Consider the following 72,089-nt stretch of genomic DNA (forward strand, 5'->3'; position numbering starts at 1 on the left):
TCTTCTCCTCACAAGGCATCAAGTGAGGCAGACCAGATGACATTTCCTGGGAACAAGGCCTATCCTTTGTGGGTTTTCACATCCACTTGATAAGGCCCCTCCTGGCCAACGAGGCCCACCCCAGCTGGAGAGGCATTCTGAGAGGCTTTTAATTAAACTTCTGCTTGCCAAGAGTGGTTTGCATATGCACGGGAGGGAAGGCACTCCTGGGGGAAGCCATAAGCAGAGCCGCTTCCTTTGCCTCTGTGTGTCCTTACCTCTCTGAGGTCATGGAACAGAGGCATGGCCTGTGCTTGCAGGCCACCCCTTTGAGGAGAGCGTCTGCAGTGGGGCGCAGGGCTGAGCTCCCCTGGCACAGTGCCTCCTTCCCTTGCAGCTTCATTGGCATTTGCACGACTCCCAGGGCAGCAGCATTGGGGCTAAGAGCAGAAGAGGAAGGGGCTGCATGGGGGTCAGGTCAGAGTTAGGTCACAGCACAGCCGGAAGGAGAAAGACTGGAAAAGCCTGCAGACCCCACAGGTGGCTTAGTTATTGACCTGCACATCCCTTCTGGGAGGGCGGCAGGCTCCAAGAGCAGGAGGCATTCTTTGTGGCTCTGACCTGCCTTGACCCGACCTTTGTAACTCTATCAGGACTAGTGGTCAGTAGTTATCAACTGTCAATAAACCGCCAAAACACACACTTCAATTCAGAATACGGGAAGGCCCATCTATTTGCTGATCGATCTTGGCCTTGCAAGTTGACAAAATGCAGAGTCCCCTGTCTTCTTATCATAATATTGAAAATATGTGCTGCGACAAATTGAATGATCTACACCTCTGTGCCCCACTCCTGGGGCGCTTAGTAAATACAAGATGATTGATTGAGATAAAAGGTGAACAGGAGGGCTGTGGGGTTCCTCCAAAGAAACCAACACCACGGAACCACGGGCCAGAGGACTAATTAGTCCATGTTATTAAGCTTATCCACTAAAATCTGATGGAAACAAGCAGAGCTGGATAATTTAATAACAATCTGCATGTGTTTGACTAACTGAGACAAAAACAAACTTCGGGGGCTTTTAATAAATACATGAAGTCCTTAGCTTTTGCCAACCCCTTTTCATGGGACCTTATATTGTGTTGATTTGTCTGTGGTTTTGTAATCCCCCCCCCCCCCCCCCCCGCAGAACACAATAAAGTGTTGTGGGAGGTGGTGAGATGACGCCTTTGAGGCTGATCTCCAGATACAGAGCAGGTATGTGGCAGGATGGATCTCCCTTCTGTTTTCCAGTTGCTGGGACGGTGGTCCCCACCATCATTGGCCTGAGTGAGGCCAATGACTTCAACTGTCACTCCTGCAGGGCCCTTTTGCCTGAGGTGACTGACCACTCAAATGGACCAAACAAGCCATTTGGTCGACACTTTAGAATTGTCTTTAAGATGTGGATAAGAACCTACCTTCTTTCCTTCCCAGAGTTATCATGTAGATTAAATGAGTGGATATCTGTGAAATGCTTAAAACAATCCTGTAAGTAGAAGCTAGTACTCAGTACATGTAATCCATTATAAGAGATATCATTTATGGCACTGTGATCATAGAACAGCCTCATTGTTAAACTGGAACCTGTATTTTCCATCGTCACACCTGCACGAAAGGTTGCAGGGTATCTTCGTCTCCTACCATTAATATTTTGGCCATGCTATTCTCTTCTGGGGGAGTGACTTGTATACTGCAGCATTTGTGTCCTCTACCCATTATACACCAGCAGTACTCTCTTCTCCGTGGTTATGACAACTCAGAATGCCTCCAGGCATTGTCAAATATCCCCGAAGGGCAGACTGTCCTAGATGAGAACTACCAAGATAAAGTCATAGTCCTGAGTTACATCTCCCAGGCTCATGCCCTCACTTGCTGTCACAGAACCTCTGCCTCTGCTCGTCTCCCCTGTGGCTAGGCTGGTTCTCACAAGGTACTCACAAATGAGTCACTGCAGCTACCTTCAAAATCCCCCATTTGCCTCTTGGGCCCTTCTGGCCCAGCAGTGACATCTGCTGCTAAAATCTGGGCCACCCCTGCAGACCTTTGGCACACCCTCCCAACACCTGTGTCCACAGCAGGTGTGTCTGCAGTTGCTCTGCAAATGGGTGGTGAGTCCCTTCATGGTCCAGAGCACTGGGCGATGGCTACCCACTGCCACTGCTGCTGCGGCAGTCTGGGCTCCTCATGCCTGGCTCACTGTGTTCTCTGAGGCCATTGATACTGTGAAGTACAACCTGACTGAAGTGGGAGGCCTGGCTCCCTCCCTAAATATTTCATGCTCTAGTAGATGAACAGCGAAGCAATCCAACCTTGTCTCTAGGTAGCACAGAGCTTCACTGAAAACAGATCTTGGGATTCTGACAAGAGCCTTCAGGAGGCTAGCTCAAAGCACACATCTAAAGGTCCCTGTCTTTTCTGAGTTCCAAACCACACCTTTCCTCCCTCCAAGATGCCTTATAATTCCTTCAAGCTGGTCTAGCTTCTCTTAGACAAAAGCTCCCTCAGTCTCCTGGCCAAATAGCCTCTGGGGACACCTGGATCTCACCAGCTGACTGGTATGATCACATGGAACCAATGCTGCATAAGAATCATGCAGCTTCTTAAAAGTAAAAGAAATTTAATTTCTGGAGTAATACCTTACTCTGCAGATGGAAAGCCTTAGGGCTGGAGAGATTAAATGACTGGTTCAAGGTCACACAGCTAACCAATAACAGAGGTAAGGATGAGATGCTCAGTCCCTCCTTGGTGACTGTTTTAGCTTATAAACTACAAAGAAGCTTACAGAAATTATTACATTAATTCTAGGAAAGGGTTTCTGCACAATAGTGCCTTTTTATTCACTATTGAAGTGAGGAATTTTCATGTATAAACATGGTAGGAAATTGAAACTTATGCCTCCAAGCACTAAAGCATTGTTTGTACTTTAAATATTTTAATGAAATATTTCAAAAATATATTAAATAAGAATATGCAAAAGACTTTAACATAGCCATACTTTTCTCTTCTGTAGAAGACTTATGCCCACCCATTACTTCTGAGTTTTTTATTTTGTCCCAAATAGTTAATCTTACTGTATGTAATTTCTGTATAAATGACATAGTGTATTATTAGTATTTTCACCAACCAGTCTATGCTTACCAGTTTTTGAATGATAAAACTGTCTGCAAGTGGGAAATATTAATCAAAAGAAAGTCAGATCTCACTATTTCCTACGTGTGCCCTATTTGCAATTTTTACCTACTAAGCATTAATATTAACCTGTGAATTTTTCAAAATATTTTCAGAACAAACTGGTCCTTGCAAATTCATTGGCATTTTTTCCCCAGCATTTCTTTCTTAAACCAATCGGCACTGAATAAAACCAAAAGTAAAAGCAACATTGTCTTTCAACATAAGTGTTGAACTTTCCACTTGGGTTCTCTTTCTTGATTTGGCTGTTCTGATAGAGCTTGATTTAAACAAGTGGTTCTGAGATTACCCTGAACCTAAACAATGACAAACGTCATTGTCCACCTTTTATGTCTGAGGCATGGAAATGTCAGAAGTGTTTTTGCCTAATTCTGTGGTCCCCATTTATCGCTCTCTCCCATGCCTGTAACTCTCAGCTCCAGAGAATTCCAGTTCATCAAGGAAAAGTATAGAGTAGGTCAGATTAACAACAAATAGGGGGAAACAAAAATTGGATGTTCCCTGCTAAAGATGTTTCCCTGAAGAAGGGTAGGTGCTAATAATGTGGTCCAAGGGATAGGTCCATTCATCATAATGGCTCAAAGGCAGTATGGGACACATTTGAACAAAGCCACAAAAATCATGAAAGAAGAGGGTGTGAAGCAAATTATAAAATGCACATGTCAGGATGAAAGAAATAATCATCCAAATGCATTTTAAGTTCTAGTGGATTAGTAATTTTCTATGTTGACAGGAGAAAAAAATGCAAATCATATTATTTATCTATGCATTGCCTCTGGGTCATACAAAATTCAGGGATTAAAAAATTCCTTGGTTATAAAGTATAAAATTATAATGTATTAATGATAACCCTTAATTATGATTATTACTTTTATGTTAAATGACAATTTTCAAAACCTCACACTCTTTCCATATTTCAGCTTGTTCTTGAAAATTTGAGAATAAGATGTGTGGTAATTACTTCAACAACCACAGCATGAATGTCCTGTTTATGGAAACTTCCTACCTGCCCCGAACGTGGAAGTGGCTGCCAGGATCAGAGAAAAAGGTGACAGAGGCTCAGAGCCACAGGAGGTGTTTGCTGAGGACAGTGCAAATCTGTGAGCAATAGAATGCCGAAAAGCAAGGGATGGGATGTGGAAAAGAAAAGCACATTTGTCTCACACTATGGTAAATACAACCTCTGGTGTTTTTGCCCTTTTCTCAAAACCGAAGAAAATGGATGGAATCCAGCTTCCCACCCTTAGAAAAGAATCTAGCGTCAGCAGTTGAGGCAGGGTAACAAATCCATCAGCTTCGTTACTTGCTAGAAAGTTTGAGAAGTCAGTTAGCGGAAGGGCGCTGCTGATCTGGCTCCTTGGTTCAACACACTGCTTGATGATTAAATGCAGTTTGGAATATTAAAAGGGTCACCTGGGCGATGAATTAGTGGCTCTGCTTTTCATGCCAGCTTTGTTCATCTCACTTTGCCTCCTTTGAGCTCACAGCACTGTTGCAGGTGACCTTCATCTTCAGATAAGGAGCATTAGGAATTTATGGTGGTAGAATCCTGCAACCTGGTGCATTCGGACTTCTCCTCAAGCCAGGGCAGCACTTGAGTGCAAAGTGCGTGTGTACGCAGGAGGGAGACCACTGAGCTACTTCCCGGTGCAACACTGCTGCAATCCATGCGTGATTGCAGAAAGCGACTTGCAATTATACAACTAGACTGACTACACACTTTCCCCATTAGTGTTTATTATTGTCGCCAGACACGTTGCTTACTGGAAAATGAAGGCCGTTAGTCTATGTGGCTCATCCTTCCTTCCCCCTTTCAAGACATTTTGCTGATCTGCTTTGATTTCTTTTTTAGCAGCCTGCTGATTCTACTCTTTAAGGGGACTCCTTGGAATTTGAGGGGCTCAGAGGTATGTGGGTTGCTAAAATTGAACTTACATGGCATATTTACCTTGAAAAGCTGAGGTCTGCAGAAAGAGGCCCCTGGCAGCTGGCTGTCAGTGGGGCAAGGAGAAGAAAGAAAAAACCAAAGGAGAGGAGTGAGGCTTCAGCGACATGGGGCTGGGAGAGGAAAAAGGATGGTAGTTAGTAGTCAAATGTGCTGTTCCTAGATGCGTGGGATCTAAGTGAGAGGACACTGATGGGAATGCTATACAATTTGGTAGAATAACCACAGAGTGTTTACTGAACTGCCAAACTGCCTGGCAGCAACCCATCTGACCATCCAATGAGCTTCCCAGCAGCGCAAATCAGGAAGTCAATAAGACGCCACCAGTTTCCAAATTCTATCTCACGGCACACAAACTGAAAGTCTCAACAATCAATAGTGTGTTACTGAATTACAATCAGAATTCAGTTGTAGCAACACCTTGACAGCAAGTGAGTTCAAGAGACATTTGAGCCAATGAGTGAACTCCCAAACTTTTTTTTAATGGGATGAGGTGATCAGGTCATAATTGGGGGGAGCAACATCTTGAAGAGAGCATGTGAGGGAAGTATAAGAGAAATTAAGTAAAAACAAAAAAGAGAGAGGGACCGTAGTCAATATGCTTTTTCAAATATGGTCCACTACAGTATGTTTCTCTACATCCACCGTGAAAAATCTGTATCATCTCTGAGTTTGTCTTAATTGCCTCAACTTCATCTCTGATCAAGACTTGAATTTCTAAAGCTACTACTGACTCATACTTGGGCCCCCACCTACCTTATCAATGTTCCAAGGAGATCCATGAGGCTAATTCTAGTTTGCTAACTACTATTTTGGCAACAGATGAACATTTCCAGGACCTAGGGGAACGATCAGGCTGGCCTTTCAAATGGTTTTGAAAAAAGTCATCAGTTTCTCAAAATCTGTTTAGCTGAACAAATTGCCACTGATCCCATGTGTATAAACACCAGCACTCTACATTTCCCATCATCTGCCACCTTCCCCTTTATTGCTCTCGTATTAGTAGATTAAAAGATCAGAAGTGCCAGCTTTCAGCGAATAGATTCATCTTTAGTCACAGGTTTCTGTGAGAATGAACATGAAGTTATCAGAGGAGAGAGTTAAGCACATCACATGTTATTTTAAGCTTGCTGTCTGATTTCTGCTAGCATGCCCTGATTTCTCTTAAGCACTGGCCACAGGTTCATTTTCCAGTTTACGTGGGGGCTCTTACGTATCCAGAGTGCCATTTAGAGGATTACTAATTTACTAAATGGTACCCCAGTGCCCTGAAAGAGTTAATTCTCTTCCAAGAGATAAGCAATTTATTTTCTATTTAGCAGCAGGATAAGGCCCACTGCTTACAAATGACTATGAGCCCCTTGGGGTGGGGAGGGGAGAAGAGAGTGAGAGAGCTATATAAATACAGGATATAATCATTATAATGATTGTAATATAATGTCAGTCCACAGTATTATTTTTGCACATACCTTTTCCTAACATTTGTCTAGAAAGGCCAGAGAGACATTGCGAGAGCCCCGTCACTTTTGTGCATATCTCTGGAAAACCAGATGTCAAGAGAATTGCCAAAATCTCTGGTAAAATAGTCCATCTAACCAATCACTCAACACGGGTTTTTCAAACACCATAACTAAACAGAAAGCACAGCCTAGAACCCACCTCCCCAAAGCGTCCACTTTCGTTGAGGTGAAAATGATTCGCAGCAAACACCCAGCCAGAGGGATAATATATTCCCATGGGAAGACCATGAAGGTCCCATTCCGGGGGGAGAGGAATCCCCATGCTACGGGCAGCCGTCACTGACCAGCCACACTGGGAGTCGGCGACGACAACATTTATCTTCACCTCGGTTCACGTTCCAGCTCTGCCATTTACTAGCTGTGTAATTTTGATCAAGATTTACTTAACCTCTCTGAGTTTTAGGGTTTTTAAAAACCATTGACTTGAAATGTGGGAAGAATTGAGCAAAGTTAAAGCTGCAAAAATACTTTATAAACTACGATGTGCCATATAAACACAAATACAAAAGTTTCTCCAAAGTATGTGCTTTTTCACAGATGGAAATGGTGGAAGGCAACCTCTTGTGTGCATGAAAGCAGGCTCAGCAGTCAGTCCTGGGATTCACACTGTTTTCTCTCCTAACAGGACTGCAGGTCTAATTCTTATTGATGGGGGCCTGGTAGCACAGCAGAGAAGCGGCAGTTCTTGGTGAAGCTACATCACCAGGAAACTGAAGAAGGAAGGGAGGGATGGGTTCTGAAGAAGACTATGAGAAAAAGAAACTAGGAGCCCAGGCATGCCATCTCAGAGGAGGCACGGGAAAGGAGAGATGCGAGAGGAGGAGGACATCCGTGGTAGTTTGCCAGGGCTGCCCAAGCAAAGGGCCACAGACTGAGTGGCTCCAACAATGGACATCTATTGTTTCATAGTTCTGGCGTCTAGAAGTCTAAAATCAAGACATTGGCAGGTTGGTTTCCCTTGAGGCCTTTCTCCTTAACTTGTAGATGGATGTCTTCTCTCCTTTCTGTACATGTCTGTGTTCAAATTCCTCTTCTTATAAGGACACCAGTCATTTTGGTGGTGATCCATAAGGGCCCATTCCAATGACCTTATTTTAACTTAAATGCCACAATCTCCAAACAGTCACATTGTGAGGTCCTGGGGGTAGGATTTCAACATATGAATTGCAGGGGAAGCACAATTTATCCCATAACAAAATATAAATTCATAGATGAATTTGGAATTTACTTACTATAACAACAAAACATGAAGAACAGCAGAAACAAATCTGTGACCATATGGAGCAATCCAAATGTTTAGTGACAGAACTGTAGAGATTTGAAAACTACGGAGTTTGGGGATGCAGATGGTTTTGTGGATGAAGTTAAGATTCCGTGTATCCATTTCCCTAAAACAACAGCCAAACCCCTTTCAGAGAATAATCAGGCTTCTGAACAGGATAATAATGTTCCAACTCTGGCCTAAACCTTTCATGTAAATCTTTCATAAGTGATGGTAGTTGCTTCTCTAAAAGACTTTCACAAGTAGGCACCCCACAACACCACAGGGAGACTCACTCTGATGACTTAATCTACTCAGTCTAAGAAGAAGTTATTTCTTATGTCTGACCAAAATCTCTTGCTAATGGAAGCCGGTTTAGCATCTCAAGGCCACGTGACTTTGGTGAATTCATTCTCTTTCACATTTCCTGCTAGTCTTTCAGTCCATCTTAGTCTCTCCATCCTTCTTTCTCTTCTTCCCTCTTTGTATGTGGAGAATACTTATTCAGAAATATCCACAGAAAATTCCACTATATATTTGAGTAGTTAAGTTACTCCTTAGCTGTCTCTTATTTTAGCCAAAAAAAAAAAATCAAGCATTTTCCCCTCCTCCGCCTGACATCCTAGCTTTAGCTCTTCCTCAATAAAACATAAGATAGAACTCAGAAATTTTTAAATAAGGATTTCTGATATGGATAATTTTGTCATGTATTACAAAGTGAACAAGTTGGTATTCTTTCTAACATGAATTACACACATTTTTAAAGCCTTGGGTAGGATTTCTGAAGTACATTTGCCTATCAAAATATAATATTCTACATATATACTTTATACACAGAATAGCTCATTAGAATTCCCTAATTTACTGTGTTTCGTAGGACCATTTTCTCCCTACCTTAATCAGTGAGCCGGGAGATCTTTTCTAGTTTTTTCCTCTTAGATTTAATGTAACTCAGCACTTTTTTTTCTTAAGATTTTATTCATTTATCTTTAGAGGGGAAGGGAAGGAGAGAGGGAGAGAAATGTCAGTGTGTGGTTGCCTCTCATATATTCCCTACTGGCACCTGGCCTGCAACCCAGGCATGTGCCCTGACTGGGAATCGAACCTCGATCCTTTGATTCATAGACCTGTGCTCAATCCACTGAGCTACACCAGCCAGGGCAATAACTTTGTAACCACCAGGTTAGATAGTCCCCACAGCAGAAAAGGGAGGGATGTGTGGAACTCCAGTCCAACATGTGACATGTACAGCAGTCAAAAGCCATGTGCCTTTTAAAACTGAAATCAGTATGACATCTTTATAAAAGGGATTATATGAAAGTAGGGCTGCAGGTAAGTGGATTTACGTGGGAGCCTCCACAAGAACTAGGTGGTCCTTTCCCCGTAAGGTAGGCACTGAGGAGAATGTAACTCAGAAACACTCTTCATGTTTGAGGCTGATGTATGCACTTGGCACCTATGAACATACATCATCATATCCATTTATTTTGTGGTGTTCCCTCACTCTACACTCAATTCTTACAAAAATATTTTCATATATAATGAATGTAATAATAAATGTGTATATGTATATACACACACCCATAGTTTATTTAATTTTATTGATGAAAATAGCTCTTCCTCACCTGTATTTAGGCCTTTCAAGATATTTTCCCTGATTTTTTTGTATAAGTGTATTATTAAATTTGAAGCGATGTTATAATGATATAAATTATGAGACCATTGCCCAAGATATATACTTGGTATCATGGAGAGACCACTCAAGTAGTACCTTTGAGCAGCGGTAGAATGATCCTCCTTCCTCCCAGTTTTGCTCTGCCCAAGGCCCAAGATGCCTAAAATGCATGGTCACAGTATCTTCTGGCCATCTTCCCTTGGATCTTACCATTTCAGGGAATGACAACTCAAGTTCTAACTTCTAGAGCCTGCATCTTATTGAGATTTTTCTTTGATCACCTGAGCTGCACTGCCTGTGCATCTCAGGTGATCAAAGGTAGGTACAAAGTGAAGGGGAATCAACACCCTGGTCTCAACCAATGAATCACAGGATTTAGTTTGTAAATATACCAGCTTCCTTTTCCCTTGGGTGAAATAACTTTGAAGTTTGTGTTCTAAACTCTACCCTAAGTTTTACCAGTGAAAAAAAGTTTTATTTGCCCAAAATGGCAACTTGCTTACTAATATAGTCTTTATTAGCATCTTTTTCTTCCCTGCTTTGCTACCTCACATTTGCCCCAGTTCCTGGGATCACCATACAAATAAACTACCTTACCTTGTCTCAGGGTCCATTTCTGAGAGACCCAAATGAAGACACTGATGGTCATTTGGTATCTGCTATTAATATGCAGAATCTTAGATTTGGGGAGAACATGATGATGTGAATTTGGATCACAGAATCTCCCTGCTCCAATATCCAATAAAAGAAACAAGAAGCAGTGAAAATCAGCAAGATGCTCACCAGCAATAGTTGAACAAAGAAAGTGGTATAACTTCAAGCCATAACTTCAAAAATGACAGCTTGGGAAGAGAAGAAAAATTATTTTGATATGCCTAAATGCTGCATTTAACTGTACGCAGGACCACAGAATAGGTAGAAAAAAAGTATAGAAAATATTAATACTTTTCCTGAATACCTCAAAGCTTAGAGAGAAACAAACTGAAGGTGGGTTGAGTGAGGAAAATCATTTCAAGAATAGAAGCCCTCTTCCTATCATTATAAAACCTCAGAGTCTTATTGGTGACAGGAATAACTGTTTAGGCTCAACATTTTAGAAGGAGGGCTATACGGTAATAAGATATATTGAATATTATCAACTGGTGAAGTGAACCTGATGAAGGACGTTTGACAAAATCTCAGGAGAAGGAGCAAACCCCTTGTTCTCCGAGAAAAGCCCATCAGAATGCCGCTCCTTCAAAGCACCCAAGATACATACAACAGAAGAGAACACATTTTTAAAAAAGGAAATAAGACATGCAAAAGAGAGATGAAACATCCAGCTGGAATAAAATATAACCCAAGGAATAATAAAATTTATTTTTGAGTATTCATGCTATAGAACAGTTTTACTCAAAAAGCTGCACAAATTTACTGAAATGGTTGCTAAATGATAAGCTATTAAAATAACAATGGCATAAAAAAAGAGACCATGAGCTTAGGAGACAAATTGAGGATCAAAACATCATTGTATAACTAATAAATAGTTTAGCACAGGTAAAATAGAAGAGACATGACTGAAAATAGAATTAGTGTCATAGGGAAAAGGCTTGAGATAATCTTCATGAATGAAAAGGAAAAGATAAGAAAGATAACAGAAAAAGTAATCAATGTCCTTGGAGCAGAGACTACGACAGGTGGGGGAATCACCTGTGTAAGAAATACATGCACCTTAACAGAGGAAGAACAAGATATATTAATCCAAGGGCACAGTGTGTTCTAGAAAAAAACAGATACAAATTTGTTCATGTTGAGCATGTCTTGGTTTAGTTGCTGACTTTACAGAGAAAAAATTCTTTAGTTCTCTATAAACAGAAAAACTACATGAGCCTCAATCTTCTCCATAGCATTTAATCCCAGAAGACAAGGAAGCAATATTTACAAAATTCAAAAGAAAAAATTATGCTCTGTAGAATATCATATTCAGTGAAGTTGATGTTCAGATACACTCACAATAGTGAGAATCTCTAATATGAAGGGACTCAGAACAGGGAATCCAGGGACCCCTCTACCAATCAAACTATGAGTGACAACATTGTGGTTAAAGGACAGGTTAAACTCAGTGCCAGAGGACAATGACCAAAGGACTACAAATTTCTGAGGAAATATAGTATAACTTGAAAGTTTTATAGCCAGCTAAAGTGTCCTTTCAATTACTCATTTTTTCTTGTTTATTTTTTATTTTATTTTTTGTGTCTTCACACTGCACCTGGAGTACAAAGGCAACAGACATCCTTAAGCATGCAAGAATATAGGCTAAGACATCTAAAAACCTCTCATAAGTCTGTTGGCAACCTCTCTGCCTGGTTTCAGGAGTTGTAACTGCCCCCCATGGATAAGGCTGAGTGAGTGACCTCCAGACTGTGAGCCGCTATGGAGACAAAGCTTATCTCTGGCAGCAGCACTGCTTCTGATTCACCCCTTGCCCCCAGTGCTTGGTCAGTTAGTCAGAGACAGGTAAGACCCCCCAGAGGAGGGGCAACGAAACCAGACACCATCACTTGGGAGGTCCTCAAGGAAGGTCTCCAGAGCTGCAGTAAAGAGGGAGTGATGGACCCTCGACCCCCAGCTATTTTGAGCATAGCCTGAGTCCCCATTTCTGTCTGGAAGAAGCACTTCCTGGCTCTAATCCACTTAAGCCTAAAAAGCTATGACTGGAAAGGTGGTGCAGTCCTTTGCCAACTAGAGTAGGTTCCAGGGTGATCAGGTGTAAGAAAAAGTTCCTAAAGTCCTGTGAAGCTTGCTTTGCTAAGAGTACTTTCATTCATATGATAAGGGTCCAAGCAGGAAATGAGTATGTCTCCCAAAGTTTTTGCAACCCCCTTACCTGAGAGACACTGACTCAGACTAAGGCCTCAGATTTCTTTGAATGTTCGATCCTTGCCACCTGACATTGTTTGATGAGCTTTACCTGTATTCCTGTGTGTTCCAAATCTAATAAAAGCCATTGAAGGAGAGGTTCTTGGTCCTTCTCCTGTGAGAGATTGACCACCTCTCCTCCCCAAGCAGATCATATCTTGGTAGTTTCATTTTCACCCGTGATGGACAGGAGGACTTGCTGGCAAGGTTGCCCCCACATAAGTCTACCTTAACATAAAATTCATTCAACTAAAAGAGAAATCAAAATTAAGAACCACAAGAATGGGGATTGCTGGTCTAAAAAACTTGAGTTATACATTGAATTGTTATTCAAACATAGTATAAAAATATGACAAAATAAATGCAGTATCCATGATTTCAGAACAAGATGATAAATGTTATAAACTATGACAAAGTAAAGCAAAAAACCAATAAATATCAGAAGGCAGGGGAAGGAAATTGGGTAGCTGTGTGTTAATTTTCGCATATTTCAAGCATGGAGTCAACCAAAAACATGAAGTTATAAAAGAATAATGAAAAAAAAAAAGAATAATGGATCTAAACAAAATTTTTCCTAATCTTTTTCCTTAATCAGAGACAGATCATTTAAGATCTATATTCTCATAAAAATATTATTTTCTAAGGACAGAAACTCCCCTATATAGCTTCCCCTATATATTTTTATTAGATTCTCATAAAACAAAGTCAAGCAATATTACATTCAATACTTCTTATCTTTGTCATACATAATCCCTGTCTTTAAATCTCAGTTTTTCTCAGTCTCTTAGTTGCCTTCTTCATCTCTGACTCTCTCACCCTCCTCTCTTTTCTTTTATGTATACATATTAAACAAATGCTTGGGGGTATAGTCAGCAAATCTGAAAGCTAACTATTTCTAGTGGTGAAATAGTTTGTGAAGTTCTGCTTTCTTCTTTCTACTTTACTGTTCTTAACTTTGTAAAGTTAACATGTATACTTTTTATAGAAACAATAGTCATTCTATTAAAAATAGGCTTCTAACATCTTGTTGTGAATATGTTTGTGATTTTGAACATAATAGAAAAGGAAAGTAGAAGCTAGAAGATGCTAAGAGACCAGAGTGGAAACTTGAAGCATAAACAAAGAGGAAAAATTATAATAAAATTATCACATCATCTTTATTTAAAAAATATTTTTGCCTATAGTTTCAAATGACAGTAGATGTCATTTAACTTTACCACATTGCTTATTCTAGTTTAAAAATATGTTTACTGATTTTAGAGAGAGAGGAAGGGGGAGAGAAAGAAGAGAAACATAGATGGGAGAGAGAATCATTAACTGGTCGCCTCCCATTCACACCCGGACTGGGGACTGAATCCACAACCTAAGTACGTGCCTTGACCAGGAAACAAACTTCCAACCTTTAGGTGTACCAGACGATGTTCAATCAAATGAGCCACAGTGGCCAAGGCTGTTTATTCTATTCTTTTTAGAAGATCTAGTTTCTTGGGAAACTGATGGCTCTTTTTCTCTTAATGGTACTAGATGCCTAATTCCGGCTCTCTCCAATATTTTAATCCTCAAAGTTTTCTGAGCATGTCAGAAGAGGACTTACCAATGACTGCATGCATTTGCAGATTAACAGCTTCTGCCATTAGCAAATTGAAAATTCTTTCTCCCATCCCTCTTATAGCAGGAGTCTCTTTCTCTTAACAGTATTATGATTCCCATTTGTGTATCTTCCTTACTAATGCAGTCTGTAAAGTGTTCTTATTTTTTTTGGCTGCTTCAGCCTTGAGTTTCATGAGTATTAAGTGGAACAGCTTATCTGAGGGAACAAAGCAAAGACTCTACCTTCAACTAATGGGAACACTGATCCTTAATCCAGAAGCCAGACATTGTAGGCAGCAACGCATGTTATTGCTTCATGTTCCATTAAGTCACAGACTTCTCATGAGGCCACAGAGTAGATACCTGAGCAATAATATCACCTCAGTGGGTTAGATGTGTCCGCAGCTACTAACTTGGGGATCACACACGGGGATCCTCCAGAATGTGACCCAGATTTTCAACATAAACATTTTAGATCCACTAGGGAGGGATACATTAGGCCTTGAAAAGTGAAAGGGGACAGACCAGAACCATCAAGCTATACTTTAGATTGGAGGGACAACTAGGAGTCAAGAATCCCTATTATGCAATACTTGGTACCTGAGTTCAGTTAGTTGCACCAAAAAGTAAAAAGTCCTCTCAAAACAGTATTTTTCAAAATCTTTGGGTCCTCTTATGTCTAGAACCTAATGGCATCTAGTCACTACATTAAATAGCCTGTTATAATAAGTAATACCCCCATTCTAACGACAAAAATGAGTGTATGGAGGCATTCTTACTCAAGAAAGCATCCGTACTTTTGCCATTCATGACCAATGAACTTAGCTGACAGAATGAGCCACATGCAGTCTGGATGTTTTAAGCATTTTCTATATAAATTATACAAAACGACAATTCTAACAATAATATATATATTTTATATAGAAGGACATTTTATATTTTAGTAGAGACTTGTTTCACATGACAAACCCAACACCTTCATTTTAAAAGCCTGCTTGAAATATATCAAAGTTTTCATTTAAGTTGCCATGGTGCAGAGTTATGTACAATTCAGAGGCATTTGGAGAGATGGGGTAGGCACACCGTATTTAACTTTCAAAACACAGTGAGCAGAATAAGCTTAACACAGCAAAAAGAGCTCAGAGTTTTTGGGGTAAACGCATGGGAATCAGGGTTGGTGTGAATGGTAGAAGAAGAAAACTGAAGATTACAAAATTCAGTCACATTTCAAAATTTTCTGCTACAATAATTCACTTTATGTAGAATTAATGTGGCTGATTGAACGTTTGTGCTGTAATTTACTTATAATTAACATTTTATGGTGAACAGATTTCACCATCTCCTTCATGCTGTGAACTCTAAGCCATAGGTCAAAAATAGAGATGAAACAGAAGCACAAAATACTCTCACTGAAATATTAATGAGATTTTAATTTACTGCTTTAAAAACACATCTTTCATCAACGTCTGTATATAAAAATCACCATTTTATTTTAATTTTTTAATCACATAAAAAATATAATGAACTACTCTAGCTGGCAGAAAGACACGGTAAGGCCTAAGGCATGCTAGAAATCTGAGTTAGGAAAAACATTTTTCCAACTTCTTCAGGTGCCAGGAATATTGTCGCATGAATAGGCGGCAGTTGAATCCAACACATCCAAGAATCTATTCTCAATTAACCGGTACTGAGCTCTTAATGCTAAGGAGCAGAGATGGTGCATCCCCATTGAGTCCTATCCAAATTCTTGACCCACAGAATCTGTGAACATAATCTAATAGTTGTTTACACAATTCCATTTTGCAGTGGTCTGCAAGACAATAATAGAAGCTGGAACATCCCGAGAGATTACATAATATGCTGCCATGCTTTTGCCACTATCTCAAATATCTGTTACTTTTATCCTAGAGAGAAAATTCTTACTCAACCAGAAATTATTCTACATATGAAGATATGTAAAATGATATGAAGATGCTCAGTTCTTTGAAGTAAACTCAGCAGACTTAATAAAACTAGTAACAATTTTGAACCGGGTAACAATCCAAAGGGAATAAACATCTCATGAAGATTTTCTATATGTTCTTTGAATTCCACAGAAACAGTAATGGAACCATCAGAACTACCAAAGTCAGCAGATTCTCCAGAAATTTTACTCAGGTTAGTTACCAATTACTTTTTCTCCTCACGCTCACAGTCAAATTTCTCAAAAGAGCAATTTACATCTGTCTTAATTCCTTCACTTGCTATTCATTCCTCAGTCCACTCAAATCTGCTCAGTCCACTTCATAGTACTGTTTCCTTTTTCAAGGAATGTCACTCCTTCCCCCCAAAGGGGGCAGGGGTTGTGGCTATGAGGAGTGAGAAGTGACTACAAACACATGAGAAAAAATACATCTGGTTTGCATTAGGAACATCCTATCCTTTCAGTCACAAATCTTCTATAATGTTATGCAAATATTCAAGACTTTTCCATCATTTATGATAATGGTGTTGGGAGAGCTAAGATTTCAGAGCATAAAATAGTAAAAAAAAAACAAACAAACCCAAAACTGCTATAGAAAAAGAACTTGGGGGGGCTGGGATGGGAGTAAAAGACAGAATACTGTAGTTGAAAAATAATTTAAAAAAGAAAAAGAAAAAGAAAAAGAAAAAGAACCTGGGCCTTGATTTACCATTGCCAAGGTAAGACCAAATGAGAATTAGACCTTTTACACCAAGAATATGCTACTTATTTTTTAATGATTTACAAATGGATGTTTATCATTTTGAATTCTGACTTGATTGCCTTTTTTCAACCACTGTGGCGTTGTTTGGTGCCCATCACAGACGGACTAGCCCATCCAATCAGTGCATGGCCTCTTGAGAGGAAGGAAAGAAGATCCAGGTGGCCTGGCTTTCATATCAGCTAATTTTTGCTTTTGGAACAAAGGTGAGTGCTTAAGTCCATAAAAACAGCACCTCTGATCTGAGAGGTCCAAACACTTCCTGGAACTTTACACTTGTATTCTTAGAGGAGAATGTCTTAGGGGTATGGAAAAGGTAATTCTTCTAATTTATTCATGCATCAAAGGCATATGCAAATTAATGAGAAAATACAGACCCAGGTGGCTACGAAAACGGAACACACGCGATGTTTCTACACAGTACTTCCCACTCCGCATTTGTTTTTGTTGCTCATATCAACTCAATAACATTCCATGGAAAGAAAGGTGACTCTGAAGAGAGACTCAGGATGTCCATGAAGAAGCCAGTGAAACCTCACAATTCAAGGAAGACATTTTGTTCCCTTCACTTTCTAACAAGCTCCAACCGATTGAAAGGACTTACTAGAATTTCAAATGAAAAACGGAAGACTATGAACATTGTAGATCAACAGTAAACAGCTTTCGGAACTGTTGGGAGAGAATACACCTGTAATTTTTTTTCTTCTTTAAAAAAATATTGCTCTTTTTTGCCCCTCAAAGGTTTGTTTGTTAAGAAGCAGGGACCAATCGGACTTCACAGAAGGAAGCTCTTTGACCTGGGGAGACCTGAGAGAGCCGGACTGGAGAAAGCCTTTGACCTGGGTTGGCAGGGCTCCCAACATTACTCCCCTTTGTAGCACATGCACTACCACCCAGGTGGTGGGCGCCCCTTCATAAACCACAGTGCACTGCTTCTTTTTTATTCATCATATTTCTAAGAAACTGAAGTAAGAGTATCACTTACCTGGGCAAAACTGCCTGTCAGACTTCTTCAGTCCAGGAAACTGTACTGCTGCCTATGAATAGTCCAGACAAGATCGGGCGCCAGAGCCACTCTCTCTAATGGGGCAGGTGAGGGGCAGCGTTCTTTCCAGGAGTCAGAAGCCTTCTGCTTCTTTTGCTAGGAGGTCCTGCAGCCTTCCATATGTTCATTTCCGTGAGAAAACCGCAGGGTCATGAGATAGGGACACTTTACCGTTGTTCCCCATTTCCCTTGTCAAGTCCCTAGAATGAAAAAGAAAAAAAAAAAGAGCTTTCTCAATTTTTCAAGTTCTTAAAGTAGCTAGAAACTAGAATTAATTTCCAAGTTGAAGAGATTCCTGCCTGCCTTCCATCTTTATCGGCTGCAGCACAGGAAGGCCCACGTGGTCACACAGACTACCTTCCGTGTTACACAAAGCAAAAAGATAAAGACCAACCAATGTTTTGCAGGGGCCACATCCTCTAGAAAATATCTGCAACCATTTATCCCCTTGGACATGTTATTTCCTTGACATAGACCACTTACCACGACAGTCTGTGAAAACAGGGGACCACACTGGGTGGCACAAACGCAGGTTTACATTTATGAATATGTGAAACACAAGTTTATTCTTGTATTATTTATTAATTGCTGTATTATTTTCCATATGAACAACTATAAACCTGCATTTGCACCAGCCTGTATGCTCTGATAGAAAAGATCACAGCTAGCTATGGTACAAAGCAGATGATACTCCAAACATCACAACCTTTTACCTCTCCTATTCGGGTTTTAAAAGTAGCTGCCTTGACATCAAAATGCAAATTACAACCTCAAAATGAAGAGTGGCTCTACAGCCTAGAGAATGGGATCCAGATGTCATTCTACCTTCTATCTAAATGAAAAATTGAATCAAGCTGCATTTGATCATTTATTTATTTAACAAAGAATTACTAAGCATCAACTACTGAAAACCAAATGCATACACTCTAAGTACTGATAATTCTCTGCCTACCTCCCCTTTAAGTTTCCTAATTACCTTTCGGGCAAAAGTGCTTGAATGGTCAGTCAGAGGGTTGGCATAAAGGAGGGATCCTGGGCTCCAGGCTCAGAGAGACTGGAGATGACGTTCAGAAGGAAGAAAATGCACTGAGTGCTTAGGGTAGAAATGCAGGGAGACTACCACAACTGAAGGGTGGCTGAACCTTGGGTTTCTGAGTAGACTGGAAGACCCACAACTCTCCCTTTCCCGTACCTTCCCTCTATAGCTAATATAGTCCTTTTCCAATTTTGGAGGATTTTTATTAAAGAAACTGACAGTTTCCTTCCATGGAGTAGCAACTCCCTTAAACCTGGCCTAGTAGGTCAAGAAGTAATAATAAGAGATCATGAGCACCAGAGGTGGAGACAAGGAGGCCTGGCTTTTCCTTTCACAGAATGTCATCACCCCTCAGCCCCGCTCCCGCAGTGGCAGCCCTGAGCTGGAAAGTTTCCTTCCATGTGGATCAGTACTTATTAGCAGGATGACCTTAGGCAAGCTACTTAACCCCTCTGAGCCTCCTTTGGTCACCCACAAAATGAGAGAGTGATACCTGCTTCATTGTGATGTCTGAACGGGATAAAGCACGTTCAGCACGTGCCGAGGTTCTCGGCACACAGCCTCGCTCATAAGCCTAGTCTCGTAGTAGTTTCCTTCCATCCCGCTCCTCCTGGGAAGACTATGACACCAGCTAAAGAGGGCAGCACTCAAGCTCAGTTCTTTAAAAGTCACTTTCTACCAGCTGGCACTGAGTGCTTGAACCAATTCCTCCAAACAAGACCAGAAAAAACACACAAAGTTCATTTTATTTTAAATGTGGAAAAGACTGTGGAGTCACTGAATACACCGAGCTCCTGGTTTTTAAAATTAACTGTTTTCTGAGATAATTGTCAACTCACATGCAGTTGAAAAAATAATAGAGAGATCACATGTCCCTTTTATTTAGTTTCCTCCAATGATGCCATCTTCCAAAACTGCAGCACAACATTGCAACCAGGACAGGGGCACCCACGCAGTCAAGATACACACCTTTCCATCATCACAAGGACCTCTCCCCGCCTCTCTCCTTGTGGCCACACCCACTTTCCTCCCACGCTGTCTCTCTACTTAATCCTTGGCAACTACCAATCTCTTCTCCTTTTCTATAATTTTGTCAATTCAAGAATGTTACATAAACAAAATCACACAGTATGTAACATTTTGGAAGTGGCTTTTTCCACTCAGCATAATTCTCTGGTGATTTTTTTGGGTCATTGTGCATCCCAACAGTTTGTTCTTTTTTATCGCTGGGTAGAACTCTGGGGCATGGATGTACCACAGCTCTTTAACTGTTCATCCATTAAAGGACATCTGGTTGTTTTGGGCTTTTTTTTTTTTTTTGCTATTACAAATAAATTTGTTATAGACACTCATGTACTCATGTAAAAGATTTTTGGTATGACATAGGTCTTCATTTCTTTGGTATAAATGTCCAGGAATATAACTGCTAGACTGTGTAAACTATATGTTTAGTTTTAATTTTTAAGAAACTCCCAAACTCTTCTCTAGAGCAGTTGTATCATTTTCTTCCTACCTTCAGTGTATGAGTGATGTGATTTCTCTGTATCACTGACAGCATTTGGTGTTACTATTTTTCATTTTAGCCAGTCTAATAGGGGTGTGATGATATCTCACTGTGGTTTTAATATGTACTTCCCAGATAGCTAATGATATTGAACATCTTTCCATATACACACTTGCCATTCGTAGACTATGTACTATAAATGTCTCTTCATGTCATTTGCCAATTTTTTGACTTGAATTGTTTACTTTTCTTACTGTTGAGTTTTAAGAGTTCTATATTGTCTAGAAACTTAGTCCTTTGTTTGATATGTGCTTTGCAAATATTTTCTCCCAGTCTGTAGCTTGTATTTTAGTTCTCCTAAAGAGAGCTTTCACAGAACAAAAATTTTTAATTTTGTTGAACTGATTTACCAAGTATTTCTTATATGGATTGGACTTTTGGGATCAAGTCGATGAAATCTTTTTCTAGCCTCCTAGATTCTGAAGGCTTTCTTCTGTTTTTTTCCTGAAACTGTTATGGTTTTATGATTTATATTTAACTTTGCAATCTACTTTGAGTTAATGTTTATAAACAGTGTGAACTTAGGTTGAAGTACATTTTTGTTTGTCTAAGGTTGTCCAATTACACCAGCAACATTTGCTGAAAGGCTGTCTTTCCTCTATTGAATTGCTTTTATATCTTTGTCAAAAATCATTTGGACATATTTTGTATGGGTCCATTTTGGGGTTCTCTATTCTCTTCCATTTATATGTGGGACAATACCACACAGCATTGATTACCTCCCACTTTAGTGTTCTTTTTAAAAAACAGTTTTAGCTATTCTAGTTCCTTTGAATTTTTATATAAATTTTTAAATAGCCTAGCCCATATTTACAAAAAAAATCTTGCTGGAATTTCAATAGGAATTACATTGAGCCTATATAACAATTCAAGGAGAACTAACATCTTTACTGTGTTGAATATTCCAAACTATGAACACAGTTATTTCTCTCCATTTATTCAGATCTTTTAAAATGTCTCTCATCAGCATTTTGTAGTTTTCAACATACACAGCCTATAAATGTTTTGGTAGATTTACACCTAACCATTTTTTACCTATTATAAATGGCAGTATATTTTCATTTTGATTTTCATGTATTTATTGCTAGTATATAGAGATAGAATTGTTTTTTGCATGTTTATCTTGTGTTCCGGGACTTTACTGAACTTGCTTACCCTTATTTTAGGTTTTAATTATGATCTTTGTTTTGAGAATCCTTTTCTTTGTCTTTCTTTCTTTTTTTGGCTTCACTGCACTGCCTAGAACTTCTAGTAACACTGTATAAAATAAGAGTGGTGAGAATGGGCATCCTTGCCTTACAACTAATTCTCAGGGGAAAGCATTTAGTCTTTCATCATTAACTTTTTTGCAGAAGTTCCTTTCTACGCCTATTTTTCTGAGAGGTTTTCTTTTTTCTTTTTATCATGAATGGGTATTGAATTTTGTCATTGTTTTCTCTTTATCACAGGGTTCTTCTTTAGCCCATTAATATGGTAGATTATATTGTTTTACTTCTGAATATTTAACCAACTTTGCATTGCTAGAATATAATTCTTTTTATATATTGCTGAATTGTATTTGCTAACATTTTGTTTAAAATATTTGCTTCTGGGACTTCCGCCAAGATGGAGGTTTAGCTGGATGTGCCGTGCCTCCTCACACAACCAAGTTTAGGGACAACTAAATATTAGCATCAGAAAACACAACCAGAACACGGAAAACTGAACTTTTCGGAAGGAGTGAGCAGTTGGACTGGCGGCGGAAGCGCGCCATTTCCCGCTCTGACCACGCCCACACATACAGCGTCACAACCCAGCGACCTGGGACTCCAAGGCCCCGCTTCTCCCACTTAAAGGGCCAGAACAGACCAAAAATGTCGCAGGGAGAACTCAAAGCCCCAGAGATAAATCTAAATGACGAAGAAATAGCAAAACTCTCAGACGCACAGTTTAAAACACTGGTCATCAGCTTCCTCACAGATCTGGTTGATTATAGCCACAAATTAGAGAAACATATGAAGGCTAAATTAAGGGAAATGAATGGAATTCCACAGGAAACCCATAGAGATGAAAAGGAAACTGGGACTCAAATCAATGGAGTGGACCAGAAGGAAGAAAAAAATGATCAAACAGAAAGGAATGAAGAAATAAGAATTCAGAAAAATGAGGAGAAGCTTAGGAACCTCCAGGACATCTTTAAAGGCTCCAATATCCGAATTATAGGGGTACCAGAAGGGGGAAAGACACAACCACCAGTGGAAAAACTATTTGAACAAATAATAAAAGAAAATTTCCCCAATCTGGCAAAGGAAATAGACTTCCAAGAAATCCAAGAAGCCCAGAGAGTACCAAAAAAGTTGGACTCAAGAAGAAACACACCAAGGCATATCATAATTACATTAGCCAAAATTAAAATGAAGGAAAGAATCCTGGAAGCAGCAAGAGGTAAGGGGACAATCACCTACAAAGGAGTCCCCATCAGGCTGTCAGCAGATTTCTCAAAAGAGACCTTACAGGCAAGAAGGGGCTGGAAAGAAATATTCCAAGTCATGAAATCTAAAGACCTACAACCAAGATTGCTCTACCCAGCAAAACTTTCATTTAGAATGGAAGGACAGATAAGGTGCTTCTCAGATAAGACCAAATTCAAGGAGTTCATCATCACCAAGCCCTTATTATATGAAATGTTAAAGGGACTTATCTAAGAAAAAGAAGTTAAAGAAACATGAACAGTGAAAGGACAACAAACTCACAGTTATTAACAACCACACCTAAAACGAAAGCAAACTAAAAGGACAGCTAGATCAGGAGTGGAAACATAGAAATGAAGATCTTAAGGAGGGTTAGCAACAGGGGAGTGGGAGGAGGAGATGGGGGGAGAAGGTACAGAAAACAAGTAGCATAGACAGTAGATAGAAAATAGATGGGGGGGGCAAGAATAGTATGGGAAATATAGAACCTAAAGGACTTGAGACACATGGACATAAACTAAAGGGGGGTAATGGTGGGGTTGGGGGGGCAGGGTGGAGGGGAATGAAGGGGGGAATAGAACAACTGTAACAGCATAATCAATTCAAAAAAATAAATTAATTAAAAAAAATATTTGCTTCTATGTTCATGAGCAATGTTGGTCTGTAGTTTTCCCTTTCTTCTTCTTCTTCTTACTCTGGTGTTGATATCAGGATAATATTAACTTCATAAAATAAATTGGGAGTGTCCCCTCTTTTTCTTCATTCTGGGTGAAACTTTGTAAAATTGGTGTTAATTCTTTAAGCATTTCATAGAATTCTCCAGTAAAACCACTGGGCCAGAAACTTTTCTATTTCTCCAAATCTCCTTCCAGATCTTACTTCCCCACCTCCGTCCATAACCGAGCAAGGCCTATTGCTTACCATCAAATTCCTTATTTCATTACACTGTTAATATCTGCCCCCCTGATAAAATCCTGACTGATATCTCAAATCATTTGCTATTAAATGGAAATAATAATAGTAGTTAATATTTACTGAACTCTTCAAACACGCTAAGCACCTGCCATGAATGTACATGTGTTATTTCATGTAAACAACCCCATAAGGAAGATTATCTTGTCACCCCATTACACAGAAGAGGAAATGGAAGTCCTGAGAAGTTACATATTCGGTAAACAGACCCACAGTAACAATCAGAGGCAGGGTACAATCAAACTCTTAACCACAATGCTCTCCTGCAGCTCTTTCTCAGAAGAACTTCTCGTTTCTTTTTTCAGATGCCCAGGGCATAGGGTGCTGCCAGAAAGCATACACCGGAGTCTGAGTTGCACCCATGGCTTCCAGTACAACCAGTGCTTTTCATTTTGTTTGCTTTCCCTTCACACCACATCTTTTCCTTTCTTTTTCTTTTCCCTGCCCATCCTGAATGTGGCCATCTAAAATGCCCTCTCACCTGCATATCACCTTCTGTAGAGTTGGGAATTAATCAATGCCAACTGGTGCCTCTCCTTCCAAATCCTTGCCCGCGCCCAATACATAAAACAGAGACAGAAGGATAAGGACAAGCACTGGCCAGGGAAGATGGACGCTGCAGCATGCTAAACGAAAGGTGTGTCCGTTGGAGCAAGAGCCAGTGGGGACGTGTAGAGACCAACAAATGTAAACCTTAAAAGCCAGAAGAAAATTGTGCAGAGTTACTTTGAGAAATCACCTCTCTTGTTCTGGAGTTTTCTTTGCTTAGTTTGGGGTCAGTCTATTTGTTTATTACAATGTCTGCCATACCTTAAGAAACAGTATGAATGCATTGAAATAAACAATACTTTGGATGCAGAAATGGGCATTTAAGCAGATGCAGCCCAGATTCATTCCATTGTGTGTGTGTGCGTGTGTGTGTGTGTGTGTGTGTCTATTTTTTTCCTTTTCCCTGAGTGCCTTTGCTTGGTAAAACCCATCAAATATCAGTGGGAATTACTACTAATTTTTTGAGCTGCCCTGAAGAATTAAAGAGATAGAGAGAGAGAGAGGAAGAGAGAAGGAATAAGAGGAAGAGAGAGAGAAAGAGAGAGAGAGAGGTTAAGCTCAAAGGCAGAGAGAGTGAAATGGACCAGATTATACAAAATTAAAAAGCAAATACGAGCAGACAATTTGTGCCGAGTGATTGCAAGCAATTACGGTCCGGCTTTTCTGGAGGGAAGATGGGGGGAGGGGGCTATTTCAGCTTAAAAGGAGACTTTATTCATTCCTGATCAGCTTCTCTTACCATTCTCTCTTTTATTCTTGGATATCAATTTTTTAAAAAAGTCAGCTTTCAGATGTTCCATGTCCACCCCTGTGAATCCACCCCTGGGCAGACAGTGAGAATTTAAGCTTCCAATCGATTCTTTCTATGGCCCTGAAAACCAATTTGTTCATAAAGAATAAAATAAGGAGGGGAGGGGGGAAAATACAACAAGAGCATGTGTTTCTTTTAGAGGAGGGCTTCAATTTTACTATAATTGTCTAAAGACGGAGCTGCTTTGATCTGAAGAATTATTGTGCTTCAAATGCTGGCTGCTAATGTCACAGCTGTGCTGGGGCTTGGTCACGCCAAGGGGCTTGGGGACCTACTTAGTCCCTGATCTACCTCTGGGTTGTCCCTCTCTCCTTATCTTTCCTTTGTCCCCAAGGAAAAGTTTGCTTTCCTGGTATGTCCCTCGACTATTGACCATCGAAGACCAGAAGACCACTGAGCGGCTAGTTTAACTTGGGCTCCCTGGAAGGCAAGCACATGATAGCAGGGACATATGGTGCGTAGGGGGGAGTTGCTGAGGTTGGGTAGGAGCAGGGGCTCTCACCTTCAGAGGGGCAGGCAGGGCTGGACAAGAACAGGCCCAAGAGAGCTGGCATGGTCACTAGGTCAGGGGACCCAGCTGCTCTTGGCCTCCCAGCGCTGGCAGGAGCGGTGCAGAGAGAGGAGCAGTGCCTATGAGAACACTGAACCAACCGCCACACTTCTCTGTTCACACTTCTCTGAGCTAATAGTTACTTTCACTCTCTCCAGCTTATGCTGCACCAAAGCAAAGAGCGGCTCAAGAAGCAGAATTAAGCCATTTTCTCAAAGAAGAGCTGAGCTGTTATCAATGCTGGTGTTTTCTTTCCCATGGCAAAGGGGCAGAACCAGGGGGGCTCTTTCCCCACACGCTTCCCTGGTGGGCTGGGCAGGAGAGGCTTGGGCTGCAGGAGTTGCCCCGGCCACGCCTCCTGTGCTCTCGCTTCCTCCCACCTTGGAAGCAGCCCTGCCTGTTTCTGCCACGCACATCTGAGGTCTCACTGGGGACTCGACCCCTGGAGGGGCCCTTCTCATCTGTTCTTGCTCTGGCTCCCTAGTGCCTAGAGCACAATCCAACCTGCCTAGCTGGGCATTCAAGGCTCTGCAGATAAGCTGCCTGTGCACCTTACTGCAGCCACTACCTTGCCCAGTCCTGCCACACCAGGGGACAAGCCCACCCCTGTTCCAGACTCCTCCAGTGGAGTCTTGCCTCTGGGCCTTTGCTGATGCCTCTCCCCTGCCTGGCATACAACCCCTCCCCCTCCAAGCCCTTTTCTTCTTTTCTTGATTCTGCTTCTAGCCCAAAGTACAGATGAGATAGATAAGAAAATTACTCCAAAAGGCCCCTGAAACAGTTTCTGGGGCACAGCAACCTAAATAGCCTGGATTACAGTCTGGGGCCATGACAATAAGGAGAAGACAGACTGAAATGGACAGACCTCATTCTGGACTCCAAGCCAGTGTTCTTCTACCTGAAAAAATGCATAGAACCCTTCATAAGAAAATGTAGTAAAGCACAAGAATGTTCATGAACCCTGAAGATTCCAATTCAAAATGAGCTGCCATGATAAACAAAAACCCAGCAACATGAAAATAGAAACTTAATTGTAGCTCTACAAAGTATTCAGTCCAAGTTCCCCACAGACAAAAACAAAATCATTCCTTCTCACCTGAGCTTCCCTGATTCATAGAATACATTTAGAAGACTCTTATTAGCTGCGCAAGTATGGTTACTCAACATCTCTGAGCCTCTGTTTCCTCACTTGTGAAAGGACAGAGACGTGCCTGCCTCCAGGTGTTACTGGTGGAATGAGATGAGGCACTATGCCGGCGTACAAAGTGCTCAGGTGCTTCCTGACACATAGTTGGTTCTCTACTAGCAGAAGCATTTGTCAAACAAATTTCTCTACGTACCTGTCTTGTTACTAGAAAACTCAGAGACCAAATCCTGAATTCTTCATTCCCTCTTCAGCCCGAGGAGGTCTGATGTTTTGGGGTTTCTAGAGGGTGGACGGGGGAGGATGCTCAGGAGACTGAGGTTTTGATGGGGACTGAGTTGCAACTATAGAAAGCAAGGAGCAAAACATGGGCTCTGAACTAATTTTCTAGGGTGACACGGGTGGGACCTGGTAGGTACAGGACAACTGGCCAGATGTCCTAAGGAGTGGACAAAGGACAGCAGACTTCACTGTAGAGTCTATGGAGTTGAGAACACAGAAGATTCTGACTAACGAGAAATGATGTTTGGACTTTAGTTAAGCCATGAAAGTAAACGGCAAGAGCCAGACAAGGAGGAAGACCTACAGAGGGGCTTACAGAAATCTAGAGAACAGTCTTGGAGCAAATTTAAGAGTAAAAATGAGGAAGCATGAACTCTCCGGAAGGACATCTCTGTCTGGCTTTAGTAGCTACTTCCACTGACTGCCTCACTCCTTCAGGTGCTGGAAGGGGTCTGTGGAGCCCTGTGCAGATCTCTGGTCATGATTCTTAGCCCTGGAGCTCGGGTTCCCCTTTCTTACATGGACATGAGCTTGAACAGAAACAGAGGAGAAGTTGTGAAAATGAAGAAAATTTAGGTCGTGGGGAAGTATTCAAGTGGAAGTGTACTGATGCCTACAACTTACTCAGAAATTCAGTTTTAAAAAGATGGATTGATGGATGGGCAGAGGGATGAATGGATGGACAGACAGATAAAGCAAGTGTGCTCCAGTGTTAATAGCTGAATACAGGTGGTGAGCACATGGGTGTTCACTGCAAATGTTTTTTCAACTTTGCCATGTGTTTGTAAATTTTCGTAATAAAAAATTGAAGAATTAGGTTACAATAGCCAAGGTAATCAGCCCAACACAAGCTGTCCCAAAAGAACAGCTGGCAGAATGGTGAAAAGGAAGGTTTGATTCAACTCTCCCCTCTTGCCCTACAGCCCTTCAGTGCTGTTCACACACCTTCCCAGCACTGAACAGGAACCTGCTAAGAATGTTGCTTGTGAATATTTAAGCTAGGAACCCCTTCTACAGAATCTGTATTTTACCTAATCTTACCTGATGAGTGATACAAGTCTTTAACATCTAAAGAAGTAAATCTTCAGAAGTGGAATATGGAACGTTAGGTGGTACATCAGTTGAGATTAGCTTTGGTTGCAAGTGTCAGACAGATAAAAACAACTATGACTTCAACAAAATGGAAGTCCATTTCATGCCCACATCAACAAAGTCCAAATGGAAGAGGCCAAGATACTGCACTTCAAACATCTCAGGAACACCTAGCTAGCCCTTTCCAGCTCACTGCTCCAACATTCCTAAGGGATGGTCCCCTCTCTCCCTGGCCCAAGATGGCTGCACCTATAGTCCATGCAGCAGGATGATGGAAGGAAGAAAGAAGGGGCACAATGGCACGCACAAGGTGTCTCTGAAAGAAGGTTCCTGGAATTGACTTATAAACTTAGTCACATGCAAGGGAGACTAGAAAATAGTCCTTATTCTCAGCAATGTGCCCAGCAGAGAAACTATTCTACAATGAAAGAAGAAAGAAAGGGTGTTGGGGGACAACTAATGATCTCTCTTAAAGGTGAGGAGAGTGTCCTTCTAGCATCTCCTATCACAAATCCAGTTTTCTACTTATTCTGCCTTCCTACAGGCTCAGCTCTGACCTTGTGCTTTGCCCTCCATGACAATGGTATCCTTTCTGACCTGATCACATAGTAAGGAAGAGAAGGAAATGTGAGTGTTAAGTGTTTTAGAATTCAATAAACAAGCTGTTCAGTAGATATTAGTATCATCATGTTAGAAATAAGAAATGTAGGTTTTCTTAAATGCAAAAGAGTGGTGAGGTGCTCCTCTTTAGAGGCCCCTGTTAAAGCACATAAGGTTGCAGACAAAGGCTGCCTTCTCTTTCCCACCACCCAGCCCCACTACCTCCATCAAGTAACCAAATCCATGAAAAGCACAGAGGCTGCCCAAGAGCAGAGGAATTTGAAACAGGTAATCTCATCTAAAGCAACAATAGCCAGGAATGAACTTTAGGAAGGTGGGAGGAGAATGCTGGGCCAAGAAAGTCCAGCCAGGGATTCTTGAGTGGTTGGGGGTTCTATGAAGAGGGTGGATGTGGGCATTGAAAGGAATGGGGAGAATTGTCAAAGGGAGACACCCAGGTTGGTGTAAGTCACGCATGCATATGGTAGTCTCAGATTTATTCCAAGGATTAGAATATGAGTTCCCGAAGTTATTGGAGGATTTTAAGTTCATCTAGTGTCACAGTCTCCCTGACCAGTGGCTCTCAAATTTGGCAACCCACTGAAATCACTTGGGGCTTTTGAAAACATACCAATGCCTATCCCCAGTCTCCAAGATTCTGATTTTATTAGTCTAGGATAAGACCTAGGCATTAGGATTTTTCTAAGACCCCGACAAGATTCTAACACACAGCAAAGCTGGAGAATCACTATAATCTAGAGCAGTGGTCCTCAAACTGTAATGTGCATGTCCGTCACATGGAGATTACGTAAAAACACAGATTCTGAATTTTTACTTAATCATTTCCAGAATGGGGCCTGAGACTCTGCATTTTACTAAGTTCCCAGGTGATGCTGATGCTGCCCATCTTTGAGACACACTTGACCTTGAGTAGCAAATTTGACTCCTGCATTTCTCCTACAGATAATGTGCACTTTACTTTCTTTGTGGGCCTTTGCTGTCTGGAGGTCAGAGGTCTGGCCCTGCAATAAGACCCTTCCTGATAGGACTCCAGGGCTGCTCCATGCTCTTGGTCTATATCTGCCTTCGCATTTAGCTTGTTGTCTACTAAGCTGATGATCTGGAAATGGCCCATGTTGTACACAGTAGAGAGCAGGCTGCTGGTGCTCAATACACTCTCAATATGCATAAGTAATGCTTAGTGTTAATGAGTAACCATGATACTAATATTGAGAAAATAGTGATAGACCTACATGGTACAATCCTCTCTGCTTCCCCACCCCACAAATTATAGTTCTAAATGAGCTTCTAGAATCTTGTATTTATAGGTATAACCTCATACACATTTCCTTAATAAGACAGCTCTATGAAGTGAAATTCTACTTTCAACAGCTGTATTTTCAGTGTGGCACACAGAAAGTTTAGACGAGCAATTGCCATTAACACGGACATTGTGAGTCCTAAACCGCATGCTGAGAAACTGGAACTGTTCACTTGTTTCTCGTCATAGCTCCATGTTTCCTATGGGATCCAGTGAATTTCTTAGAATGCAGTCTTCTTCTCACTTTTTTGGATGAACAGCTACTTACAGCTTCACATTTACCCTCAAAGACAGGTATTCTCAGAAGCCAAAGATGATAATGTGAGCATATCACTAAGGAGAATATGACTCCACAGTGTGGCTTGTGATTGCTAAGGACAGCATTCAGGGATGATTTAGGACACAGAATTTTCGTGCGTAGTTTCCTTAAATAGTTCTTCTTAGAGGAAGTAATGTAGCACTTAACGTCTAATGACATCTATTAAGGAACTCATTAAGGAAAAACTGATAACGAGATATGTTATCATAGTCAACAATTAACTGTGCCACGTAGAATCTTGATTGCTCTTAGGATCTGTGTGTGGCCAGCATTGCTTTTGGAGCTGTTCTTGCAAAGGGGCAAGGGTAGCACAGGTGCATCTTTCTGAGGGCTGTTTTGAACCCTGGGCAACCTGCAAATCTGAGTGACAGTCAAAGAGATGGGCCAAAGTGGGCTATTCTTACTCTACCCTTGTTTACGCATGGGCAAGAGAGATCTCCCCTTTGTGATTCTCTCTCATCTTCATTTGTCTTCAGGTCTACCTGTTACTGCATGTCCCACTGACGTGGGTGATGGTAGTAAAGGGAGATCTCAGAGGATCCTGTATAGGTTCTGATACCTTTTGGGACTAGGTTGGAGGGAACTATAAGAAAGGCATTTTCCTTGCAACCTCCCTTGATATGAGCTCCCATAAGGGAAACTGGAATGCCTCTGTTCCTCTGGGTGGACAAGGGCAGAGTTAAGAAATTGCCTGAATGTTTGTGATTAGTCTCAGCCTGGGAAAGCCCCTAAAGCAAGCTGAGATATGTGAGAGCATCTAAGATTTTAAGCATGTGAAATAGCCTGCTTCTGATGATAAATCACCCACCCACCTGATTCTGACATTGTGACGCCCACCTGATCCAGTGGCCTGGGCGTTTCAGAACCTCCTCTTGCCTCTCCATACACTCATGTCTGAGGATGGTTCAGACATCTACCTGTATAAACATTGCATTCCTCCTATTAGTCTTTTGGTTTTGATTTAAAGACCAACTGAATGTTAGAGTCGAAGAGGTTTAAACCACACTTTAACCCAATTTCCTCACTTCACATGTGAGACAACACCCAGAGAGGACTGTTCACAGTCAGCTGGAACAAAAGCAAGCATTGTGACTCCTTGTTCCAGATTCCGTCTTGCAAATCTCTACAACTTGGCAAATTTAAGGACTCAAAGAAAGAGCTCTTGGGTTATCTTGCCTCTGGTGGCACCATGTGAAGTCACACTTAACTGGCTTGTAGGTTACTGTCTATACTGTGGATTCTGATAGAGACACAAAACTTCTAGTTTGCTGCCAGAAGCCTGACCATATTGAAAGAACACATTTTCTACTTCTGCCAGAGATGCTAAAAAACAGCATCCTGAGTTTTGGACATAGCATAATTGCCTGGGTCAGGAGGATGTTCTAAAAGTGAAAGCTATGATGATTTTTCTATTTACCTCTCCAGGCACACCTGCCATCCTCCACCTTTCTACACTCTGCTCTGTGTCCTAGGAGACTGACCTTCACCTGGATTCACTCATCCTCTAGCTCACAGTTGGGTTTGACCAATGGGAAGCCCCAGAGGGGCCAGAGGTTAGGTCACTGGTGATTGCAGCTCCCCCCCCCCCCCACCTCACCATGGTTTTGGCAGTGGCTGCATTGCTTTACCTTTGGCCATGACTCCCTCACAGCCACAGGTCTCCCAGGGACCAGGAACACTGTTCCTTTTCTTGCCATTTCAGTCCTCTGAGGTGCTTCATCATTCTTTGTCAGTTCCCTTTGCCCTTTCACCTCTGCAAATAGTTCCACTATTAAACTCTCTTCTTTAAATTAACACATTGAGCAAGCTGTCTCTTCGTTGCCAGGACCCTGACTATCACAGGGCCATCCCTGTGGGCTGGGGCTCTCCTCAGTTCTTTTGGGTACCCTTGGGTGGAACTCTATCAGAAAAAAAATAGCCTACTTAGCAGCCTTGACTATGGGGCCATTTACATTTGAATGGGGGGAAAGGGCAAAAATAAGGTAGGAGGTATATGGGAAAATAATAGCAGCTGGCAAATTCTGCCTGACACTTGAGATTCTCCTGGCCTACTGTTTGTAGATCATTCCATTCACATTCAATAAGTCCCCAGTAGAATCACAGGGTTCCATTCCCAGTGCCATCACTGGTTTATTCTATGAAATTGGGTAGACCTTGCCTCCATCTCGCTAAATTGGTCAAACAATTCTGTTCCCTTGCATGCCTGCTAAATATAATGTTGCTATCTGAAGTGTCCAAACTCTACCAACTCATGATAAGCTGTCTTAAATGCTAAAACAAACACAAATTGAACTAGTTTTCCCATCTGTTTCTTTAACAAATGGGAGCCTAAGCCCATAGGGAAACTGCATGGGTCAGGGAAACATCAATTGAACACTTCTGAATAAAAACAAATGTTTCTAAAGATCTCAAGATATTTTAAACATAGCACTCCATTGGCCAGGCCTACCCCCTCCACCGCCTGCACAAGATCCCAATGACAGCATTATTTGCTTGAATTGAATTTGTTTCTATTCCCAGAAACAACACACAAGGAACCTGGAATAGGAAACAGCTACCGGGTCCTAAGAGTTTTTCCAGGATATTGTCTGCGACCAGACAGGACTAAAACAACAGTTGGAAACCGCATCAAGGGAGCAAAAGGAATCATTCTTGGGGAATATGAATTATTGTTCTTTTGTTACTAAAAACACCAAGAGCAAAGAGCAGTGGCTTGCATTCTGACATAAAACCCCTCCAGGTAAGAGAGCATTCCTAGGTGTGAAGGAAGGGGAAAAGGGTGAGGTGGAGGCATCAGTGGCCAAGGTTTATTTTTATTGGAGAATCTGGCATCATCCTCTCAATGCTCCTATCTACACAGGTGCTTCCTCCAAGTCCCCTACAGGTCTGCTACATGCTTATACTCTAGCTGGCAATCTCCTTGCCCATCTCTGGAACTAGGGACTATGCACATCTTTGAGTTTTGCACCTCACCAGTGCTTAGCAAAGTGCTTGGTGCATAATAAGTGCTCAACAAATGCTGCTTGGTTGTTTCAGTAAATGAGTTAATGACTGAATAAATAAGAAGGAGATGAGTCAGTGAATGAAAGAGTAAATAATTAATAGTATTTTCTGGCTGATGAATTACTTCTTTCAGAAAGATGGACAGGTATTTGCCTCCAAAGAGATCCTATATTGTGACATCATTGGGCCCTTTTCAGAGTTTCACTACCTCTTCTTTCCTGTTACCCACTCTCATAAGGTACACTAGGCTATATATCCCAGCACACAAAAGCTCTGGACCAGATGGTTTCACAGGAGAATTCAAAACATTTAAGGAAGAGCTAACCCCTATCTTTCTCGGACTATTATTCTCAGACTATTCCAAAAAATCCAAGAAGTGGGAAGACTAGCACACTCTTTTTATGAAGACAACATTATCCTAATCCCAAAACCAGATAAAGTCACAATGAAGAATGAAAACTATGGGCCAATATTGCTGATAAACATAGAGGCTAAAATCCTCAGCACAATATTGACAAACTGCATCCAGCAATACATTAAAAAGATCGTACACCATGATCAAGTGGGATTCATCCCAGGGATGCAAGGATGGTACAATATTCGCAAATCAATAAACATAATACATCACATAAACAAAAGAAAAGACAAAAATCACATGATCATATCAATAGATGCAGAAAAAGCATTTGATAAGGTATAGCACCCATTTATGATAAAAATACTCAGCAAAGTGGGAGTAGAGGGAGCATATATAAATATAATAAAGGCCATATATGAGAAACCTACAGCCAACATCATACTCAATGGGCAAAAAACTAGAACAAGACAAGAGTGCCCACTTTCACCACTTCTATTCAACATAGTATTGGAAGTCCTAGCCACAACACTCAAAGAAATATAAGGCATCCAAATTGGAAAGGAGGAAGCAAAACTGTCCTTGTTTGCAGATGACATGGTAGTGTACACAGAATATCCTATACACTCCACAAAAAAACTCCTCAACTTAGTAAGTGAATTTGGCAAACCAGCAGAATTCAAAGTCAATATTCAGAAATTACAGGCATTTTTAAACACCAACAATGAAATATCAGAAGCAGAAATCAGGGGAAAATATCCCATTTGATATAGCAACAAGAAAAATAAAGTACCTAGGAATTAACCTAACTGATATAAAAGACCTATACTTAGAAAACTACATAACACTGAACAAAGAAATTAAGGAAAACACAAACAAATGGAAGTAGATACTATGTTCATGGGATGGAATAATTAACACCATCAAAATGTCCATACTACCCAAAGCAATTTATAGATTCTATGCAATCCCTATTAAAATAGCAATGACATTTTTCACAGATATACAACAAACATTTCAAAAATTTATATGGAACCTCAAATGGCCCTGAATAGCTGCAGCAATTTTGAGAAAGAACAACAAAGCAGTAAGGATTATAATACCCGATATGAAACTATATTACAAGGCCATGGTAATCAAAACAGTCTGGTACTGGCATAAAAACAGACATAGATCAATAGCACAGACTAGGGAGCCCGGAAATAAACCCAAGTGTCTATGGTCAATTAATATTTGACAAAGGGGGCAGAAGCATAACATGGAGTAAAAATAGCCTCTTCAACAAATGTTGTTGGAAGTTTTGGACAGCTACATGCAAAAAAAATGAAACTCGACCACCAACTTAAACCATATACAAAAATAAACTTAAGATGGATAAAAGACTTAAATATAAGTCATGATACCATAAAAGTCCTAGAGGAGAACATAGGGACGAAAATCTCAGATATTCCACACAGTAATATTTGCACCAATATGTCCTCTAGAGCAAGGGACATAGAGGAAAGAATAAACAAATGGGACTTAATCAAAATAAAAAGCTCCTGCATGGCTAAAGAAAACATCGGCAAAATGAAAATGGAACCAACTGTATGGGGAAAATGTATCTGCAAATAATACCTCAAACAAGGTTTTGATTTCCAAAATATATAAAGAACTCACGTGACTCCACTCCAGGAAGGCAAACGACCCAATTAGTAAATGGGCAAAGAACCTAAACAGACACTTCTCCAAGGAGGACATACAGAGGGCCCTGAGACATGAAAAGATGTTCAGCATTACCAACCATCAGAAAGATGCAAATTAAAACCACGATGAGATACCACTTTACACTGGTCAGAATGGCCATCATAACCAAATCAACAAACAATAAGTGCTGGTTAGGTTGTGCAGAAAAGGAAACCCTGGTACACATTCCCTAGAACCCCAGAGAGGTTGGTGGGAATGCAGACTGGTGCAGCCACTGTGGAAAACACTATGGAATTTCCTCAGAAAACTAAAAGTGGAACTGCCCTTTGACCCAGCAAATCCTCTGCTGGGATTATGCCCTATAAATCCTGAAATACCAGTTCAAAAGAACCTATGCACCCCAATGTTCATAGCAGCACAACTTACAATAGCCAAGTGTTGGAAGCAATGTAAGTACCTGTGAGTAAATGAGTGGATCAAAAAACTGTGGTACAGTTACCCAGCAGAAAGAAAGAAGGAGCTCCTACCCCTCATGACAGCACGGATGGATCTGGAGAGCATTATGCTAACCGTAATAAGCCAAGCAGTGAAATACAAATACTATATGATCTCACCTACAAGTGGAATCTAATCAACAAAACAAATAAACAAGCAAAATATAACCAGAGACACTGAAATAAAGAACTGACAGTAACCAGAGACAAAGAGGGAGAGGGGGAATAGGGTAAAATAAGGGAAGGGTCTTCAAGGAACATGTATAAAGGACACATGGACAAAACTAAAGTGGGTTAGGGTAGATGGTGGAAGGTGGGAATGGCTGGGGTAGGGGGGAGTGGTGGGAGGAAAATGGAGACAACTGTACTTGAACAACAATAAAAAAAGAAAAAACAAACACTATTTTAGAGATAAAACCCATCTGAGCAACTGAATTTATGTAGCATGTGAAATAGATGGTGTTGCTGCTCAGAGAACCAGAGCATCTCAGGAAGGAACATCCCTGGAGTCTGTGGGGCATAAAGGGCTCCTGAACATCCCTGGGACTTTCACACACATTGGGCTTATGATATAAGGTGAAAGGAGAGTGCTTAATCAATAATAATAAAGCTTTTGGAAAGAATAAAAAAAGTAAAAACTATTTTTAAAAAATTATTTCTGCCAAATAAATAACATATCTGTGTTCATTAAAGCAAACTAATTTATTCGGTTCAATCTGTTATTCAAAAATTAAGCAGTAGCATTAGTAGAATAATGGTGCTTGGCATATATTCATATACTTTAATAGTTTTTTGTCATATTTATTTCTAATGTTACTACATCATGGTATTTTCCTGTAGAATTATTTTTTAACATGGATTTATTTTTTTAATCTTTTTGTTTCATAAAATTGCATATAATCCTCTTCAAAGTTGCATTTTTTAAGCTTTTTGAAGTATTATATACCAAAAAGTACTATAGTTGCATTTTATTGTTAATAAATTTGAAATTGTTGACACTCTCAATTGGATCTTCTCTGTAGATTATAATATTATCTTTAATTGAGAAAAATACTTTCTCTAAAGTTACTGAGATGCCTTGCAAGTACAAAGCAAATTCTACCATAGTATATTCCCAGCCTCTGTTTTCTGTATTAAAATGTGCACATATTCCAGCTCAGACATTTTCTCAGGCAGTTTCTTTTTTAACCTCCTATGTACCTGTCTCACGCAGGTACTTCTTTTCAGTTGTGACTCTTCCTATAAGTTGTCTCCACGATTCCGAATCCCAGTAAGCCTTTCATTTTCATTCTCTCTGGCAATAATATCACTTCATGCAATTAAAAATGGAAATACCATTAAAGTCATCCAACAGATCAAGATATTCCAAAGGGCAATCATAATTTTGCATGTAACATTTTGTATTATTTTTGATTTCTCAACATTTCACTTATCCACTTTTTTCTTTCTGTCCTAGTGATATATTTCGTTATCTTTCTGTTTACAAGCATTCTTTTTAATAACTGCAATTATTTAAAAGCTTCAAAATGAAGTTTTACAAACATCCATTCTCTGAAGATTTACATTAAGATTATCTAACTGATGCTGAAGAAAATGCAGTCAAAAATTACAGCTTTCCTTAGGAAAGGAGTTCAATACCATTGCAACATATGTTAGCTGATTCACAAACTAGTTGTTCAAAGGTACAAAACCTGTAATAACCCTACTGGTGGTAGGCAACAAAGAGTGCATATTGCCACAGTGTTTTTTTAAATGATCAACATCAACTTCATCAGAAAAATTCTGTGGTCTGATTACTCTCACAGGATACACAAAAATATTTGTAAATTTAAACAACTACAACTTTTATTTCAATTGATCTAACATTGCAGCTTATTGGGAGGAAAGTATGAATTACGTGAACATGAAAACAAACCCCAAGCTTATTTCGGCCTCATAAGTTTCTTAATTTTGTAATAACATTACTTACACCATGAAGCTGTACTTCACCAAAATCTGAATGTGTATTATCACTATAAAAACTAATGATTTAATGTTCGATGTTAAACTAAAAAGTTCATCTAAGAAACAAATTTGTATTAACAATAAGATCGGATATTTCACCTTCCTCAGAATGAACTTCCAGAAACTTTATTTGGATTTCCTCAACTGGAAGTGATAGTTTGGCCCAATTATTAGAATTAATGGATTTTCAGGGGTGTGTGAAGCATCTAACAGCACCAATAAAACGGATAGCCTTGAACTATTCGCAGTTTTTCCTCTGCTTAAAGTACCAACATATGAACTGCAAACGTCACAATTTGCACATGCATAAGAAGACTTGGAATTAAAAAATGAGTGAAATTTAAAGAAAAGAGTGATTTGATAGAAATGGAAAATCATGCTTTGCAGAGGCATCTGTAAACCCACCTGCTACGAATTCATGTGATTGCATCATCCATAAGAATCTTCCTAAAACAAATACCGACTTTTAAAATGAGATGTGGATGTTTTGTCAGCAAATTGTGTCTTCTATTTTTCATGTGGTCATTTGCCACAGTGGATGGTAAATATTCTGTGCAAGTTCCACATTCATCTACGTTCTTAAGTAATGGAAACTCAACAATTAAGTTCTTATTAGCATGCACTTTCTGTTTTTAAGCTCATTACTGCCAAATTTATTTATTTTGAAATAAAGATGTTACCAAATAATAAAAGAAATGTGGATTTAAGCTATAAAAAAATACCAAAACTGCTGTTGCAAGAGCCTTCTATGTTCTATAGCACGGCTGCTCAGACTGCTTCCTGCCAACACTCTCCTATACACCAACCCTTGTTTAATGTGGAATTAATGGCTCACTGCACACTGGCAAAGGTACAGATAGCCAGTAGGGGCAGCAACACCAGCCACTTCTCCCTGCCGACAAAACCCAGGGGAGTTATTGAACTCCAGTGCTCACAGCTAAGCACGCTTTGCATCATCAGCAAGCACTGTGTGTGCCGCATTTGAGAAGGGGGCATCAGTTGCCTTGGGTCTGGAACAAACTAGGAAAAGACAGATGGGCTATCCCTGGTTCTTTACAGCCCTAATCACAAGCTAAAACGAGACCTCTGTTCACTGAACATGCACTTCCCGTACAACTGGATGAAATCTTGGAAGGAGGTGGTGAAACAAAATGGAGGCCCGCCAGCCTACCCTGGTTTATTTTAATCCAACAATAATGCTGCTTGGTTGAAAGTAACAGTACGAGGAAAACACAGGACAAATGCTAAACTGCACAGGATGCCGAGACAATAGGCATAACCAGGATTCCCTTGGACAAATCTGGATGCATTGTCACCCTGTGTTTTAGAACACTAGGGTTTTATTTTCACTGCAGCGAATCTCAGAATTTCTTATCCCTTTCTCTGCTAAGTGTTTTTCTGTGTAGCAGTCCATCCCTTAGGATTCCTAGCCCTTCCATAAAACAGAAAAGTGCGGTGCAAATACCTGATAGGGTGTGGGTGCGAGACGAATGCAAATCTCATTGAGACAAGGATCACAGACCACACTTGAGATAAATCCACAGCCCTTCCTATGTTGGGAGAGGCCGTACTAAAGCCTGCTCAGCACCTATACCACACTCCTACTACCCCTCTGCCTTACGACTGAGGCAAACATACAGACAACAGCCACCTGCTAAGGATGGTGGCTCAAAAAAAACAATAGGATCCTGGTTCACTGATGAATGGGGAGCCCCCACAAGTATGCATTGCCAACCTCCAGACCCGCAACTTAATCAATTTCCAACTCACCCAAACGCCATTGGAACAGTTCCTTGCTTCCCACTCTGGGCTCCTTGGTCTCCACTCTGCCCTTCGTGCCTACCAAATCCTTTGCCATAGAGTCTTGTCTATGTCCTCCAAACTCATCCCTCTCATCCCTTGTGCATGCTGTTCCCTTCACTGAGACGCCTTTCCAGCCTTGAGCCCCAGCAACTTTCGCCCTTCTGCTAGAAACAAGGTTAGTCATCACCTCCCCCAGGAAGCTTCTCCAGGCTGGGCTCTCGAGACATCCCGTGTTCTCGAGACATCCCGTGCTCGCGAGACATCCCGTGCTCTCTCCCTCACATTGTTTCATGAATCACCTGTTAACCTATCTGCCTCCTTCAACCTGTGATCAATCTGAAGGAGGGGCAGTGTGTTTACCTCGTTTTGTCATCATGCCCCACACCTGGGACAGAGCAGACACCCTTCATGTGAAATGAATGAATGTGAGAACTCACCAAAAAGGAGAGAACCTCCCAAAGGTCTTTGGGAGGACACCTGCTTGTCTTCTAAAGGCAAGAGGTCACAAACTGGCAGTAACTCGTTCACCGTCAATAGGATTGGGTCCATTATCTTATTATACTTCTTTGGGGGCCTGGGGGTGAGAGGACATGCCTATTAGTAACCCCCGTTTATAGCTGGGCAAATGGAGGCACCAGGGGTTAAAAGCCCCAGGTCAGCCCAGGAGCTGATGATGGACCTATGATTGGCACCTGAGGCAAAGCCATCCACGTGCACCTGATGGGCGCCTGTCCACCAAGCACCCTACCTCCAAGGATCCATCAGTCCCTCTTTTTAAAAAAGTAGAATCCCCAAACTCCCCTCTCCAGATTAAGTCATCCAGGCTTCAAATATCTAAGGCAGCAGTTTTTTCTTCAGTATTTGAAATGTTTTTAAGGGTTTATTTCAAACACCCTTTTCTTTGAACTGAGTGTTCAGAACTTTTATTCCACTTTGTCAGTGTTTTTTTGTAGTCTGCTCTGATTTCTGAAAGGTTTTTATTTCTTCTCTATTAGCAGCCACCACCTGCTTACTGTTTGGATGGGGTTTGCTGTATTTTCTTTGCTCTCATCTATTGAAATGGATGAGAAGAACCTTAGGTAATGAACCTTGTTTCCAGTTTCCCCCCTTACCTCCTCTGTTTTTAACCCCTCTTGCCACTGCTAAGGATGAGGAAAAGGATGGAAAGTCCCTGGGGCGTTGGAAAGTCTATGGGACTCCCCCTCCTCCCTTCTCCTAGGCATGAAGAAGCAGCAGGCAGAAGAGGGCAGAAGCCGGAAATGCTGAGCAGAAGCCGGAAATGCTGAGCAGAAGCCTGGAAGGCTGCAGGTGCCCTGCTGTCTCTCAGACTGACTGGCTGTCCCTTCTTAATGGCCTTCCTGGCTGGGAATGAAAAGATGTCTGTCTTCATTCTAATGCTGACCCTTTGTCTGCATCAGGGGATGCCGGTGTCCATGGCCATCGCTGAAGCCCCACCATGATGGCCACTACCTTGTCCCATCTGATCTGACACACTGGCCCTTATGGGAGTGGCGCCTAATATAAATATATAAATATTTTCCCAGTCCATCCTGCCCTCAGGGTATCAGGTTTTAATGAACTAAATATCCCCCATTAATCACCCAGCAGAATGGTATGTACTCCGAGCAAGAGAGTAAGTGGACAGCTATGAAGACGAGTCGAGGGCTCTGTCTGCACGACCCTTCCCCACCTTGTGTCATCCAAAATCTTCAAGAACCAAGTCCTAAATCTGGCAGTTCCACAAGCCAGGTTGACCCTTTACTTTGCCATCCTGTTCTCTCCTTGTTACCACATTTCAGACCCCAACTTTCTCACTCACCTTTTGTCACCTTTAATATAAGGCATTCTCCTCACCCCATTGATCTGCTCAGTCCAGAAATGTGTGGCCATAAGATAGTTCAGTCCAGAGAGGGAGAAGAAGGACCCGAACTCTTTCCCATGATGAACCCGCAGCCAATAAGTTCAGTATATTGTAGGTAACACTGAGAAAATGTAGCTGAAGTGGGTACGATACCAGAGGCCCTTTGACATCTCAGAAGACTCTTGGTAGATAATATCTGCTACCCAGCTTAGAGCTGGACAGCCACTCGGGGCAAGTATACAAAGTCCAGGTATGAAGGAAAGGAAGGATAGAGGGAAGGAAGGACAGGTGTGGGCAGCAGGAGGCAGGCTTCTACAGGTGACCCGGCGGTGCCCGCATTGAGCAGAGCTTTTCCATGCTCGGCCCCCCTGGCTCCCGCCCCTACACACACAGACAACTACGTCAAGGCTTGGAAGCTGACATCGCACTTGCTTCTTATTGGGAATGTGACACCCTACACATTCTGACCCCACTGACATCTGAAGGGGTTGGCAACACAGAAAATGATGTCAGCCAACAAGGATCTGAAATGCCCTCTGCCTTTTGTTCTTTTGCAGGGCTGACCCCGGCCTCACCCACTCCCCACTAGCCGGCTGGGCCCGTCCCCCACATGGGCAGCCTTTCCAGAGCATCTTGCATTTGGCCAGAGGTCTAGCAAAGCCTCTCCTGGGCTGTGCACTGCTTTAGCCCAACACTAATTAGTAATGCAATCCCGCAAAGAGTGAAACTGCCTCCCCTCACTCATAGTGATTTATGTTCAATTTGTACAAATGGAGAAAATGAGATTTCAAATTTCAGTGCCATTTCTGCAATGAGGTGATTAAAAGAGAGAGAGGTATCGCCTTCCACTGTATAGAATATTGATCCCAGTGCTATTTTCCTTTGCAATAACCATTAGCTCAGTATTATTTGCAAACCTCTAATGTGAACCTGGAGATGTAATTTACATTTGTGCCTCACTTATTTGCTTTAACAAAACAACACAAAAGCTTTGGGTCTTTCAATCTATCCATATTGTCAATAAAATTAGCAGCTTGAAGGGGAAAAATTATATTCAAAACTATAACTTCCCATTAACTACCACAAGATACAACACATTGTTCCAAAGAAGACACTACGTCATGGTTTAGCCTCTTTCTTATCTACACCTCCCCCTCTTACCCCACTCCGTGAGGCTAAGATTCAATCGGAAAACTTAAAAGTGAAGCATCCCCTCCTGCTGATGTGGATCAGTTCGGGTGCTTGGGGCTGGGTCTGCACATCTTGATCGCTCAGAGCTGAGTGTGTCCCCGGAGCAGCCCTCACCAGTGCCAAGTGCCAGCACACGCCTCTCGCAGAGGCCCAGGCCCGGCTGCCTGCACACACGTGTACACATAGACACGTGCGGGCCAGCGCTCTGACCCTCGGAGAGATGTCCCAAAAAGGAACCCAGGCAGGGTGTGGGGCAGGGGGGCTGTGCAGGCAAGGAGTGGAGAGGGTGGAAGAAAAGAAGAGGAGGAGGTAATCATGAATAAAAAGCACAGGGCTGCGTTAGCGTAATTCAAGTGGCAGTCCGTCAGCCTTCGACTCCTAACAAATAGGGCACGCAGCTCAGCTCTCTCCTTTCTTGTCTCTGCAAATCCGTCAGCTGCCTACCACTGCCTACCAGATCCTGGAAGACGAGAACAAGAAAAAGGGTGGGGGTGGGGGGGAAGCTAATGACCCATAATTGCCATGATAGTGGGAGAGGGGCCAGGCAGCTGTTTTACATTCCTGGTATGTATAGTATGCAAATATCCACAAAGACTCGACACAGTTTCGCTATTGTGGATCCGGAGGGTAACCAAATTAGCCTTTGGCAGCCATGGTAATTGGGAGGTGCTGTTCCCATTAGGAGTCCTGCAAATTATGAAGAAAAATGGACCCAGGGCTTTGTCACAAATAATAATACCAAGAAGAAAAGAGCAGGCGGCTGTCTTTTCTTTTCTCCCCCAACTCCTCACCCTCAGCCTTTTATTTTTTAAAAAAATTTCTGCATTGTGCTGTTAATACCTCTCCATTTAGTAATAAGAAAACAGTCTGAAATCCCCCACTAGACTGTGCTGGACTTGATTGCAAGAATGTCAAGTTTGCCAGGGGGAAGAACACCATCGGGGTGAGGAGCTTCTTTTCTGTGCTTGAGGCAGGGTTTGCAGGTAAGAAAGGTGCAGATGTCCTGGGCAAAAACTGTGGCCAGAGCCCTGGGTAAGGAGAGAGGCTTTGGAAGTGATGTGTCTGAGAAACCAGTATTTTTAAGAAGAGTCCTCTCTTTATTCCAACAGTCTGGAGAACCTGGCCTCCTGGATCTGCTGGGTTTTGTCCTTCATCTCATTCCCATATTCTAAACTTCTGGCTGCCTGTACTGTTTTAACAATTCAGATACCAGCCTGAAACCCTCCAGTCATGGTGCATTAAGCCCCAAACTCACGCAAAAGGTTTGGAGACTTTCGCCCTGGGCATTCCCTTGAGACAGCCTAATTTTACTTCTCTAAGAGTGACCAGATGGGCCACTAGAATATCAGATGACCCAGGGATGAGCTCACCCCTTTGTGTGGCATGAGTGAGGGAAGGGGACCGGTCAGCTGGGGGCCAAACTGCCCCAGATGAGAGGATGGCATCAGAGGGGACAGCTAAAACCATGTCCCAAAAGCCACACTGTGAAGGATCACACTCCCAAAAGCACACTCTCCTTTATAGCAATCAAACTTCTAATTTCCCTTGTTTTAGCATCTGTTCGTACTGCCAAAGGAACGTCCTCGATGAGAAAGGCATCTCTGGAAACACAACGTCTTTTCTTCATGTCCCTCCAGTGACACAGAAATGTTTCATGCATTGCTTTGGCACTTTATTTTTATTTTACATTTCATAAAAATGTGCAGTGTTAAAACATGGAAAGGATGAGGAACCTTCCACTTGGGTAACTGGAAAGACAACTGCATACACGCCTTTAAAACCAGACAGCATTTCCCATAAGGGAAAAAAAAAAAGAAAATGGAATTTTTATAAGATTTGAAGTTTCCTCAGAGACACAGCGACAAAAGGATCCCGCCAATTTTGTCCTCCAAAGGGTAAAGAAAGAACTCATGGCTAGTTGCATGCATTTGGAAAATTAACAAAGACGTGAGAAAGACTAAAAATAGGTCAAGTCATACCAAAGTCAAAAGGGGGGTTGAAAAATGAGTAAGAGGAAATGACAAATTGTTGGCACAAGTCCCTGCAGATGGGACCACCGGCTGACCCAGGGAGCAGAGCTGCGTGGAGAGGTAGGGCCTGAGGTGCTGGCTGCTTCGGTCCACAGTGCTTGCGCCCTGGTTCAGCAGAGAGGGGAGCCACTGGCCCGTGCTTCTCTGTGCAGCCTCTCCCAGCCCCAAATTCCTGACTACTTTTAAAATAAAGGACGCTTGACCGTGAGGCACAATCCAGGTCTTCAAGTCTCTTTGAAGAGAAATCTAAGACTGGAAGAAATGCTAGCACTGACAATTTTTTTTAGGAAACAATTTTTCTGGTGAAAATGCCCTTCCAGTTTAGTAGAGTGTTTGGGCTTTCCTTCTCTTGCCCCTTGACACTGCCTGGCAAGGCCTGCAGAATCAAGGCTGCTGGTTGCTCTAATCCCTCCCTCACAACTGCAGCCTCCCTCAAAACACTTTTTGGGGTTTGGAAACCAACATGCCTTCTCTCACTTCCCACCCTCATATGAACTACGCTTTCTGCCTGCCAGGACGCCCCTGGGTACTGCTGCACTCTGTCACCCAAGCACCTACCTGCATGCATACACGTGGACACCAGGCACAAGTGCACACAAAAACACATCCCTCTGGATCTCTGCTTAGATGCTCCATCCTCTGGCAGACTTTTCTGACCTCGAAAGTCTGGCCTAAGCCCCCTGCTATGCACTCTCCCAGTGCTCAGTGCTAGAAATTATTACAGAACTCTCTAAAGGTCTGTTCACTTTCCCAGGGCTGGGAGCACACTAAGAGCAGGGACCGCTCCTCTCTGGATCACCATTGGGCCCTAGTACCTATCACAGTGCCTGGCACATAGTACTTGAGCCACAAATACATGATGAATGAATGTCGTCTGATTATCCAGAAACTTCACTGAGGTCCTGTAGTGTCATTTGATTACACTTGTCGATTACTCTCTGCATTGGGGTATCCTGCTTGCAAGGGAAGGCCTTGAATTCCAGAATTCCAGTGAGCCCCAACAGAAAGATAGAACAGCCTGTATTCCAAATACCAAGTTAACTCAGTGGTGCTTGTTGACCTTATGGTATTTGTCCTGCAGTTTTCATTTTAGGTCAGACTCTTCCTCACTTCCCGCTGAAAGTAAGGCCTCTCTTCTTTTTTTTTCTCTCTCTTCAGAAATGTAATTCATTTATGTCTGTAAATGTGGCAAAGAATACATCCTTCAATATACTGTATTCCGCTGTGTACACTTCATGATCTCAGGCTTTACCCATAACCCAGAACAACAAGACTACTTCAGCCTTTGCAGGGAATTCACAAACACTGAGGCAAATTCCTTTCATCATAAGCCCAATTCAATACAGGTTACTGAGTAATTATATCTTCGGTATATATGTGTTAGAGCATAAAACCTACTTGGAAAAATAAGGCTTATAAGATGATAGCAATAGAAGAGATGAAATGATGAGAAATAGGGCTAGAGATTAGAGTTTGGTAGAAGAATAGTGTTCCTTAAGCTGAAATAGCTTGCTATTTAGCAATAACAAGGGTTTGACCTTGAGGAAATGGGAAGAGACAGTGAAGAGGAACAGTGGCTAGAGTACAGGATTCCTGAAAAGATTTATAAAAGGATAATTTTGGAAGAAAGCCTTATTGGTGAGAGCCTTGAGTATCAAACAAGAGTTTAGTTGATGGGAGACAGCTGGGTGTGGCATTGTTGTAGGACAGAGCTACCCAAATGTCTTCTGAACCAATTCCAGGAGGACCCTTATTAGGATTTGTTATAGCAATCACCCAGTGAATCATATCTCTTTTTATCAATGTAGATTGGTAGTCCCTTCCCACATTAAGTCTGAGTTTGGCCATGTGAGCTGCTTTGGCCAATGGAACTTCAGCAAATGTGGTGCCATCAGAAGTCTGAAAAGTGCTCATGAGCTGGAGTTTGCCTTCTCTTGCTCCTGGCAGGGAATCCCTTCAGTACCATGTGAACAAAACACAGGAGGGCCCTAAGAGGGAGAGAGGTCCAGCTGCTCCAGTTGACCCAACTAAGCTCAGCCAACACTACATGGAGCAGAAATGAGCCCAGGTCAATTGATCCACCTACAGACAAGTGAGAAAAATGTACTGTTTTTTTACAGCTTCTAATCTAGGGGGGTATGCTTTATTACTTAGCCATAGATAACAGGTACACGTTCCTCAAGAGAGGCACCTAGAAGAACTTGCAAGAACAAGGCCACTCTGTTGGGAAAAGATATAAGAGCTACAAACACAACGAAAGAGATAGAAATGGGGCCATCCTTTAGAGCTCCTGCTCAGAGTTGGAACAACATGGCAAGTTGAGAACAGCAGCCATGAGGAATATGGAGGAAATAGGGACAGCCCAACATGGTGGTGATGAGAAGCGCAACATGGGCCAGCACTGGTTGATGTGAGGATAGAGGAAGACACAAAGATGGAAAGAATAACAGAGCCTATATCAGCAGGGTCCCGCAGGTAAATGGCAGTCCATGGCAAGGTCTGTCCGTGCTGGTGGAACCACAGGGACAACAGAGTAGGTGCGATATTTGTATGGATGGATATAGCAGGCAAATCTCAATGGCTGTCTCCTAGAATCCTGCTGGGGCAAGAAAACACTGGGGGGGCAGGGAGGGTAGTATTTTGACCCTACTGGGGAAAGGTTCACTGGGCAAGTTTTCCAGGCAGTAGGTGGTGATTTAGGGAAGCATGGGTTGCCCAGAGAATAAAGGTATGTGACGGGATACACAAAACCCAGCAAAGTTGTCTGTCAGTCTAGATGATGTTTTTGTTTCTATTTCCATCACCTCAAGCACTATTGAAGCTGATGTCCAATTGTATGTCCAGTTGTCAGGGGTCAAGGCAGAGTGGTGATTGAAAGCATCTGTTCTAGAATCCAGTGCCAGCTTAACCAGATACTGAGCAATTTACTTAATATTAGTTTTCTCATCTGTAAAATGAAGATCATAGTACTTCTTATCTCATATAGTTGTCATCAATAAATAAAATAAACTCATAATGTTTAGTACATTATCCAGTATACAACAAACTCTTGATATATTGTCATTATTTTTAATATTACTTAGTCCTTCACAATTTCTCAAGGTTATGAGTAATGCATCAGAATTATCAAGAAGGATTTTACCATTTGAATACCATCACTACCTTTTGCAATACCTAAAATATATTAATTAGGGAGAATGGCCTCCTGATCACAGCATTTGAATCTGGCAGGGAGAGAAGCAAGTTCTGGACTTCCCTTATGTTTGGGATTTTAATGTATGCCTGACAAAAATCTATATGTGCATTCAACTATATTTGATCTTTATTTCTATCCCATCCAGCTAGCAAGTTCTCATTAAGATATGATTTAAGGACTGGAAGTTCATTAAAAAGATCATTTTGTGACAAAGTGAGATGAGCAACGTAGAAATGATTCCATATCTTCTCCAGATCATTCCATTTAGGGCTTTTTTCCAACTGAATCCAGCATAATTTATGGAAGCACTGAGATTTGCCTTTCAAAGCTCTGGAATAATTTAACAATTAACACCATAAACCCTTATTACCTGATGCACTGGATCTAAATGGCAACAAAACCACTCCTAGCAATTCTCTTCTACAACTTTCTTACTTTAAGCAGCGTTATCTTAGAAATCTTTCTTCTAGATTCAGTTCAATGGAAAAATATTCACAAATAATCTCCGGGTTTAATGTCGTTTCCCTTGGCTTTCTTAAACACAGAATTATGGGGGGAAACACTTTTTAAAAAATTGTTGTTCAAGTACAGTTGTCTCCATTTTCACCTCTGTAAAAAAGACCAAAGTTCTGATTCAGAATGCTTAAGTTTCTTTTTCAGATTTTTTCAAACTGAATAAAACAAAGCTCATAGTAATCACACATTATTAGCATTCTGTTAAGAGCAGAAATCAGATCATTTTCTACAACATCAAAATTTGTCTTAACTGTACTTCGATAAAAATCACAATGTGAGAACAGCGTCTCTAATGCACACACACACGCACACGTATCTAGAAAAACAGGTCAAGTGTAGAAACATGAGATGCACTGTTTACAATGTACAACCAATTCTCACAGAATTCCATTGCATTTGTTTAAACATTTGTGGAAGAATATCTTAAAACCTTTATATTTTACACCTTTAAAGTTAACTAAAATACTATCAGCCAACATACTAAGAATTTTATCGAGAATTTTGCTGTAGCTCAGAACACAGAAATGGCGTTAGTTGCTTCATCTAGTGTAGTGAGCTATTTTTGTGGGGATCGCCTGAGGGAGTGGGGGTCCTGGATGGAGGGGGTCAAAGGGGGAAACCGAGGCAACTGTACTAGCACAAGTCATATGTAATTTTCTTATTGTTGGTACTAGTGAAAATTTTGATTTAAACAATGTGAAAATTAGTTTCAAGGTAGTCATGATACATCTGAAATCAAGACTTATTTCGTATGTTATATAATTCTACCTCTGACTGACACAAGCTCTGTATAACAGAATCATCTTCTGTTAAAAAATAAAGTTAAATAAAAACAATTCCACTGAAACCAGGAAACCATAGACATGATGACTAACTGATGTTTTTTTTTGAATGAATATATACTATGACGTCAGCCTTCTCACTGTGACTAACATTTATCTTACTACCTTGTTAGGTACAGATTTTATATGTCATTGACATGTTCCTATACAGTACAGATACATTTGGCAAAATCTCCTTAAAATATCCTTACTCATTCTGCCTTTTGCACGAATGGGATTTTTGTTAGTAAGGGGAAAGGTAAGCTCTGCTGTGGTAACAAACAAACTCCTAAGCCTCAGTGGCTTGACACATTATATCCATGTAAAGTCTGGGATGGTCTAGGCAGTAGGTGGCTTTGAAGCTAAGTCATCTGGAATATAGCCTCTAATGCTACTGTGTCAGAGAAAGAGAGATAGAAAAGGCACCTGACTTTTATCTATTTTAGCCCAGAAGCGACACATGTCACTTCCTCTCTCCCAATCCATTGACTAGAATGAATCACCTGGCTCTACCTCAACTGGCTGAGAAATACAAAAGAACACATGGAGTGTCATTGAGCACCAACTGTCTTTGACCCAGACACTACGATCACATTGTGTAATTGAGTGAACATGCCTCAGAAGATTTTAAACTATAAGCAAGTGACTGGTACCAAAGCATTCAGAAATATTTAGCATTGTTACCACTTCATATCAGAATATTTTTCATTTTTCACTGTGTGTGCTATTATTAAGGTGGCCTTGACCTAAGTTTCATTATTATTTGCTATGGTTATTATATTACTTTTAAAATTACCTTTGACATGAAACTATTTCAATTTGTAAGGATTAGGTTTTCACTGCCAGTGCCTGACCTTCTGTAATCTGCTCCTAGATAACTGTTGTGAGACTGCAAACTCTACTTGATCAGCAATCATGTCTGGGTTATTTCTCAATAGATGCACAATGCTTTGGCCACACAGTAAGTGGTCCATAGTATGCATTAAATAAATGAAGAATAAAATAAACAACATGTTAAGTATACATTAATAATATAAATGTATAATAATAAAATATGTGTTTTTTATCTATGTTTAAACCAATTTTTAAGGGCTTCCTACTCTACTACGATCTTTCTTGCAGTCTACCCATATCCACCCCTCTCCCTGCAGCTAATCAATCACTCCTCTCTGTTCTGTTCTAACTTTTAGTCTTTTTTTGAGTCTGCTTCTAATAAACTATACGTTCCTTTCTTGCCAGGGTCCTGTCTCGTTCACCTTTATCAATATTGCCTTCACCCCAATATACGCACATATATACAGACAGATTTGTACATGTCAGTTGAACTGACATATTTTTCTCATTTATTTTTTTCCAGAAACTTCCATGGCTTCATGCCCAACAAATCCCCCCACTTGCACATCCAACCTTCTAAGTTTTATTACATAATATTTGAAGGGAAAGCTTTCTGTCACAGAAAGACAGCATTCCTGTTCCCAAGGGGGCTAGAGGAAAATAAAAACTTATACCCAAAGGAGTGAGAAGCAGCTAATACAGTAACAGTCAGATTGCGTCAGACGGGAGTGACCATTTCCAGCACGGTCAGTGACTCAGTCAGGGTCAGCTGGCCTGCTGTGCATGGGGAGAACTGGCTCACGTGGTCCTCAGCCCTGGTCAGCGCAGGACCAACCCTGACCTCTCCCTAAGCCCTTTGCCCAGTTCTACCCAGGTAATTTCCTGTCTACTGAGAAGACAATGAACTAAAAAGCCATTGTTCCTGGGTCCCTTGACCAGCTGAGATTTCTCTCACCTGAGTTGTCTGTCATCTCTCATGTCATCTGACACTCAGTCTCCTACCCTTGGAGCTGCTGGAAGGAGGATAAAAAGTGAAATTAATGAAAGCTGTATCAAGTGCTCCCTGGACTGATGTGTCCACGTGGCTTTTGAAATTGCCTTGCTTCCTGCTGGGAATGCCTTATTTCTTTCCACCTTGGGCCGTTCTTTTTGACATCTTCAGACTTGCTGCCTCACCCCTAGGTCTGCCTGCCTTCCTCCCAGTTTCCCTCAGGGCCTCTTGAAGCTGGCAGCAGAAGAGTCACTTCCCGGTAGGTGCAGTTGGCATGCCTGCAAGTGTACTTAAACTTTGCGTCTGATCAAGTTATGTGTATTGGATCTGAAACCAGTTAGTCAATTCGTTCAGGTCCCTAAGTGGCGATTTGTGGTAATGTCTACATCAATACGAACGGAGCGGTTTGCTAGCTGGTTTACGTAAAGCAAATGGCTACAGGAAAGAGGGACTGGCTTCCAGCATTTTTTTTTCTACTAATGAAGATATGGCTGGAAAAGAAAGTGAATAGAAACAGAAGTGGGAAATCCATGTGTGCAAAACACTAAGGTGAAGTCTGTTTTCTAGGTTGAGTCAATTTGCCTCTTCTACCCACTCCTCATTTCTTTTTCCTCAGTGGCTGTTTTTGTTGATGCTTACATGCAATCATTAGTATTGTAATAAAAATCTGCACATGCCAAACCCTGAAGTTCAGGGCTTATCTACATTTTTAAGAGAGAAACTGGGGTGCTGATATAAATTCTACTTGGAGACTTGCAGGAATGACTAAAACCAGGAAAAAAAGAACTATGTGGTGTTGTGGTGTTGAGTTCCATCTCTCAACATTTCTCTTTTGTATAAACAGTTTCTGCTTTGCCTAGGCAGGGGAGGAAACAGACAGTCTAAGAGGGAATTTATTTAGTGCGTGTCTGCATATGGGCTGTATCTCTTTACTACTGCAGAGTACATTGTTTCTAATAATTGTGATGGATTGATACTTATGACTGGCTGGCAGAATTCCTTTAGCATGTTAAAATATTACTTTTATTCCTTGATCTAATGCATAACCTGATGTTTCAGTCAGTTTTCAAATGTAATAAACAAACTTTTAAAGCAAATACCCCTAAAGAAAAGGAAGATGCTTTGTATCCAAGTAGTTTCCCTTTGAAATCACCGCCCTCTACCAGCCAAGGCACTTAGCAGGCTCATTCTTTAGCTCTGATACATTCAGGCCTTCCCGGAGCTTCACACAAAGGGAAGAAATCTGTATGCATAAAATACACTGAAATCCGTATGACAGAACTGCTTCGGTTAAAATAGAACGGCTGAAATCCACCTTGCTCTGGTCTGCTAAGCAAGGCAAAGAAAAAGCAAAATTCCTGACCCGAGCCTGAGACTCGCTTCCTGGAGTCCTGCTTCAGAAAATTGGTGGGAAATTTGGTCTCCTAAACGTTCCCTTACAATCCCATCTCACTACACTGGCCCCTAAGATCCCTCTAGAAATTCTGCCCCTGGAAAGACGTTAAGGCTCAAAAGCTTACCAACCATTCACCTCTGATCCAGCAACAACCCTTGAGGCCCTGACAAGGGCACATTTGACAAGGACAAGTTGCATGGCTTAGCAGCCAAGTGGCTAAATGCAGACTGAATACTTGATTTCCTTCCCCTAATGAATGCACATTTCTGAAATAAGCAGCTTGAAATCGCAGGTCACATGAATTTTTATTTCATTTTCTTTTCTTGCATTTTAATTTCCATTCTTTCTTATTGTTAGTTACATCACTTTTCATCATGGCCGCGCTGCAGAAACATAGAGCACGATTTATGGAGCCTTAACATAAATATGATGCTGGACAGAAAGGGAGCGACATATTAGTTTAGAATTTGCAGACTCCCACACACGGAGCACACATCGCTGATTTATGAAACTGAGATAGCCTGTAAATCCTAGAGTAGGGTGCAGCATCTATAAGCTTTCGAACAGCAAGATACAGAGCCCGTTAGCACAGCCTCCAGCTGGAAGTCCCCAGGCCCTGAAAACAAAGACATACTAAATGTTTAGCCCTTCGCTTACCCAGAAACACATCTTTAACAAATAAGTGCTACAGCAAATGGTAGGAAGGTTTTCTCTACCTCAATTAATGAAGGATGGGAAAGGGGGTCAGTTGGTCATTGGCCTATTTGCTTTCTGATCCCATCTGTCCCCTCCCCCATTCTGTTCCATGATCCACAGGGGTGTCCTGTGCAAACTCCCAGAGCTCCCTTGCCAAATGGCTTCTGGTCGGGTCAAGGCATTGGCAGAAGCTTGCAGGGTGGGAGTAAGAGAGAAGCCAGGTATTTCTCTCCCTCACCTTCTCCTGTTGCCAAGGCCTTGGGTGGCCCCCCTGGAAGTTGCTATTTCCCCTTCGTACTCTAGCTTCTGTGAAATAGCTAGCCCTCTTGTGACTCTAGCTGTCTCCAAACAGCCATGTTTCTGGCTGTGTTCCACCGTCGTCACCTGCTTCCTTTGTTCTTCTAGGCCAGGGATAGTACCAGCTTCCTGCTCTTGCTAGTCTCTGAGTTGCCAGTCCCGGCACCTTTGAAACGAGACCCCATCTTAACTCCCCAGCATAAAGGCACAGGCTCTCTTTTTCTGGCTCAGACCTGACGGGTGTTTGGAGACTGTACCACCAGCTTCAACTAACAGCAAGCAGACGAGGAGCAAAACACAAGTCTGCTTCCAGCCTTACTCAGTCCACAGATGCCTGAGGAGTGTCTGACAAATCTGCCACAGTGGCATTTGCTGCACATGACCTTCATTTCCTCTTCCCCCAGTAGAAAGAAAGCCTCAACTGTGGATCTCGACGAACACAACTTGAAATGCATTGGAAGGGGTGTGCAGAAAGTTGAGGTACCCCAAAGGATGTGGTTAGAAAAAGGGAGGGACCTTCAACAGCCCCGGGGACAGACAAATTATAAGGATCACAGGTGATATCTTGTAAAAGGTTATGACTCCTTTAGAAAGCCAAAAAAAAAAGCAATATATCTAGAGCTTAAATTGCTCACCCTAATTTAACTTCAAAATACCCACCTAATGACTCCTCCAACTCTGACTTAACCATTGTGTCGACTAAGTTATAAATAATTTGACATCTTGGTCATGTAGTGTTTTGCAGCTACTTCCCTGCAAACTATAAATGCCTATTCGATTATACATGTTATAATATTAACAATGTCGTTGCTTATACTTTTAAATGCCTGGTATAAATATTGAGTTGTGAGTTTTTCCCTTGTGTGTGCTGCTTCCTAAATGTTTTTAATGCCTTTTAAAAGCATAACAGAAACTGAGAGTCCTCCACCAGCGCTCACCAAGTGATGAAGACCATAAATGAAAGGCAGAAGCTCAAAATGCACAAAATAGTCATATTGGAAGCAATTAACGTGGGACTAGGTTGGAGCAGCACTGGCTTTTGGTGGAAGAACGCCGGCCGGGGTGTGCGGGAGCCGCCTGGGGAGCTGGACGTGCTTGACGTGTTGTCCTTGGTTTGATTACATGAGCATGAGGATTATGTAGAAATCGACCTGCAAGCTGGACAGTCAAGATCCATGCTCCTTACCATATGTATGTACACATCAATAAATAATGTGAAAATAATCATTTTCCAAAAGACTACAACCTCCACCCCTGAACAGTTGAAAGAGGGCTACAAAGAAGAATGATGACTGCACCACCTTTTAAAAACATGAGCATTTTCATGAAATGTGGCAGTTGTAGTAGACACACAAGTTAGCTCAAGGAAAAACTGCTTGGTGAGCACGGGCCAAGTACATCGGACCACGTCTCTCGGGTCTCAGGGTACCCTGGAAATGCCTGGAGTTGCCTCTAGGGCAGCACGCTGAAGGTCTTAGTGGCAATGTGTCTTAGATATGGAGACTCTGTGAGGGATATTCTCATGCATGAAGTTTACCGAGAAGTGTTCTTGGGATCAACATGGCCTTGGTGGGGTGGAGGTGGCAGACTTGGGAAAGAAAAGGTGAACTGTGATGGGTACAAGACCAAAGCCTCATCTGAAAGGGAGCTCCAGAGCTGGCATGTAGCTGCCCCTGAAGAAGGAATTTTATTAACCTGGGCTAACTGCTAGAGAGGTGACTCTATTGAGAGCCATCAGGGGAAGAAATGCTCCTGTTCTGAAGTGGAGGAGGGACCTGGATAGTGCTGGAAGATTCCACTACAGGGTGTAGGCAAGAAATAAGAAGCAGGTACTACTTTTACCCCTAACAGTATCCTACCTCCAACAACATGCAAGCTACGTGCTTCTAAGACCTGGAGTTGGGGTTGCGGTCATGGACAAAACTGCAGAACAAGCTAATTTAATCAAGGATTCCCTTTAGCTTCATAGGTAGCAGGATACTGAGGCTGCAAATACTATATAACTAAGGACAATTGGATGGGCGAACTCAGAGGCACTGTCCTAGTCCTTCATGCCCATGACTTCCTTTGTTGGGTCATAGCCAAGAAAGACGACCGGAGTTGCAGGCTCATCCAGCCATGGGGCGTGCCCAAGTGCTGCCATGCTAAAGAAAAAGGCATCTTTGTGCAAGTGGCAAATGAGCTTGCACGAGGGGGCATGAGTTCATCAGTACATTGAGGTTTGGGAAGTTGGTGACAAGCTGCCACTTTGCATTTGATGATTCCCTTTCTGAACACAGGACAACTGGCTGACAGGCCCTCTCTGAAGTAAAGGAGGACATCTGTGTTTTTCACACTGTGGAATACTGGATCTTTCCAAGTCACACAGTTGGGAAAACAGCTGAACTGCCTTCTAAGTTCCTCATGTTACGATACAAATATCCACCTGATGTGCAAACATGAGAGTCACAGCTTTACGCTGGAACCAAATGAACCATGTCTGCAAAAATCCAGATCGGAAACTTGATGAGTGAAGACTATCGCTATTATAAGAGGAGATCTCAGTAGTTAAAAGAAGAAAATATGAAAACAAAAAAATACACCACAGTCTCAAAAACCTACGTTAAAAGTTTTCAGTGCTTTGTCTCCCCTTAAACACACCCCCACACATAAGACTCCCAGTCTGAGACTCTGGATCCGACCTGTCTTCAGCATGAAATATGCCAACTATTTACAAGAAAAGCTATCCCAGCAACTCGCAGGAAGAAATAGTATCATATACGAGCTCCTTAACTCCAGCACATTTAAGGAGCAGCCCCTCTCTTCCATCTCTGAACTGTGTTGTGAGTGCTTATGACTTATAGGTCACCATCGATAATCAAAACCATCTCTGGGTTGAAACCGACAATCAGACCAGGGATCTAAAATTAAACAGGAATATGAGTTTCTTTAGAAGGATCCATTACACTGAAAGAATTCTGCTAAAGACACCAAGACATTTATTGAGAACACCTCAGAGCAGGACTCAAACTGTGAACAAAATGGAAAATGTCTCAAAGAGCTCTCAAAATTAATTACAAAAATTAAAAGAAATCTGAAAGAAAGGCTGCTGTGTGAGGAAGATGGAAGCTGGGGGAGTCAGCCCGCGCCCTTGTTGGGAAGCCATGCCTGGCTCGGCAGACACACCAACGTCTCTGCTGGAAGGACAGGAAGAGCCACTGCAATGCCTTCCTGACACCTCTGGGCAGAGAACCTGCAGAGAAATGGTTTGGTTGCTGTTATATAGAACTTAAAAAAAAACAAACCCAAAGAGCCATTTGTTTACTTTGATAAACTGCCTCTCACAACAGCAGGTTATCTCTCTCTTTTCTGTTTCTTCCACCAGGAGGTAAAACCACTGAAAAGTGGTTGAAGATATAGCATTAAAAGTCACTGATTGGGCAAAAAAGGGCCATAGATCAAGAAACGTGTGATTCGTCCATTTTGAATATAAATGGGAACTTCTAAAAGGCCATTAAGGAAAGCGGCCTGGAAAATACATTTATTTTTCTTGGTTTTCTTTGATAAAGCCTTGTGTCTAGAGCCAACAGGAACTGCCAGGCAGTGTTAAGTCAGGGAGCCTGGGACATTCGGTGCTGAGAGGTACTGGCTGAGAACCCTGGGGGCCCACCATGCCCACATACCCATTTTGAAGGCGTCATCGGGAATCCTTTGTAACTCATGGCCCCAACAACTGACTGCAATGAAAGGGGTCAGAGATGGCCCCCTGCTCCTAAGACAATCACTGATATTGGGACAGTGGCCTAGGGAGTGGCCTGAGAAGCTGCTCTATACTGCATGGGGACTAAGCCCCAAGACACTTGGTCACAGGGAATATGGACTTTGGATACATCAAGATGTTAGGTGGTGCAGAAGCTGAGAACCCGACAGAAGCCACAGAGGAGGAGTATAGAGAACTGGTACCACTGGGAAAAACAGAAACAGAAGAAGGGAGAAAGAGCTGAGGGTGTTTTGGACCTCCAATCCAAGCCTCCACGGATGTGCTGGGGTAGGAGCAATGGGCATCAGCTGCTGAAGGGCAGGGAAGACAGCCTGGAAAGCCCTTGAGATGAAGACAGGCTGCTGAACCACTAGAACTCCTGAGGGTCCCCCCGTGATGCTCTAGTTCTGTCTGATCCTTAGCTGTGTGCTTGTGAAGTGGCTTCCTTTTCTCTCATGTTGCTGGGTATTTTCAAAGCAGACTATTAATTGAGGTAAACTCAGATCATCATGGCCCCTCATAACCCCAAAGCAACTCCCTGATACTCTAGCACAATGATGTAATTAAACCGATGGCAACACTGTGGTTCGTTCATTGGTGTGCCCTGTGGCTACTGGACTGGCATGATCAAGCCTGTTGCATCATATTTACTTGGAGCTATTGGTCCCCCTTCCTGCTTTCTCAAGGGATGTTCTAATCAGAGCCAGATGATGCAGACCTAAAATGGGAGTCAGCACACACACCACAGGACCTGGGGCCTGTGGGCATCCACAATCTCATCAGGGAGGTATTTGTAGCCATGGTGATGAGCTAGAGGCTCTTGTCTAAACATCTACATCTAGCTGTTTGCAAGCCTCACATTTCAGGGTCTGTATGTCATGGTCATTTAGGCAAACAGCATTAGCAGCCCAGGGTAAATCTACATACAGGTACTTTTGTCTCTGAGGATGTCTGGGATGTCGGGCGCACTGACAACACCTTTTGCTTTGAGTCACAACTGTTCGTATACACAGGACCTGCCTGAGAAATATTACGTGGCTCAACATGAGTCCTGCATGCAAAAGGCACTGGCCGCACTGTCTGCTGCTGCTGGTGGTGGCTCCACAGGGGCACCTACTTCCTGAGACTCACAGGTGCCCATCCATTCTCCTCCAGGTCCCAGCCTGACTCCAGCAGCTTTCAATGACCAATGTGTCATTTACAGACAATATCATGACTTAACTGGAGGCACCATTTCCAGAATGGGAGAGCGGGCAAAAAGCAATGGGGAGTTGCCCGTGAAGAGCGAAGAGACTGTATCATCTCCACATGAAATACACTATCAAAGAGAGATGGGAGATGCTTCCTCCACTTTGGGAAAATATAATCAGTTGAACTGGCCCAGTTTCAGATTAATGCTAACGAGTACACAATTGGCATTTTTTTTTTGCTGATATTTCTGACCTGTATTTTCCAAAAATTTCCTGAAGGAACAAACTGAGGTTTATGCTCCGCAGAGGAAGAAATAGGGGTGATAGTGTGCACTTCTTTATTTAAAAATAATTAGTTTTGCTCTGGAAATTGCTTTTTATTCCAAAACCACAACAAGAGGTAAAGGGGGGCATAAATGGGAAAATATGCTTGTTGTTTGAGTCAATGACAGGGTTACTAAAAATCTGATTAATAACTATACAATAATGGGAAATGTTACAGTTTTTAAGTAATCCATATTCTAATCATTTCTTTCTTTTCTCTCTCTCTTTTTCAATACCCCTCCCCCACCCCACCTTTCCCTACTCCCCAGCTTTGGGAAGAAGGTATTATTTTAATCTTAATGTTTTCTTTTCACATCTGTGGCACAAACAGTGTCAGTATCATAAACAGAAAGTAGGAAAGAAATAAGTGAACTCAAATTAGAGAGTTCACATCAGCCTTTTTGAAAGTGGAAAAAACAAAAATATCCATCTCAAATCTCAACCCCCCTTAGACTCCCCAAACTGTCTTCTTCTTTATTTGCTCTTGCATACAAGTCTACTCAGGTTTCAAAACCAATTTCTCCTTTTTCCTAGAACCAACCAAATATTGCGTGTGTGCAAAAAGATGGTAGCTTAAAAAAGAAAAAGATAATTATCAGAGGGAAGGAGGAGGAAAGGAAAAGGAAGAAAATAAAGAGATATGACATGAGGGAACTAGGCCAAATGAAGACAAAGCAATGCACTTGACCCACCTGGAGAGCAGCCTGGGCCAGCAAGGCACTCTCAGCCAATCGCCTGGGCCTGCACCAGCAGAAGAGTCGGCATGGGTTCATTTGGCCGAGGAGTGTGTTTCATAAACCTTACGGTGCAGCTATGAAAGCTATCAGGATCTTCCCACGTTCCCTGTCATTCCGTGGAGATTGGCTGCTGGAGTGGTGGGTGGGGGGAGCGGTAAGGAGTGTAGGTGGAGGGAGAGGAAGGTGTTGGGATGTTAAAGGGGGAGCTGGTTTGAGTGGGAAGCGGAATCACACGGGAATTTATTTTAAGTGCATATACAAAGTGAAAAGAGGGAAAAAACCCACTGTATTCCTTTTGGGTCATGTGAGGGAGCTACTGGCAAAGATAATAATATACGAGGGTAGGGAAGAGAGAGAGAGGCAAAGGCTTTCTATTATTTGGGACACTGCGAAGCACACTAAGGCAGCTGGAAGATTAAATTAAGTATTATATCTGCTGACCCTATTGCCATGGTTACCGGACAGTGGAAAATATTAATCAACCCAAGTGTTTTCAGATGAATGTGCTTGAAAAAATACAATAAATATAAATATATGTGTGTATCCTCTCTGTTCAGCTGTCTAAATACAGGAGGCAGCGAGTATACCACCTGATAGTGGAGATAAGCAAATAAAAAAAATTCTTGCCCTTTTAAGAAGACCAATGTCACTTGGGGGGAGAGGCAGGGAATAAATTGTGGAGCTAACCATTTGCTCACTTTGTTTAACTGGCTTCTTCTCATATCCCCTTCAATAATAAACTCTAACGCCTGGCTTCACTGCGAAGTTAAGGGAGCTATCTATCTCCTTATTCCTAGGAATCCCATTTACTAATTCCCTAGCCAGTCACCCTTGTGCATTAACTAAAGCTGAAGCCAATGAAAGGGGAAGAAAAAGCAAAATACATAGAAATATAATCAGAAACCCAGAAAATCAAGATAAACATGAAGAGATTAGAGCCCGTTTGGCTGTGAGTCTAAAGGGTCCTCAAAACTTTACTTTTGGTACATGCTATAAGTTTACAGCCGCACCTGGTCACCTCTGAATCCTAGGTTTTGTTTTTCACGTTACTCTCGGTGGCTCACGCTGGGAGACTTCACTGCTTGCCTTGAGATATACTGTCACTGTTCTCATGACGGAAAATTTGAGGAACTGCAGAGCATGACCAAGGAGCACGGCCACATTAAGACCAGCGGGCTCACTGGAGCAGAATCTTTCCCGCTCAAGGACTGGCTGGAACTCTGCCACATTCGGTATTTTCTGCATTCCTACTATGTGTGGGACAGCGTGTGTGGGATCTGGAGACAGCAGAGACTGAGGAGCATGTGTGATGGCAGGCTGAGTGGGGAGGGGTCGGGGAGGCTGAAGCCTTGGAGTTCATCTTGTCCACACGTCCACATTTTGCAGATGAAGACGCTGGAAACCCTAGCAGATGAGGATTTGCTTCGGCTCCTCGGCTGCCGCGTTGCTTTTGTTGCTGCAGCCTGGAGCTTGCACACCCTCCTAGGCCCTGGCCTGGCCTGGTCTGAGAGCTCAGGATAGACACATGTCTTGATTTATATATACTATGTGTGTATTTATGTATATATTTATATATATCACATACATAAATCTTGATTTATATACATATAAATCCAAGGATATGCTTTTTGATTTTTAGTGGGAGAAGAAGGGGGAAGAGAGAGAGCGTGAGAAACATGGATTGGTCGCCTCCATTATGTGCCCCAACTAGGGTTCGAACCCACAGCCTTTTGGTGTGTGGGATGATGCACTAACCAAATGAGCCACCCAGTCAGGACTGAGATGCCAAGATGCTTAAAAGCAAGTTTATCTATCTTTTCATGAAGTGTTACTAGTTCTGAAACCCCTCCAGGGCCACTTTGCTTGCACCTGTTCCAGGTATTTAGGGGTGCCTAATAAATCTAATGGCCAATTCTGCCTGATATTCTCTGTCGCACCTCCTTCTACATCATATGCCTATCTAACTCTGTTCCCCCTGAAATGAATAGCATATTGGGAACATGTAGACCTCGTTTCCAGATTTCCTTCCCCTGTTGAATGTTTACATTCTTATGTTAATACAATGCCCCAGGAACACGCTCTGAAGTTGAGCATAGACCCGCTAACAGTATGTCCCTGTGTATTAGCCAGAAAGATCCTACGCTATGACACCAGAGTAGGTCCCCATGTCAGGTCTGGCTCTGACACCCCCTCACCAGAAGCCATGGGGGTTCAGAGGGCTTTTCCCTAGTTAAGCCTTCACCACATGTAGCCCTGACCGAAACCAATCAGCCTTCTCCTTCTGCTGAGGTGCAATTTTACACAGTAGGTGACATTAACTCGGTAGCTGAGTCCCCATGTGCAGCCAAGGCAACCACAGGGTCCCAGCAGATGACAGGAGGCAGCAGGTTGCATGATCCTGTAAATTATTTCCCCATAGTAACGGCAAGATTACACACTTTAATATGCATGTGGCCTCAGAGAGCCCTCTTCTTGGCTGAACCAAGGCGATAATGCATATTTCGTGTCCAGAAATCCACTGTAAACTGTGTCGTGTGGAATACTCAGCATTTCCTAAAGGATTTAAACATGACTTTTCTCACCTGACCCCTTCCGGGGACTTACACACGGAGCTTCTTCCTTCTCAGTCTCCCTGTGCCTCTAGGCTCTCCAGTTTTACATTCACACCAGGATGGGTTCAATACCCTTCCCAGTGTTAGCAAACCTTTTTGTTCTAATGCCTGCCTACAGCTTTTTTATTCCTTTAGATAGGCACGACCTGATTTGGGTGTTTTCTCTTTCAGGGAGAAGAGTGAAATGGTTTCAGTAAAGAGGGAAAGGGAATAAAATAGAGAAACAAGGTGGTATAGAGGATTCAGAATGGATTGTGCCTACTGTATACACGACAGCTCCTGGGTTTATAGGCCTTTCAGTTCAATACAAAATCCCTCTCACTGCATAGTGACTCCTAGAAGACTTACATAAACCAGACAATCCAAGCATATCCTGGCATCAGACACAGTAGAAAGAGCAGTGAATCTGGTGGCAGAGAGTGGGTATGAAATTTAGCTGTGCCACTTTTTATTTCTGAGACTATAGACAAGTTTCTAACATGTCTAGTCCTCAGCCACCCCATCAATGAAATGGAATAATTAGAATGAGCTTACGAGTTTTTTTAAATTAAATTAGTAACTAAACATAATAGGTGCTCAACAAATGTTAGCACCAAGCCGGGGGGTGGGGATGAGAATAATATATGCAGTCTTTTTGGAAATGCTTAAAGATGATAATTTGGTTTTGATATAAAGTGACTTTCCCCAAGTGCCGTTGATCCCATTAGCTAACCAGATCCCTTACAATCCACATACAGCTCTAGAGGTATTTCTGAAGGCTCCAGAAGGGGTTAGTGAATTCATGCTGCTGCTCTTCTTCACGTATGTTAGCAATAACGAGGGGAAGGGGTATGTTCTACGGGAAAAGATCTGAGTATGCTGCCGTAGACTACATCACATGGGTAGAAGGGTATTATACTTCAAGCACAGACATGCAGTTCTTCAGGACTGTCGTTACACATATGTGAGTTAGGCAGAGCACAGCATAAACACAAAGCTTTCATTTTATCACATGGAACCAGTTAAGGAAAATAGCGTGAGCTGAACTTTGGACACCCCAAATCATACTCAATTTATTCTCCATCATCCAACAAGTCATCACCAAAAACAGGCAAAACACAGTCTGGGGAGGACAGTATATTTTGGAAATACACACAGATGCAATGGTACCTTATTTTCCAGACACAAATGAAAACTGGGGCTTAGTGAGACTTGGGCCTTAAATGGCAAAAATAGAACAGTGGGTCTCTCCTCCTTTGTCAAAGGAGACTGCATGCTTTTGACACAGCTACCAAAATAAGATCTGTGCTGAGGGTCTGTGATGTCTTTTGAATAAATCTTGTGAAAAGATAGCTCTGTACCTATTGTAAGAAGGCTCAAATATGAATACTCAAGGCATCTTTTAGACTCTTTGACAGAGAAATTCAGTGCCAATGGGTTAAGTAAATTTCATAAAGGAATACATGCTCACATAGTTAATAATAATTAATTAGATATTTTCAAGGTCTTCTCTGGTATAGCTACTTTGACTTTGGTCTTGACTCTCATGAGTACAAGTTGGTTGCAATGGTAGCTAGTAGAACAGAATGTTTTCATATTTGGGTTTTGTCAATCATGTTCCTTCTTTTAAAAACACCCTTCTTTATCCCTCATCTGAAGAAATGTATCATTTGGGTGGATGATCCTAAGAATCTTAAGTTTCTGGACTTCTCTGAGTCTTTACAATGAACAGAGGCAGCCCAATTCCTTTTGCTGGAAGAGAGCCCACTCAGTCCCCACTATTATCACCCCTTATTGCTTGTGGCCTGATAACCAGGATTAGATCTCAGAAGGACAAAGGCAAAGAAATAAAGTACCTACTCCGTGAAGAAAGACCTTACACACTGAAGGAACTGCAGGACCTGGTAAATTTGGGGTGGAACATGGAGCATTCATGGCAATGAATCTAAAGGATGTTGGAAGAGGAGGGCTGAAAAATAAGGTGGGTAGGACAAGAATTCAGTATAATAAGAAGACTCTGTTATGATCTGGTTAAGACACTACAGCCAGTTTTCATAGCCTGGGCTAGTGCTTAAAGCTTGGGCGTGGTGATAGCCTACAGCAAACAGCGTAGAGAAGTAGAGCTGCTTCGACACTGTGATCAGGAAAGAAACAGAAGGGTCGGGAGGTAGAAATGTGAGAAAAGACTTATTACCCAAGGCTGTAGAACTCCCTACCAGATTATGTTGCTTGGGAAGGCCCAGAAAACACTCCCTTTACTAAATCAGTAAAGAACATGCTAGTTAGACGAGCACTGGTTTCTCTCTGACACACATTGGCAGCTATCCTCTGTAGCTCAGAGTGGACAAAAGGAAACGCCAGCATGGAACAAACTTCCTTAATTTCAATGAAGATTAGAGGATTCTGAAATGGCAGAGGTCATAGAGTGGTAGTGGTACTTGACACTTTAAGGCAAGATGGTTATAATGACCACAATGAGCAGGAGGCTGAGCTGGATGGAATTCAGAGATTTGGGGAGATGGCTAAAAATCATGTTGTTCTGATGGGTGAGATAAACAGAAAGCTCTTTGAAAAGCAGCCTCTGGTGTGCAGCTAAGCCCTAGTAGTGACTGACCACAGGCTCTAGGTAGCTATGTGACTGAGGCTGCCTTTCATGAGCTGGGTGTTAGTAGACCCACAAGATTGGACAGGCAGATGGGCAGACCAACATACCATCATACAATGGAAATGGTAGAGATGTTCAAGATTAGGCCAGGGAAGGTTCAGAGTTACATGAACAGGAGGCCGAGATCACCACATCGACTAAATCTGCGGCACTGATACCTCCCCTCAATCTCCACCATTTGCCTCATGGTAGCAGAATTTCCCAATGACCAGCTGACAGAAGAGAAAGGAACTTGGGATTAGTTCATGGATATGTTGGTATAAACTGTAAATGATCTGATAGCATCACTTAATAGTGGCTGACAAGACAGTGGTGATGAGTCATTCTCCCACCAGGCACAGCTCTGAGTAGTACATTTCGTCATTGACTTGGGATGAATATGAAACAATGGCCTGAGGTAAGTTACTGAAACACTTGTGAGCAAGGTCAGGAGCCTAAATGAGCACGACTGAAAGTTTGAAAACAAGGAGTTCTAAGGAAAGAGACATATGGACTGACTTATGAGAGTGAGCACAAAGTATGTGGATCCTTTACTTATGCCGACCTCAGGGGAGGCAATGAATAAGCAGGAGGGTTCATCCTGTGGATATCGGCCATGTTCTTCCCTTGGCTATGTCCGGTGATTCGTTCTGCAGTGGCAGGAGGGATTGCTAATGGAGGGGGAGGTTTCACAGAGGAAGTGGTATGTTAGCTGTAATGAAGAATGAATCTGTATTCGGTAGGTGATGACTACTACCAGCAATAATATTGACTGCCATTTATTAATAGCATATTATGTGCCAAATGCTATGCTAAGCATTTTACACCTATTTGCAAATTTATTCCTTATAATTACTCTATGAATTAGGTCCAATTATTTTTAAATATGATGAAGTTGAATATCTTGAACTATTATTTTTATTATCACTTTATACTTCCACTAATGCTGCTAACAACCATTGGTAAAAAACAAACTTTCCATCTATCATCTAATTTAATCATCAATAACCACTTAAGATAGGTATTATTCCTATTTTACAAGGGGCAAACTGAAGCTCAAGGAAGCTGAACATCTGTCTGCTTTAGTTACCAATATCTGAGACTACGTTCTGCCTAAGTTCTTTATGTCAATCCTATCCATGCCTAAAAGTCAGGGGTGGGAGGTTGGTGATGGTGGACCACTGGGCTTGATCAAATTGTTATGAGTGAGTGAGTGAGTGAGTGAGTGAGTGAATGAATGAATAAACGCATGAAATAACAAATGAGAAAAACTGCCAATGTCCTGGACCTGCCTTAGTGGATTGCTGGCCCTGCCCTCCTTTCCCCTTCTCTTTTCTCTCTCCCATATATATGATTAAATGGACAAAATATAATGACAACCGAGCAGGTCTTAGTCATCTTTACATTCTTGCTATTTTACAACAATTTATTTTTCCTCATAAATAAAAAAGACTGATGTTTTGAGAAATAAATAAATAAATAAAAATAAAGAGAACTATAGTGCATTCATTGCAAGGTATGCATCCCAAATGCTTCTGAAGCGTTTCCAGGTGACTTCCCAGAGTACTTTGAATCTCACACAGGCCAGGAAATCTGCTTTCTGAAGGCCCCCTTTCCACACCTTTATCTACATAACTTTCATTGACCTAAATCAGATTTGTGTGTGCAGAAGGGCAGCACAATTGAGGCTCGGCAAGTCTTGCTGTCTTTTTGTTAAGCTTCCCAGGCTGCCAATTACCAATTCTGTGCACTCGGGGATGTGCAGGACACAGCACATTAAATTGGAACAGAATGTACTGGCTAATGATAAGCAAGTCAAATATGTAAAGGGATTCCTGGGTAATGAAGATGGAGTGGAGGTCTGAAGACAATAAGGTAGGGCTTAAACTAGGATGGAGAAGCTAAAGGAAGGGAGAAAAGAGTAGAGAGAGGGAGACAGGGAGAGGGGGAGGGAGGGGAGAGAGAGGGGGAGACAGAGAGAGGAAGAAAAAGAAAGTAGAGGGAGAACAAAAATGAGAATCCTAGGCTCTAGTTTCTTTAGAAGTATGTAATGGAGAAGGGGCTGGAAAATAACCCCTTGAAATGATTTATGGCTAGAGGGAACTGGGACCATTTAAAATCTGTCATGGAGGAATCTGGGACTCTATTTAGGAGACATTTCTTTGAGCTATATCTATGTCTAACCATTTTGATCATCTGACCAGCTGTTTAAACGAAATAATTGTGAGGCTGGACTGATGGGCTAAATCAGTCAAACAAGCCCATCTGGAAGATGATGTAGAGTCAGTCAAAATATTACATTCTCTGTGCAAACGCAAACACATTGTTTCCATTGGTCATTTGCCATTCGTGGGATATAACATAGAACTAAGTAATCCCTGTGAAGTAAATTTATATTCAAAGGCAGAAAGCAGGGGAACACTTGTCAGCACCTTTATTGTGCACTCTTGGCCACCATCATTAAACATTAACCCGTGGGTTCTTTTAAGAATATAATGCCGCAACCTATATGAACACATTTGGAAAAGTTAAACAAGTCACACAAAAGCCTAATACTAAGTATGAGCACAGCTAGAAAAAGCAACAGCACTAAGTTCTTCTCAGGTATCTGTGGCTGTACAGAGGAAGTCAGAGCAGCACATTCTCCTCTGTAATCAGGGCTTACAGTCTGCCACGGCTGATGTTCATGGAATGCACTGTTAGGAAGGATAATACTAATGTGTGTGCATGTAAACACACGTGTATCTGTAACAGGACACAGCGGATGACACATATTCTCATACATGCAAATGCATACTGAATACCCAAACTTCATCATCATTACACTGTGTGTAAGTTTAATTGTTTGAATGATCTAACACATGCTCTGAAGCCATGGCAGGGTTGCAATGAGAAGTTTCAAACACCACCTCTTCACAGGTAATTTTCAGACATACCTCCAGCTCAGCACTTCCTCAGGAATGACAGTTCAAAGCACCTGTAGACCATTAGGAATTTTCCTTTGAAAATTGTGTCTTGGAACCAATGTGTCTAAAAATAAAACCATCATCTTCTCCCCCAAACAATATTCCTTCTATTCCCCATTATTTTGATTATGGGGTAGGGAGCTTTGTCCAATTTGCTCACAACTATATTCCCAAGGCCCGGAGCAATGTTTGGCACATAGTAGGTACTAAGTAATCATGTGGTCAGTGATTTGGGCGGATGGATGGATACGTGGAACATTGACAACACTACCCTCCCCACCTTGGGGCTCATTTCTGATACTTTACTTTCTACTTACACACCATGCCCTGTCATGTCTTTCCTCAAATGCTTCTTTGCATTTGTTTCTCTCACTGGAGTAAGGGTGGCTAAAATGAGATTAAGCACATGAAAATGCTTGCTAAACTCTACAATGCCATGCACATTTAGGGTAATTATTCCTTTCAACTCCTGCTTGCTAGCACCCCCACTGAGATCATTATCATCTCACAAATCTAACAGGCTGATCTTGCCTGCTTTTTTTCCTCATATCATTCCTTCATATGCTCCCATTGTCCCATTAAAGTAACAACTCCTAAAGCTCTGTCATGATTATGTTGTTTCGCCTTCCAACACCTTCAACGAGAAGCTCCCTGTGGCCTGTTAGACTCCAAAATTGTTGCAGTCACATCCATATTGGGAGATCTGCACATTTGTCTACCCGAGTTCCATTCTTCTGCTCCTCTCATAAGCATGGTCAGCTCTGCTTTCACAATGTTTTCTCTATACTTAGCAATTAAATTCATGGATGGACAAATTATAGGTGAGTGTTCCTTCCCATCTACCTTTCAAATGCCATGTCCAACCCTAGTCAGCCTTCCCTGACTACCTGAGTTTGCGTTAGTAGTCTCAGGATGTGAGGCAAGAAATCTGAGAGCATACGGTTTTCATTTGGGAAGAGCAAGGCAATAGGACCACAATGGGCAACTGTGGGAAAAGTACTGGAAATGGTGCAAAACACATAACTTAGAGCTACCTCACCCGTGAAGTGAGGGAGCTGGGCTGTTGGTTATGTTATTGGAAGAATGTTAATTCCCGGTTGTTTTCATCTGCCACCGCTCCAGAAGAAAGCCTCACCTACAGAGATGTAAATCCTGAAATAGTTTGGATCTAAGCAGTGCTGTTCAATAGAAATATAATCTGAGTCCCAAGTACAACCTACATATGTAACTTTAGGTTTTCTACTAGCTACATTTAAATAGGTAAAAAGAAACAGGTAAAATTAACTTCAGCAATGAATTTCATCGTTATTCAATGTTATATATTTTATTCATCATGTGTAATTAACATAAACAAATTACTGAGATTATTACATTTTTGGTAATAAATGTATGAAATTTGCTATGCAGTTTGTACTTAAAGCACATCTCAATTAGGACTAGCCACACTTCATGTGCTTAATAGCCACACGTGGCTAGTGGTTGCCATTATTGGGTAGCAAAGGTCTCAGGGATGTGGGCAGGCCACTTAGAGTATCTGCTTTTCCTGGTTTCTAGTCACTGAGATTATCTTCTTTTGACTATCTAAAGTACTGATCTAAGAGTCAGCATACATTGTTTAGAAATGTGACTTACTTTTTCAGATGGTTAGGTCTTAGAAATGTGACTTACTTTTTCACGTGGTTAGTATACTTCTAGAATAAAGAAGTATACTTCTAGGATTTACTTATGGCGCTTTCTCATTGGTTCCTTTCCAATTATTTCATTCAATTAGCTTTTGCCAAATGATTGATTCTCAGAAGCCACCTTATCCATAGGACTCTAACCTTCTGCAAGGAACAAATGACTATGAATTCCCCACAAGGGGAATCCCAGATCAGGTCTCAGCAGACAGAGACAGTTGGTTTTGGGGCTAGCAGCTGGGAGACCCTGCCCTGGGCAAGACACATCAACCACCTCACTGCCACAAGAACTTTAAGGGACTCCACAGAGGGAGATGCAGTAAAATCCTCCAATAATAAGCTTGAGTATTTAAATAGATTTTGCTACATGAAAAAAAGTTCCATCTATCTAACCTAAAAGATCCTTAAGCTGGAGTTTTGTTTTTGTTTGTGTCCTGTTCTGCTCTATTGCCTGCCTTCATTTCTGAGTCCAAAGAGGTCTTTGAAAAGCAAAGGATGGGTACTTGGTGACCAGCTTGCCATTAAAAGGTCATCATGTCTTCCTAGCTAAACAAAACAAGGGCCATTATGCCACAGAGCAAACAGCACTGAGATCTGTGGCATAAAAGAAGCAAAGCAGCCAAAGCAAGGAGAGTTTGCAAAGTCCAAGGAGGTCTTAAAGACACTAAATGGTGTTCATTGTCTTCTAACAGAAAATGCGAATTTCCCAAATTTCATATAAGAAAGCAGATAGAGATAAACATGTCTAAACACATCAGCTTCTTAGGAGAAAAAAGCAGGTAATCTGCTGAATTCCAGAGGATTCAAAATCACCCATCCTTCTTGGCCTCAAGCCTAAACATTTTCCCAGTATCTCTGGGCTGTTTGTGATAGTCAGACCATTAGTAAATAAGAAGACAGAAGGTTTCCCTTGGAGAGAAGGCATTTTTCTCCACTGTAAGTTATTATTATCAGGACTATAGACCCATTTCTCTCTTCATTATGTGATATTACATGTGCAACATTTAATCAGTCTCTTTTTAAGATTTTCTATGAATTGTCTCTTTTTAAAATCCCTTTTGTCTATACTTCTCTAAAATTTATTTATTTTAAAATTATCACTTACCATCCTTTTAAATAATTTTTCCTTCCTTCTTAACTCCTTTCCATTCCATGCCTTAGGCCTATTATATTCACTCTGATTTGTAAATTGTCCTACTTTCAGAATCATGTACCTGAAGCTGTACTTGAGCTTTTATCCTGGTCAATCATTTCCTTTTCATTTTCGACTTCCAAAGGAGACCACCTCTCTCTGCTCCTGGTTCTTCCTGGTCACATATCACCTGCCTAGTCTTTCTGTTCTCACTTCACCAGTCTCTCTTCCCAGGGATTGCAATGGTGGAGGGGGTTGGAAGGCAGACCCAGAACTTCTCTGTGCTACTCTTGGGCGGGACAACATGGTGGCACCACTGCATCTGGGTCAGCTTCTTTTACCAGCAGTTAGTGGCAAGTAACGCGTGAGTAATAAACTGCACTCAGATATTTAAAGTGGTATTGCTCACAAACTGCTAGGGATTCGGCTATTTCATTTTCGAAACGAAGATTTCTACAGAAAGAAGTAGGTTTATTAGTAGTTTAGAAGCTAAAATTATAGTATTTTAGGTACCAGGAAAATTACATATTTAAAGATAAAAGAAATTATGGAAACTGCTGCCATTCAGGGCTGGTTTACAAAGACTCATTGTATACTTGATTTAATTTCATGCTGGGCACTTTTTCACAAACTCAAGTCTGGGATGGAATGTGAAGTTTTCTTTAAAATAATGAATCCTTTTTTAAAGTGTTACTTTATAGAAGACAAACCACAGACTAGGAGAAAATATTGGCAAAAGACACATTTGACAAAGGCCTATCAATTAAGGTTAGAGGGGCCAGAAAAGCTATCACCGAGTACGACACACAGAGTAATATTTGCGCCCTTAAGAATTTAAGATTACCAGACGGAGCACTTCTGAATGTCATAGTGTAACAAAAAAAACCCCAACAAATCCCAAACAGCTCCCTGGTTTTCAAAGCAGTATTGGAATCCTAACCTCTGATTGTCACTGTTAAACTAGGTCTCCGGGCAGCTGGGTGGGTGGGACACACCACAGTAGACGAAAGATCAGGTGTGAAAATGGCTCTGCTACTCCCCAGTTGAGGAATCTCAACAATAAAACACAGAAAACAATATCTACCTTAAAACGTTGTGAAAAGTTTAGAATAAGGTTTGGTGCATAACCCAGTTCATGACTTTTACTTAAACTAACACGTAGGCTCTACAAATAGGTTGGGGAAGGAGTATATCTCTGATTCACACTGAACCCCATATTGTTGTATCCCCAGTCCCTATACCATTCCCCTCTGCCTTGGTGATTCTTGTGGAAGCCACATGTTAGAAAGTGCAGAGACTTCCGCCAAGATGGAGACGTAGGTGGGAGCACTTTGCGTCCTCCCACAACCAAATCTA

The sequence above is a fragment of the Artibeus jamaicensis genome, unplaced genomic scaffold, assembly GCF_021234435.1.
Source record: "Artibeus jamaicensis isolate MK-2021 breed Jamaican fruit bat unplaced genomic scaffold, CSHL_Jam_final contig_464, whole genome shotgun sequence".
Classification (NCBI taxonomy): domain Eukaryota; kingdom Metazoa; phylum Chordata; class Mammalia; order Chiroptera; family Phyllostomidae; genus Artibeus; species Artibeus jamaicensis.